The following is a 71,065-nucleotide window of genomic DNA, read 5'->3' as shown; positions in this document are numbered from 1 at the left end:
TCCTGAGGTATGGATCCGAAGGTAGAAGATGCCCCTCGGGTCTTTTGGTAATCACGCCTATTACGGCCCACAGTATCCTCACAGAAAGGACATAGAGAGGGTGGAGGGCTTTGAGGGTGGAGTGTATAGCTGGTGGCGTCTGTGTGCAAGGCTTCTAGCCAAAGTGGGCCAGGTATTGGGGTTTGGTGAAGGGTGCGATGTGGGTGGGATGTGAGGGAGATGCAGACAGGTGGGGTGTAGTTGGCCTCTCGGGGACTGGGGGGTGACGGGAGGAGCTAGTGGCAGGACTGATGGCAGGGAGGGACAGCACGGTGGTGCAGTGGTTAGCACTGCTGTCTCAGGGCGCTGAGGTTCGATCCCGGCCCCGGGTCACTGTCCGTGTGGAGTTTGCACATTCTCCACGTGTCTAAGTGGATCTCATCCCTGCAACCCAAAAGGTGTGCAGGGCAGGTGGATTGGCCAGGCTGAATTACCCTTCATTGGGGAAAAAACAACCCAAAATCACCTGAGTCAGGGGCTCAGAAGTGGTGACTCACCTGAGGAGCTCATTCATCTATGGGAACACGAATTGTACACGACACCGCCATCTTCTGGCCGCAACCGGCACTACACCGATTCTCCCCGTGTCTGCGTAGGTTTCCTCCGGATGCCTGGGCATTGTGTTATCCAGTCCGTGTTTTAAAGGATGCAGCCAGCCAAAGGCTGTGAATGTGTCACATCACACAAGCCAACCAACTGATGTGACATCAGGCAACAAATCCATCAACTGTTCAGGGCAGCACGGTAGCATAGTGGTTAGCACAGTTGCTTCACAGCTCCAGGGACCCAGGTTTGATTCCCAGCTGTGCGGAGTTTGCCCTTTCTCCCCGTGTCTGCGTGGGTTTCCTCCGGTGCTCCGGTTTCCTCCCACAGTCCAAAGATGTGCAGGTTAGGTGGATTGGCCATGATAAATTGCCCTTAGTGTGTCCAAAAAGGTTAAGTGGGGGTTACTGGGTTACGGAGATAGGGTAGATACGTGGGCTTGAGTATGGTGCTCTTGTAAGGGCCGGTGCAGACTCGATGGGCCGAATGGCCTCCTTCTGCACTGTAAATTCCATGTTTCAGCAGGTAACGTGGGTGAAGCTGTGGGAAGGCCCGGACCACATCACTTCAGCAGGAAAGCTGATTTATTTTTTTTGGGGGGGGGGGGGGGCGGCACGGTGGCGCAGTGGTTAGCACTGCTGCCTCACAAACTAAATTTAAACATTTATTTAAATTAAATTTTAAAGACTGAAGATTACATTTACACAAGCCAACCAACTGATGTGACATCAGGCAACAAATCCATCAACCGTTCAGGGCAGCATGGTAGCATAGTGGTTAGCACAATTGCTTCACAGCTCCAGGGACCCAGGTTCGATTCCCAGCTGGCTGTGCGGAGTGTAACAGTACAAATATTGCCTAAAAAGTTTGCTTAATTAATTCAGCGCAAAACATCCCTTTTAGGCAATGGTCCTCATTGATTTTAATCTATAACAATTGCAGTAAGGTTATTACAAATCCATTGTTGCTGTGGGGAAAGTCTTACACAGGCTTTTCTCACTTTCGCATCCGATACTGAGAGCCAGAACGCGTATCAAATCCTTGAAAACACAAATACTTGGGGCAGCACGGTGGCGCAGTGGTCGGCACTGCTGCCTATGGCGCTGAGGACCCGGGTCCATGCCCGGCCCCGTCCTGGTGGAGATTGCACATTCTTCCCATGTTTGTGTGGGTCTCACCCCACAACCCAAAAGATGTGTCCGGGTAAGTGAATTGACCCTTAACTGGAAGAAAAAGAATTGGGTGCTCTAAATTTATTTTTAAACAAGGAAAGGTGATTTTTAAAAAAAAAGAAATTCCTCCCTCCATTGAAAATGCTTCTCGTCCTCTGAAGTGTTTTTGGAGGTTTTGTGGTGAGTCCATGGGATGGTGGCTGGGCCCAGCATTTATTGTCCGTCCGCTGAGGACTGAGGGGTTTGCTCGGCCATTTAAGCATTTATGAATCAAGCTGCGGATCTGGAGTCACATGTAGACCAGGTAAGGGGCATTAGTGAACCAGATGGGTTTCTGCGACAATGGTTTCATGACCCACAGAATCCCTACAGTGCAGAAAGAGGCCATTTGGTCCATCGAGTCTGCACCGATCCACTCTGCCCTGGACCCATAACCGAACCTGCTCATCCCTGGACACTAAGGGGCAATTTAACATGACCAATCCACCTAACCTGCGCATCTTTGGACTGTGGGAGGAAACCGGAGCACCCGAAGGTAACCTACGCAGACACGGGGAGAAAGTGCAAACTCCAAGCACACAGTATCCAAGGCCAGAATTGAACCCAGGTCCCTGGTGCTGTGAGGCAGCCGTGCTAACCACTGTGCTGCCATGCCGCCCGTCGTCACCATTAGACTTTTAATTCTGGATTTTAATGGATTCAAATTTCACCCGGGACCCTGGGGCATTATCCCTGCTCTCTGGATTAAGCCACATTGCCACTGCCTCCCTGTTCACAACAAAGGCTGAGACAGGAGTGGCTGCAGCAACATTCACAGAGCCACCAGCTCTGCAGCACTACAGGGAAGTGGAGTGAATGCTGCAAAACGGGATGCCTTCTACCAAGCTGGAGCTGGACAGTGACCAGCCTGTGTTCACATCATCTCAGTGTCCATCAGCTCTTTCCTGGCTACCACCCCATGGAGGTCCTCATCTTGTAAGGGTCCTTCCTGATGATTCCCTTATTTCCCCTCTTGCCATTATTATTTTGATCTATGGATACTTAATGGACAGGCAAGTCAAGCAGTAGAGAGGATGAGGAATACAAAAAGTTGCAACATCGTACATGGTGCTAGTTTTCGAGCAGCAGAACCCAGTCTCTGTGGCACTCGAGAGGATGGGACTCGGTTTAATTCAGTCATTTTTAAACCCAGGGTTGCGACCCGCTGGTGGGTAAGCGTACAACACCCATTACACCCCTACGTCTCCACTGAATTCTGCTGGGCTGGGATAATTGCCTTCAAGTGGCTCATTAATAAGACTGGTGCCAGCAGACAGGATTTGATTTTGATTTGATTTATTGTCACATGTACCGAAGTACAATGAAAAGTATTTTTCTGTGGCCAAGGGAACGTACACAGTACGCACATAGTAGACAAAAGAATAATCAACAGAGAACATTGACAAATAGCACCTCGACAAACAGTGATTGGTTACAGTGCGGAACAAGAGGCCAAACAAAGCAAATACATGAGCAAGAGCAGCATAGGGAGTCGTGAATAGTGTTCTTACAGGGAACAGATCAGTCCGAGGGGGAGTCGTTGAGGAGTCTAGTAGCTGTGGGGAAGAAGCTGTTCCTATGTCTGGATGTGCGGGTCTTCAGACTTCTGTACCTTCTGCCTGATGGAAGGGTCTGGAAGAAGGCAAAGTCTGAGTGGGAGGGTTCTCTGATCATGCTGCCTGCCTTCCTGAGGCAGCGGTAGATGTAGACAGAATGAATGGGAGGGTGGCGAGCTTGTGTGATGCATTGGACTGAGTTCACCACACTCTGCAGTTTCTTGCTCTATTAACATCAGGCTCTATTCACCCCCCAAGTTAAATGGGACCAGTTTTCCAGATGTTAGCTCCAGCTGGCACAATAAAACGTTGCTCTGCAGGGGTGAATTCTCCACCGATGGGATTCTGCGTTCCTCCAGCAGTGCAGCCCCGCTCTTGAGTTTCCCTGTGGCATGGGGTGGCTACAATGGGAAATCCCATTGGCCAGCCACTGGAGCGGAGAATCCCACTGCCAGTGATAGTGCTCCGGGGAGAAACCCGTGGCTGGGTGGGTGAAGGATTTCTTTCCGCAAGTGCTGTCTGAACTGTTGAATATTGCCAGCTTGTATTTGAGATTAACATTGTTCACATTATTTTGCTTTGCCAGATTTCAAGTTGTCACTTTGCCAGTCGCCATCAAACACTCATTGATACTTGCTGCAGATCTGGGCTCCAATCCCACCGGAGGGCTGGTATTGTGCTGCAGTGGGTACTAGCCCTGGCTCTGAGCCAGAATCTCCGGGTTCGAGTCCCACCCCAGGAGGTGTCAATCTCACACTCTATCCAACATGCCAATGACCGACGGTAAGAGTGGGAAGTATTCCTGGTCAGCCATGCTCGATGCGGAGTTGTGCCTCTTAAGCCACAAGCCTCTGGTGACTGGCTGGCAACCTCTTCCAGGAAACACCTCACCATGGGGACAGATTAAAAATGTGCCGTGCGCACCATGAAATGAAAATGAAAATCGCTTTTTGCCACGAGTCGGCATCAATGAAGTTACTGTGAAGCCCCTAGTCGCCACATTCCGGCGCCTGTTCGGGGAAGCTGGTACGGGAATTGAACCGTGCTACTGGCCTGCTTTAAAAGCCAGCGATTTAGCCCAGTGTGCTAAAGCAGCCACCATAGGTACAGGAACAGAATTCCACCACGGAGTTGGTCTCAGTGCACTGGTACAAAATCATAACGTTCGCACTGGAGGGTGAGGGGGAATTATCAGGATTCCAGATAGCCGGGAAATCCTTTCCCCCACCCCCCGCCCCCAAGATGGGTGTTCAGACCGTGGGAGGGAGTTCTCCTCTGTTTCAAAGTGAAGCCACGTGTGATACAAAATTACAGCCCTCTCTGTGAAGAGGAACAGAGTTGGGGAGAGGCCGTGTCTCCGAGAAGGGGTGGCGTGTTGGATTGGACAGCTAAACAGCAGCGAGCTGCAGCAGTGCCTCTGGGAGGTGGTTCCAGTGTTTGCCTGCGAACTGGGTCCAATCTGGATGGTTGGAGTTGGGAGCGAGAACCTGGCAGGCGGCAATTCAAAATTCACTTTTATCCCGTTTTCAGATCAAGAAATTGCAACAAAACTGAGGCACAAAAGGAATTTTTGATATCAACATTCAAATATTTCAGTGACCATCTCTCCACGCTGTGATATTTAGACGTTCCCCCATGACAGGTTTTCATGTTCTGGGTGCAGAGTGAGAAATGGAAACACAGAAGAGATCAAGGTACAGACGGAGAAAGAGGTGGAGAGATGGAAGCTGGGGATGTGCGGTTTGACTGACTGACGCAGGTGGTAAACGAAGGAAGGAGAGGGCCACAAGATGTCACGATATGCAGACATACACATAATGAGATACAGACAGACAGCTAATGAACACAGAGAACAGGACATAACCAATCAGCAGGCAGAACACTTGGGAGTGGTTTCCCACTATAAAAGGCACGAGGCACTGACACTCCGCCTCTTTCCACTGGGGACATCTACAGAGTGAGTCAGGGTGTATATATCACATAACACCTCCAGCACGTGGCTAAGAGCTAGTCTGGTTCAGTCAGACAGAGTAACCACACTTGGGTTAGCAGAGAGTCAAACTCATAGAGAACTGTGCTAACGGTGCTACTGGTTCAATAAATCAGATTGAACTAACTTCAAGGTCTGGAGTATCTTTCAGTCAAAGCTGCAGCCAGTTGCAGCCCGTGTTATCTCAGTGTGCTTAACAAGACAAAAGATATTTAATTTATTTTTATTTTAGTCTTCTGATGATTATACATGTACTGGTTTTATTTACAGGGTGGTTAAAATTGTAAGATTGATAATTTAGAAATGAAATGGTTCATTTAGTGACAATCAGGTGTCAATATGGCTTCTAATACCTGACCTCTACCCCCTGACCCTGATCGTGGGGGTCAGGTCATTAGGAGGTCAGGGATAATGTAGCAGGCCTGAGGCCCTGGCCTGTTTACAGGTCTGTGTCTAAACCCGAGCAGATACTCAGCCATTTGTTTATATGCCCCGTCCAAAAGAAAGGGTAAAGTTTCTCCGTGAATTGATTCCCGGGGAAGGTGTGGAGATGGGATTTGGTGTCTTTCCTGTAAAATGAAACTGTCCCAGACTCATAGCTGAGATACACTCCCACCTTCCCGGGGATCTGACCAGCACAGACAGGGGATTCAGGAGAGGCATTTATAATAATCTGATTCCCAAACTGTTCAATGGTCCAGAATCCGTTCTCTGGTCTCAGTTTGACCCCTTCCTGCCTCTTTACAGACTTTGCAGCTACTCCCAGGATCCAATTCCGATTTCCCAAGACATCCACCTCCCAGTAATGTCTCCCCGATGTGAATCCCTCTGATCCCAGGACACAAGAACAGTGTGTAAACCTCTTCCAAGTTTCAGGGAGACTGCTCCACGTCTGGGTCAATCTCAAACTCTTCAGATCCTCAGATACCTCGAGCCTGGGATTTGCTGTCTCCACATCCAGGGTCACAGAGTCTGGGAGTAAAAGCAGAGAGTTAGAGAAAGTCACTGGGGATTTGTGTGGGGGGGTGGGGGGGGGGACTGTCTGAGGATTGGGAGGGGAACAGAGATTAGTTGGGAATACAGGGAGACTTTGAGGATTGAGGGAACAGAGGCTTGTGGCAGATCGGGGGGGGGGGGACTGTCTGAGGATTGGGGGAGCAAAGACGCACTGGGAATTGGGGGGTGGGAGACTGAGGATTGGGGGAGCAGAGACTCACTGGGGATCGGGGGAGACAGAGGATTGGGGGAGCAGAGACTCACTGGGGATCGGGGAAGACAGAGGATTGGGGGCGCAGAGACTCACTGGGGATCGGGGGAGACTGAGGATTGGGGGAGCAGAGACTCACTGGGGATCGGGGGAGACAGAGGATTGGGGGCGCAGAGACTCACTGGGGATCGGGGGAGACTGAGGATTGGGGGAGCAGAGACTCACTGGGGATCGGGGAGACTAAGGATTGGGGGAGCAGAGACTCACTGGGGATAGGGGGAGACTGAGGATTGGGGGCGCAGAGACTCACTGGGGATCGGTGGAGACTGAGGATTGGGGGAGCAGAGACTCACTGGGGATCGGGGAAGACTGAGGATTGGGGGAGCAGAGACTCACTGGGGATCGGGGAGACTGAGGATTGGGGGAGCAGAGACTCACTGGGGATCGGGGGAGACTGAGGATTGGGGAGCAGAGACTCACCGGGGATCGGGGGAGAATGAGGATTGGGGGAGCAGAGACTCACTGGGAATCGGGGGAGACTGAGGATTGGGGGAGCAGAGACTCACTGCGGATCGTGGGAGACTGCGGATTGGGGGAGCAGAGACTCACTGGGGATCGGGGGAGACTGAGGATTGGGGAGCAGAAACTTGTTGGGGTCGGGGGGGAGACTGTCTGAGGTTTGGGAGGAACTGGGAGACTGTTTGAGGAGTGGGGGGAGCTGGGAGACTGTGAGGATTGGGGGGAGCTGGGAGACTGTCTGAGGATTGGGGTGGAGCTGGGAGACTGTCTGAGGATTGGGGGGAGCTGGGAGACTGAGGATTGGGGGGAGCTGGGAGACTGTCTGGGGATTGGGGAGGAGCTGGGAGACTGTCTAGGTATTGGGGGAGCTGGGAGACTGTCTAAGGATTGGGGGGAGATGGGAGACTGTCTGGGGATTGGGGGGAGCTGGGAGACTGTCTGGGGATTGGGGGAGAGCTGCGAGATGGTCTGGGGATTGTGGGGAGCTGGGAGACTGTCTGGGGATTGGGGGGAGCTGGGAGACTGTCTGAGGATTGGGGGGGGGGAGCTGGGAGACTGTCCGAGGATTGGGGGGGGGGCTGGGAGACTGCCTGGGGATTGGGCGGAGCTGGGAGACTGTCTGGGGACTGGGGGGAGCTGAGAGACTGTCTGAGGATTGGGGGGAGCTGGGAAACTGTCTGAGGATTGGGGGGGGGGGGCTGGGAGCCTGTCTGGGGATTGGGGGGTGAGCTGGGAGACTGTCTGGGGAATGGGGTGAGCTGGGAGACTGTCTGGGGATTGGGGGGAGCTGGGAGACTGTCTGAGGATTGGGGGGGGGGGGGAGTGTGAGACTGGGGATTGGGGCAGCTGGGAAACTGTCTGGGGATTGGGGGGAGCTGGGAGACTGGGGATTGGGGGGGGAGCTGGGAGACTGTCTGGGGATTGGGGGGGGCAGCTGGGAGACTGTCTGGGGGGAACTGGGAAACTGTCTGGGGATGGGGGAGAGCAGGGAGACTGTCTGGAAATTGGGGGGAGCTGGGAGACTGTCTGGGGATTGAGGGGAGCTGGGAGACTGTCTGAGGATTGGGGGGGGAGGGTCCTGCAGACTGTCTGAGGATCGGGGGGAGCTGGGAGACTGTCTGGGGATTGGGGAGGAGCTGGGAAACTGTCTGGGGATTGGGGAGGAGCTGGGAGATTGTCTGTGGATTGGGGGGGAGCTGGGAAACTGTCTGGGGATTGGAAGGAGCTGGGATACTGTCTGAGGATTGGGGGGGGGGAGGGTGCTGGGAGACTGTCTGAGGATCGGGGGGAGCTGGGAGACTGTCTGGGGATGGGGGAGAGCAGGGAGACTGTCTGGAAATTGGGGGGAGCTGGGAGACTGTCTGGGGATTGAGGGGAGCTGGGAGACTGTCTGAGGATTGGGGGGGGGAGGGTGCTGGGAGACTGTCTGAGGATCGGGGGGAGCTGGGAGACTGTCTGGGGATGGGGGAGAGCAGGGAGACTGTCTGGAAATTGGGGGGAGCTGGGAGACTGTCTGGGGATTGGGAGGTGCTGGGAGACTGTATGGGGACTGGGAGGAGCTGTGAGACTGTCTGGGGATTGGGGAGGAGCTGGGAGACTGTCTGGGGATTGGAGGGGAGCTGGGAGACTGTCTGAGGATTGGGGGGGGGAGGGTGCTGGGAGACTGTCTGAGGATCGGGGGGAGCTGGGAGACTGTCTGGGGATTGGGGAGGAGCTGGGAAACTGTCTGGGGATTGGGGAGGAGCTGGGAGACTGTCTGGGGATTGGGGGGGAGCTGGGAAACTGTCTGGGGATTGGAAGGAGCTGGGAAACTGTCTGGGGATTGGGAGGTGCTTGGATACTGTATGGGGACTGGGAGGAGCTGTGAGACTGTCTGGGGGTTGGGGAGGAGCTGGGAGACTGTCTGGGGATTGGGGGGAGCTGGGAAACTGTCTGGGGATTGGGGGGGGGGGGAGCTGGGAGACTGTCTGGGGAATGGAAGGAGCTGGGAGACTGTCTGGGGAATGGAAGGAGCTGGGAGACTGTCTGAGGATTGGGAGGGGGAGCTGGGAGGCTGTCTGGGGATTGGGAGGTGCTGGGAGACTGTCTGGGGTTTGGGGGGGAGCTGGGAAACTGTCTGGGGATTGGAAGGAGCTGGGAGACTGTATGGGGACTGGGAGGAGCTGTGAGACTGTCTGGGGATTGGGGAGGAGCTGGGAGACTGTCTGAGGATTGGGAGGGGGAGCTGGGAGGCTGTCTGGGGATTGGGGGGAGCTGGGAGACTGTCTGGGGTTTGGGGGGGAGCTGGGAAGCTGTCTGGGGATTGGGAGGTGCTGGGAGACTGTATGGGGACTGGGAGGAGCTGTGCCACTGTCTGGGCATTGGGGAGGAGCTGGGAGACTGTCTGGGGATTGGGGGGAGCTGGGAAACTGTCTGGGGATTGGAAGGAGCTGGGAAACTGTCTGGGGATTGGAAGGAGCTGGGAGACTGTCTGAGGATTGGGGGGGGGGGAGCTGGGAGGCTGTCTGGGGATTGGGAGGTGCTGGGAGACTGTATGGGGACTGGGAGGAGCTGTGAGACTGTCTGGGCATTGGGGGGAGCTGGGAGACTGTCTGGGGTTTGGGGGGGAGCTGGGAAACTGTCTGGGGATTGGAAGGAGCTGGGAGACTGTATGGGGACTGGGAGGAGCTGTGAGACTGTCTGGGGATTGGGGAGGAGCTGGGAGCCTGTCTGGGGATGGGGGGAGCTGGGAGACTATCTGAGGATTGGGGGGAGCTGAGAGACTGTCTGAGGATTCGGGGGAGCTGGGAAACTGTCTGAGGATTGGGGGGGGGGGAGCTGGGAGGCTGTCTGGGGATTGAGGGGGGAGCTGGGAGACTGTCTGGGGATTGGGGGGTGAGCTGGGAGACTGTCTGGGGATTGGGGTGAGCTGGGAGACTGTCTGGGGATTGGGGGAGCTGGGAGACTGTCTGAGGATGGGGGAAGCTGGGAGACTGTCTAAGGATTGGGGGGGAGCTGGGTGGCTGTCTGAGGATTGGGGGGGGGGAGCTGGGAGACTGGGGATTGGGGCATCTGGGAGACTGTCTGGTGATTGGGGGGAGCTAGGAGACTGTCTGGGGATTGGGGGGGGGAGCTGGGAGACTGTCTGGGGATTGGGGGGAGCTGGGAGACTGTCTGGTGATTGGGGGGAGCTAGGAGACTGTCTGGGGATTGGGGGGGGAGCTGGGAGACTGTCTGGGGAATGGGGGAGCTGGGAAATTGTCTGGGGGTGGGGGAGAGCAGGGAGACTGTCTGGAAATTGGGGGGAGCTGGGAGACTGTCTGGGGATTGGGGGGAGCTGGGTGACTGTCTGGGGATTGGAGGGGAGCTGGGAGACTGTCTGGGGATTGGGGGGGAGTTGGGAGACTGTCTGAGGATTGGGGGGGGGTGCTGGGAGACTGTCTGGGGATTGGAGGGGAGCTGGGAGACTGTCTGGGGATTGGGGGGGAGTTGGGAGACTGTCTGAGGATTGGGGGGGGGTGCTGGGAGACTGTCTGAGGATCGGGGGGAGCTGGGAGACTGTCTGGGGATTGGGGAGGAGCTGGGAAACTGTCTGGGGATTGGGGAGGAGCTGGGAGACTGTCTGGGGATTGGGGGGAGCTGGGAGACTGTCTGGGGTTTGGGGGGGAGCTGGGAAACTGTCTGGGGATTGGGAGGTGCTGGGAGACTGTATGGGGACTGGGAGGAGCTGTGAGACTGTCTGGGGATTGGGGAGGAGCTGTTAGACTGTCTGGGGATTGGGGAGTAGCTGGGAGGCTGTCTGGGGATTGGGGGGAGCTGGGAGACTATCTGAGGATTGGGGGGAGCTGGGAGGCTGTCTGGGGATTGGGGGAGGAGCTGGGAGACTGTCTGGGGATTGGGGGAGGAGCTGGGAGACTGTCTGGGGATTGGGGGGAGCTGGGAAACTGTCTGGGGATTGGGAGGAGCTGGGTGACTGTTTGGGGATTGGGAGGAGCTGGGTGACTGTTTGGGGATTGGGGGGGGGAGCTGGGAGACTGTCTGGGGACTGGGGGGAGCTGGGAGACTATCTGAGGATGGGGGGAGCTGGGAGGCTGTCTGGGGATTGGGGGAGGAGCTGGGAGACTGTCTGGGGATTGAGGGGAGCTGGGAGACTGTCTGGGGATTGGGGGGAGCTGGGAGACTGTCTGGGGATTGGGGGGAGCTGGGAAACTGGGGATTGGGGAGGAGCTGGTAGACTGTCTGGGGATTGGGGGGGAGCTGGGAGACTGTCTGGGGATTGGGGGGGAGCTGGGAGACTGTCTGGGGATTGGGGGGGGGGAGCTGGGAGACTGTCTGGGGATTGGAGGGAGCTGGGAAACTGGGGATTGGGGAGGAGCTGGTAGACTGTCTGGGGATTGGGGGAGAACTGGGAGACTGTGAGGATTGGGGAGGAGCTGGGAAACTATCTACGGATTGGCCGAGATATTCTCACCAAGTTGACTATGTCATACCTAATTTACTGGTTTCTCGACTTGAAAAAGCATCACTCAGATGGAAACAGATTTTTAAAGAGGGAGGAACATAGTTTCTGAAAATATCAACCATGAGCCCTCCCACATAAGCACTCTGAGATTTAGAGATTTAAAGAAGCAGATGGAGTTTCGACATGAATCTAAATCCTCCTCCTTGTTTAATGCCACAAATGGGGATTAAACCAATGGATGTTACTCAGATTTCACACACTTTATCAAATAACTAATTGAGGAAGCTCAGTGTGCATGTTTGCGTGTCTGCGCACATCTTTGTGGGTAGTGTGTGTATGCACGGTTTTGAAATTATTTCATGGAATGCCAGTGTCGCTAACAAGGCATTTGTTTCCCATCCCGAATTGCCCTTGAACTGAGTGGTAGTGACGAGTCAGCCACATTGCTGTGGGACTAGACGCACGGGTCGGCCAGATCGGCTAAGGATGGCCGGTAACCAGATTGGGGGTGGGGTGGAGGGTGGAGTTCCAGATTTGCGCTGCCCTCGGAGAGAAACTATTTCTCCTCATCCCTGTCCTATAAGGGCAAGCCCTCATTTTAAATCAGTGCCCGGTCATCCCTCAGCCTTCTAAATTCCAGTGCAAACTATCCCAATCTGTCGAACCTATCCTCATAAGATGACCCGCTCATCCTTTTTTTTCTCCAATTCCGGGAGCAAGTTAGTGTGGCCAATCCACCTACCCTGCACATCTTTTTGGGTTGTGGGACTGAGACCCATGGAGACATGGGGAGAATGTGCAAACTCCACACGGTCAGTGACCTGGGGCCAGGATCGAGACCCGCTCATTCCAGGTATTAATCTAGTCAGCCTCCTTTGAACCGCCTCCAACCCATTTACATCCTTCATTAAATAAGGAGACCAAAACTGCACACGATATTCGAGATGTGGTCTCACCAATGTCCTGTATATCTGAAGCTTAACCTCTTTACTTTCATGTTCAATTCCTCTCGTAATAAAGGATAGCATTCCATTAGCCTTCTTAATTGCTTGCTGTGTCTGTGTACTAACATTTTGTGACTCATGCACTAGAACACCGAGATCACTCCATGCCTCGGAATTTTGCAGTTACTTTCCGTTTAACTGATTATCTGCTTTTTTATTCTTCCTGCCAAAGTGAACAACTTCACATTTTCCCATCTTATACTCCATCTGCCAGAGTTTTTCACAACTCACTCAACCTATCACTATTTTTCTGTGCCCTCCTTGTGTACTTTTCACAACAGACTGTTCTACCTACCTTTGTGTTTATCTGCAAATTTAGCTACGATACCTCCACGCCCCTCGTCTAAATCATTGATATAAATTGTCAAAAATTGAGGCCCCAGCACAAACGCCTGTGAACTCCACTCTTTGCACCCTGCCAATCAGATAAAGACTCATTTATGCATACTCTCTGATTCATGCCAGCTAATCTTCTATCCATGCCAATGCCCTCTCCACCATGAGCTTCTATTTTCGGCAATAACCTTCGATGTGACATCTAATAATAATAATACTCTTTATTAGTGTTACAAGTCGGCTTACTTTAACACTCAGTTAATTACAAACCATTGTGTTTTGGGGAGGTGGTTTAATCAGAGAGTTCTAGCATTGCTGATGAATGGAAGCTGACTATTTAAAGGTGATATCTTTGAGAAGTTGAACTTGGTGCCAAAATAGGACCTGGGGCGTCATTCTCCGACCCCCCGCCGGGTCGGAGAATCGCCGGGGGCTGGTGTGAATCCCGCCCCCGGTGGTTGCCGTGAATCCCGCCCCCGGTGGTTGCCGAAGTCTCCGGCACCGGATATTCGGCGGGGGCGGGAATCGCGGCGCACCGGTTGGCGGGCCCCCCCGCGCGATTCTCCGGCCGGATGGGCCGAAGTCTCGCCGATAAATTGCCTGTCCCGCCGGCGTGGATTAAACCACCTTTTGAACGGCGGGACAAGGCGGCGTGAGCGGGCTCCGGGGTCCTGGGGGGGGGGGGGGTGGGGTGGGTGATCTGGCCCCGGGGGGTGCCCCGACGCTGGCCTGGCCGGCGATCGGGGCCCATCGATCCGCGGGCGGGCCTGTGCCGTGGGGGCACTCTTTCCCCTCTGCCTCCGCCACGGTCTCCACCATGGCGGAGGCGGAAGAAACTCCCTCCACTGCGCATGCGTGGGAAACTGTCAGCGGCCGCTGCGCTCCCGCGCATGCGCCGCCCCGAGATGTCATTTCTGCGCCAGCTGGCGGGGCAACAAAGGCCGTTTCCGCCAGCTGGCGGGGCGGAAATTCCTCCGGCGTCGGCCTAGCCCCTCAATGTTGGGGCTCGGCCCCCAAAGATGCGGAGCATTCCGCACCTTTGGGGCGGTGCGATGCCCGTCTGATTGGCGCCGTTTTGGGCGACAGTCGGCGGACATTGTGCCGTTTCGGGAGAATTTCGCCCCTGATTTCCACTGAAGGACATTTTAACCAGGTTATTTTGCCATTATTTTTGAGTTAAAGATTTGATTTGATTTATTGTACAGTGAAAAGTATTTTTCTGCGTCCAAGGGGATGTACATTGAAGCTATCATTGTATCTGATATTTATTTGTACAATAAATTAGGTTACAAGATACAATTCAGAAGAATGGAACTTATCTGAGCTTTACCAAGGTTAACGACATCCAGCATGTCACTCCACATTGAGTAATGCAAGGGGCTGCTGAATTTTTCTGTAGACAGCACATCATCTGCTAATGACAGCTGAGAATCATCATCGCTGATCCTGCAAATATTAAACAGTTACTTATAGATAGGCAATGCACACTTCCCAGAACTATTTTGCAAATTGTGCAGTATTTCAGTAAATAGCAATGTCTACCTCATTTCCCAAGATGATTCTTCCTGAAATAAGTAAAAGAGAAACTTGAGTTGGCAGAGACTGACTGTCCAGAAATCACCTCCGCATTGTTAGAATTCCCAATTCCCCATGCTGCAGATCCATAGATAGAAAGGTGATATTGCAAAAAGGATGCAGATGGTGTAGGAAAGGATCGCCAAGAACTGAGCAGGTGCAGCCAACAGCAAGGGCTGAATAGGTGGGGGCTCCTTGTCCTCGGCAAGGGAAGACTGAGGGACCACCTGGTGGAGGTCTTAACATTTTAAAGGGGTAATTGAAAGAACAGGTGGATAGGAGACGTTTCTGCATGTGGAGGAATCTACAATTATGAGTAAGATACTTACTCATCAGGTGGTTTTGTGGCTTAGTGGGTAGCGTTCCTGCCTCTGAGTTAGCAGGTTCAAAACCCATCCCAGGGCCTGATGGCCAATGAAGACACCTTCATAATGTGGCCACGCAGTTTGATTTCAACCTGAATATCCTCCCAACATGCTAATGTCAGGCAGTAAGGGGACGTGACTTGATCAAAACCTTCAAGATCCTGAGGGATATTGACAGGGTGGATGTGGAGAGGGTGGACATGGAGAGGATATTCCTCTTGTTGGAGATTCCAGAACTAGCGATCACTGTTCAAAAATAAGGGGTAATTCGTTTAAGAGAGAGATTAGGAGATTTGGTTTTCCTCTGAGAGGGTCGGGAGTCTCTGGAACCCTCTTCCTCAAAAGACAGTGGAGGCAGAATCACTGAATATTTTTTAGGCAGAGCTAAATAGATTCTTATTAACAATGGGGTGAACGGTCATCAGGAATGGGCAGGAACATTTGATTTGATTTATTATTGTCACATGTATGAGTATACAGTGAAAAGTATTGTTTCTTGCGTGCTGTACAAACAACATATGGTGTGAGGTTACAATCAGATCAGCTGTGATCAAGGAATCGGGTGGGCTACTCCTCCTAATTGATATCTTTGTATGTCAGAATCACTACAGTGCAGAAGGAGGCCATTCGGTCTATTAAGTCTGTACCGACCCTCTGAAAGAGCACCCTACCTATCCCCGTAACCCACCTGACCGTTGGACACGAAGAGGCAATTTAGCATGGCCAATCCACTTAAACTGTACATCTTTGGATCGTGGGAGGAAACCGGAGCACCCGGAGGAAACCCACGCAGCCAAGGGGAGGAAGTGCAATCTCCACACAGACAGTCGCCCAAGGCCGGAATTGCACCCGGGTCCCTGGTGCTATGAGGCAGCAGCACTAACCACTGTGCAGTGTTCTTCCTGGTCAGACATGCGATGAAATATAAATTGGAGCCTCTCTCATCACTATCCATTGGCTGGCCTGCACCATGCATGGTAAAAGTGTGCATTGCCTGAACTATCTCACGTATGCGACCACTTCCTAATCAATCCAACATGACATTTAGATGAAACCTCTTTATCCAGAGAGTATTGACTCTGTGGAACTTGCATTTTGGAGCAATTGAGGTTAAAGGTGTTTAAGGGGAAGTTATTTAAGGACAGGAAGGAGAAAGGGATATATTGCTAATAATAATAATCTTTATTTGTGTCACAAGTAGGCGTGCAGTAACACTGCAATGAAGTTACTGTGAAAAGCCCCTCGTCGCCACATTCCGCCGCCTGTTTGGGTCACAGAGGGAGAATTCAGAATGTCCAATTCACCTAACAAGCACGACGTTCCGGACTGACGGGAGGAAACCGGAGCACCCGGAGGAAATTCACGCAAAGGGAAAATGTGCAGACTCGACACAGACAGTGACCCAAGGCGGGAATCGAACCTGGGTTCCTGGCACTGTGAAGCAACAGAACTGAACATAAACACATAGATAGACCTGATCATATTGGAACTGCAGCCTTTCATTGAAATATAATCCCTCACCTTCAGAAACAGTATCCCGTCTTTTTGTTTCAACTGCTTTTCCAGCTTTAAGAGGTGCTCCTGAATAGAATTTAAGTTCTCCCGAATTTCACAAAGATTTTCCTCCATTTGTTCGAGAATCTTCTCCTCTTCCTCCCTGAGATCTCGAAGGAAACACTGCTCCTTCTCAGTCAGAATTTGGTGCAATTCAGCGAACACTAATGTGATGTGGCTCTGTAGGCCGATTGACTGTTCCTAAAAAAGTAAACATCAAAGAAAAAAGGAGACAGATATTTTCCTCAGAAAATCCCATCCGGATCCTCCCCAAAATTAAAAAAACCCGAATCCAATCTCGAAAATCAGGTGAGACTTTACCCGAATCTTGGAAATGTTCTGTTTTTGCTGCCTCTCCATTTCCAGAACCTCCCACCACTTCTCTGTGAGAGAATCTAAGGAAATCTTTATCTGGTTCTGTGATTGGGAGAGAAATTCAGAAAATTAGTTGGTTTGGTCCCTCAGTGAAATTGTCCTTCAGTGTCCAAAAATGTGTAGGTTAGGCGGGGTAATGGGATTACCGGGATAGGGCGGGGGAGTGGGATGAGGTAGGGGGTGGGATTCTCTGAGCCCCCCTGCCAGGTTGGAGAATCACCGGGGGGAGGGGGGAGGGCGGCGTGAATCCCGCCCCACTGCTCCGACGCTGGCTGCCGAATTCTCCGGCGCCGGTTTTCGGGCGGGGAGGGGTTCACGCTGTGCCGGTCGGGGGACAGCGGCCCACCTCGGCAATTTTCCGGGCCCCGATGAGCCGGGCGGCCACCCGTTTTTGGCCAGTCCCACCGGCGTGAAATGGACATGGTCCATCACGGTGGGACCTGGCTGGTTGGCCGTCTACCGGAGTCCTTGGGGGGGGGAGGGGGGGGGAAGGTCGCGGGAGGATCTGGCCCCGGGGGGGGAGGGGGCCCCCACGATGGCCTGGCCCGCAATCGCGGCCCACCGATCTGCAGGTGGGCCTGTGCCGTGGGGGCACTCTTCCCCTCTGCGCCAGCCTCTGTAGGGCTCTGCCGTGGAAGAAACCACCTGCGCAAGTGCAAGAACGCGCCGGCGGTTCTGCGTATGCGCGGGACCACGGCGGCCCTTCGCCGCCGGTTGGCATGGCACCAATCCCTCCGCCGCCGGCCTAGCCCCCAGAAGTGTGGAGGATTCCGCAACTTCTGGGTGTCCTGACGCCGGATTGGTTCGCGCGGTTCTGGGCGCCGGAGTCGGGCCACCCCGCTGATTGCGGGAGAATCCTGCCCAGGTTGTTCTTTCAGAGGGTCAGTCCAGACTCGCTGGGCCAAATGGCCTCCATCTGCACTGTACTGATTCAATTCTATGATTTTAAACTGTCAGACCATAAAAATGCCATCAAGTCAAATCTGCTCCCTTTTACCTTGTAGATTTCAACAGCCTCCTTCATGGGCAGGAAGTGGTGCTCCCTGTGTTCCCGCGAATCCCTGCAAATCACACAGATCAGTTTCTTGTCGGTCTCACAAAACAGTTTCAGTTCCTCCTGGTGTTCCTGACACTGAAGTGTGCTTGCCTCCTCTCCCGGATTCAGCTTCAATTTTCGAGCTCTCTCGGCCAGATTCGCCAAAGCCCGATTAACCCTCAGGTTCCCGACGGGAAAATCCTCTCGACATTCCGGGCAGGAGTTGATCTCCTTCTTTTCCGAATACTGGGCGATGCAGGGGCGGCAGAAGTTGTGTCCGCAATCCAGTATGACCGGATCGGTGAAGAAGCTCAGGCAAATGGAACAGATAGTCTCCTCGGTCCAGTCCTCTTGTCTGGAGGCCATGTCCATACTCAGCACTTCCTCATCCCAAACCCGGAAATGCCAATGTTTACTTAGTTACCAGGTGTTTGAATACCTTCAGTTCAACTATTCCCCGCCTCTATTCACGATACCCGGGGAATTATAGCTACAAGTTGCTCCAGCTCCCATGTACATTTACACAGGGAGACGCGGCCAACAGACAATATAATGAACACATTGTTAATGATCTGCAAGGGTTTTATTGAACCCCAGGCGGCCAAAATTAAGAACCTCAGAAAGTTGCCAGTCGGTGGGGGAGAGGTGGGAAGGAGCTGGGATTTGCTGTCTCAAAGGCACCTCTTCAGGAATGGAGAAGGCGAGATTAACTTGGCGGGGTCCTCAGGCTGAACCGCATTAAATCCAGGAGGGTGAGTGTTATGGTCACTTTGTCCCTGTCGCAATCCCTTGCAGCTTGCACCTATTCAACTCACTCACAAACTATCCGCCCGCAGATATTCCTTCCTTTCCCAGTTCAGGGGAGAATGAATCCTCTGGCATGTTGTCACACTCAATCCGTCCATTCTTCGAAGTGGCACTCTTTCTTGCTGATGTTAAATGTCCCTGTTTGTCAAACAATGTGGATGTCATCTCTGTATCTGGATAAGTGAGCAAGTAACTTTGGTACAGCCGGGAAACAGCCATGGGTCCATTTGAGAATTAAAATGTGTGTCCCCATCAATGTCTGCCTCCCTCTTTACTTTTAAAACTCATGTTCCTTTAACCTATCCGCAAACAACACCACATGGAGCTCACAACCGGCTATTTATTCACCTGGAGATTGATCGCAGTTCTAAAAGCCAGTCCATAGTTTGTCAGCATATGCTGAAAATACTCAGCAGGTCTGCCCTCTGTGGAGAGAGAGTTTATGTCCTGACGTTTTAACCCAGCATTGCTGAGTGTTTCACAGGATCACTGAATTGTGACTGTGCTGAAGGAGACCTTTCGGCCCATCCTGTCTGTGCTGGCTCTCCAAACGCGCGAATCCTGGCTTAGCACCATTCCTGCCTTTTCCCCTTACCCCTGCCCATCATTTATATTCAATTAATGATCTAATACCCTATTGATTGCCTCGATTGAACCTGCCTCCATCACACTTTCAGCATTCCAGACCCAACCACTCGCTGTGTGAATAAGTTTTTTTTCTCTCAAAGCACACTGGTGTATTTTGCAAATCAATGTAAACTTGTAAAGTTACCATAGTCCCAGATGACCACAGGCCGCTTTTCCCTTTGAAGGGGAGAGCTGACCGGTGCTGATTTAACCTGAGGGCCACCACACCTCAGGCGAGGGGCAAATGGCGCCATGATCAATAACCTCAGCCGTTACGGGAATTAAATCCACACTGTTGGCCTCGCTCTGCATCACAACCCAACTGTCCAGCCAATTGAGCTTAGACCTGTGCCGTCTCAGTCTCCATCATGTTACCAGGGAGGAACAGTCTTGCTCGGTCTACTTTGTCCAGCTCCCTCATGATTTTGAACATCTCCTCTTAGCCTTCTTCTCTTCAGTGAGAACAGTCCCAACCTCTCTTATCTCTGTTCTATCTTCCTAACTGGAACTATTCTCATGAATCCCTTCTGCTCTCTCCAATGCGTTTACATTGTTCCTATCGTGTGTTCTTAACTTCATAAGATGTAGGAGCAGAGTTAGGCCATTCGGCCCGTCGATCTGCTCCGTCATTCTATCATGGCCGAAATGTTCCTCATCTGCTACCGACAATGTTACAGACCAAGAGCTGGATTGCAAAATCAGCCAGAGCATCTCCTCCCGAGGAGCAGAAGTCGGCAATTTAGCCTCCCAAGCCGAACACCCTCAATGTGGTCATGTCTGATCCCATCCTGGCCTCAACTCCACCGTCCTGCCCGTTCTCCATAACCCTTCAACCCATTACCAATTAAAAATCTGTCTCACTCCTCCTTAAATTTACTCACTGTCCCAGCATCCACCGCACTCCGGGGTAGCGAATTCCACAGATTCACAACCCTTTGGGAGGAGGAATTTCTCCTCAATTCTGTTTTAAATATGCTACCTCTTATTATGATTATGACCTCTCATTCTAGAATGACCCACATCTGCTCCACATCTACTTTATCCATATCATTTAGCATCTTGTATATCTCAATTAAATCTCCCCTCATTCTTCTAAACTTGAGAGAATATAGGCCTGAACTGTGCAATCTCTCCGCATACGACAAACCCTTATTTCTGAATCAATCTCGTGAATCTCCTCTGAACTGCCTCCAATGCCACTACATCTTTCCACAAATAAGGGGACCAAAACTGTGCACAATACTCCAGGTGTGGTCTCACCAATGCCGTACACAGTTGCAACACTTCCTTACCTTTATACTCTATTCCTTTTGCTATATATGCCAACATTCCTTTGTTATCTGCATGCTAGTTTTCTGTGACTCATGCACAAGGACACCCAGATCCCTCTGCATCAGAGCTCCCCAAAGTCTCTCCCAATTAGATAAGAAGTTGTCTTTCCATTTTTCTGACCAAAATGTACGACCTCACACTTATCCATGTTAAACTCCATCTGCCACATTTTCCCCCACTCTCCTAACCTATCTCTATTTGTAAGGTTCTTATTTCCTTATTGCAACTTACTGTCCCTCCTATTTTTGTGTCACCTGCAAATTTGGCTATCGAACCTTCTATCCCTGTATCTAAGTCGTTAATATAGATTGTAAATAACTGAGGCCCAAGGACCGAACCCTGTGGCACCCCACTAGTTACATCTTGCCATCCAGAAAAAGACCCATTTATCTGGACTCTCGATCTCCTGTCCGTCAGCCGGTCTTCTGTCCAAGTTAATAAATTACCCCTAATCCCATGTGATCTCACCTTGTGAATCAATCTTCTGTGCGGCACCTTATCTATCACCTTCCGGAAGTCCATATATACGACATCTACAGGATCCCCGTTATCGACTTTGCTTGTTACATCTTCGAAGAACTCATAGCAGATTAGTCAAACATGATTCACCCTTCTTAAATCCATGCTGACTCTGATGGATAGCCCTTTGGCTTTCCAAATGTTACATCCTTGACAATTGATTCCAACAATTTTCCAATAACAGATGTTGAACTAACTGGTCTGTAATTTCCCAAATTCTGCCCCTCTCCCTTTTTAAATAAGGGCGTTACATTTCCAATCCACTGGAACCTTTCCCATGTCCATGGAATTTTGGAATTTCATAACCAATGGATCCACTATCTCTGCTGCCACTTCCTTTAACACCTTAAGATGTAGGCTATCAGGCCCCTTTCCATTACCTCCGAATTGCTGCTTCCTATAGGAATGGTACTAGTGTACTCCACCGTGAAAACTGAGGCAAAGTATTGATTTAGCATCACTGCCATTAACTCACCAGTTTTATCTTTCAAGGGGGGCAACATTCACTTGAGCGACTCCCTTACCTTTTATGTACCTGTAGAAGCTTTCACTGTCCTTTTTGATATTCTGTGCTAGTTTTTTTGTAATTTACTTTAGCTTTTAAAAAAAATTACTTTTTTAGAATTCCTTTGTTTATGTTTGAACGTTTCTCAATCTTCCAGCCTGCCATTGGCCTTTGCAATATGATATAACTTAGTTTTTAATCTTTATAATGTCCTTGACCTCCTTGTTTAGCCATGGGTGCTTTTTACCCCTCTTCCTATCTTTCTTCCTCACTGGGATATATTTTAGTTGGGAGGAATTGAGTATCTCCACTGCTCATCAGCTGTCCTATGTTTCAGCCTTCCTGCCCAGTCTGTATAGGCCAAATCTGTCCTCATCCTATGTAATTTCCTTTGTTTAATTCCAGGACACTAGTGTGGGACTCCCCTTTCTCGCCCCCAAACTGAATCTTGAATTCTACCATACTATGGTGACCCCAGAACTGTGGACAATCTTCCAGCTGAGGTATAACTAGTGCCATGTATAAGTTCCGCATAACCTCAGGGTGCCTGGAACGCGCTGCCAGAGGATGTGGTGGAAGGAGGCACATTAGCAACATTTAAGAGGCACCTGGATGGATACATGAATAGGGAGGAAATAGAGGGATATGGACTGAGTAAGGGCAGAAGGTTTTTTTAAAAGTTAGGGCATCATGATCGGCACAGACTTGGAGGGCCGAAGGGCCTGTTCCTGTGCTGTACTTTTCTTTATACGATATATAACCTCCTTGCTTTTGTACTCTATGCCTTTATTAATAAAGCCCATGCTTTATTAGCTGCTCTCTCCACCTGTCCTGCCATCTTCAGTGCACATATACAACCAGTCTCCCTTTTCCTGTACACCTTTAAGAATTTTACGCTTTATTTTATATTGTCTCTGCTTGATTTGTTTATATTTCAGTTTTCCAGCATTAACAATATTTTGCTTTGGTTATAATATATTTTCCCAGGTCATCTCAGTTGAAAACATTGTATTTACGTCAAAGTATTTCAAATACAGAAATTGGATTTAAATAATATTTTTATTCAAGGCTTTTTAACAAAAATATACAGAATATCAGAACACCAACCCAATAAAGAATCATAACCCTCCAGTCCCCGATACCAACCCCTTGCCACGTCGAGCCTTCCCCATTTTAACCCCCTTATCCCCCCCCCCCCCCTCTTTGCTGACCCCTCAATCCTTGAAGAAATCAATGGATGGTTTTGACCTCCAGGTGAACCCTTCTACTGACCCCCGTAGAGCAAACTTGATCTTCTCCAGCCTCAGGAATCCTGCCAGGTCGCTCACCCGTTCCAGTGCCTTCAGCAGCTCCGAGTTCCGCCGATACAACAAAATCCGTCTCCAGGCTATCAGGGAGGCAAAGGCCAAGACATCAGCCGCTCTCTCTCGCCCAAGACTCCTGGGTCTTCCGACACACCAAATATGGCCACCTTCGGACTCAGGACCACCCCAAATTCAGGACCTCGGATATAACATCTGAGAATCCATGACAGAACCCCCAGTGCCTTGGACATGCCCAGAACATGTGGATGTGATTCCTGGGCTCCCCCGTGCACCACCCACACTTGTATTCCATCCCCTCAAAGAACTTGCTCATCCGCGCCACATTCATGCGGATCCTATGCACTTTAAACTGGATGAGGCTTAACCTCAGACACGGCGAGGACACATTCACTCTCCGCAAGGCCCCAGCCCATGTCCCGGCCCCCTCCTCCTCCCCACCCAGCTCCTCCTCCCATTTGCACTCAACATCCTCCACCAGGGGGCCCTCCCTCTCCATCAATTCCTTAAACATATCCAACATCTTTCCCTCCCCTATTTCCTCCTCCAAGAGCTCGTCTTGCAATGCCGGAGGTGGCAGCCCCAGGAAGGTCAGCATGTCTCTCTCCTCACAAAATTCCAAATCTCCAGGTAGCTAAAACCTTTCCTCTTGGGCAACTCATACAATTCCTCCAGCCCTGCAAATTTACCCCCATAAACAAGTCACTGAAGTACTCAATCCTCACTTGCTGCCACCCCTGGAACCTCGTATCCAATCTCGCCGGCATGAATTTATGGTCGTCACAGATCGGCGCCCACAACGACATACCCTCCAACCTACCCTCATATCTTCCAGCCCAAGTGCTGCATGTACTGTCCCCATACCCTTAAAGCTGACACCACCACCTGGTTGGTGAGAACGGCAAAGACACCAACAGCAAATCCCTCAAACCCTACACGATGCCGCCTCCACCCATCCCCAGGCCGACCTGTCGTCCACAACCCATTTCCTCACAATCGCAATATTTGCCACCAAATAATAATTTATCAAATTCGGCAATGCCAGCTCCCCCCGCCCCCTACCACAGCCCCTGTTCTAAAAAGAAAACAGCGCAGACGCGAGTCCCACACAAATTCCGAGGTTAACCCATTGACTTTCCTGGGAAAACACTTAGGGACAAGGATCGGGAGGTTCTGAAACTTGAACAGAAACTTAGGCGGCACTGTCATTTTCACTGTCTGCACCCGCCCTGCCAGCAACAGCGGCAACACGTACCACCTCTCAGGCCAAGTTCAATCTGCAATTGGGCCAGCTCCCCACCACCTGAATACCAAGGCACTTAAAACCTGTTCCCACCACTCCCTTGAACAGTAACTCCCCTAACCTCCTTTGCAAAATGAGATTAAATGAATGGCGATATTCAGGAAATGTGAGAAAAGTGTGATTTAATAGTAAGAGCAGGATTTGAAAATCTCTCCCATTTACCTGTCCAAAGAGAGAAAAGCAAAACAAAATATATATATCAAGCTGACCTTGAATGCACAGGTTTCCTGGTATTAATTTCATTATTCACTCTTAGTATCATCGGGAAATGGAGTTTGTAAAACCTCCACAGAACAATAATTAGCAGAAATATCAAACCTGCATGGAGAGGCAAATACCGACACTTACCACAGGAGCTTGGTGGGTCAAACAGCATTTGGATGAAGGACTGTTCGGGGAAAGGACCATTTGACGAAAGGACCATTCGGGCGAAGGATCCTTTGGCCTGCTACACTGCACTTCAGTAACAGCTCAAGACTGAGTTACAGAGCAGGTTTTTCATCCGTCATCTCAGTCAGCGACTTGCATTAGCACAAGAAGAACGATCAAATGTTAGAATGGCTGCAGCAGACGAGACCGTACAGCCCATCCTATCTAGTCCAGCCATTGCAAGAAAAAATCTACTAGTCCTTCTCACCCTGCCCATTTGTTGTAACCCTGCAGTCCTTGTTAATGTGCTCAACCAATTCCCTTTGGAATGGAATTTACCTCCATCATCCTCTCAGGCAGGGTATTCCAGATCTCAAGCACCGACAGGTTTTCCTCGTGTTACCGATAATAGTTTTGCCAAACTATTGGTGTCCTTGACCTTCCCTTCAGCGGGGGACAACTCCTCTGCTCTCTCTCCACTCCAGAGCCCTCGTGATCTTTAACACTAGCTATCATAACTCTCCTCTCAAAAGCTCTCCTCTTTTCTGTGGCGAGCAACCCAAGATTCTCCAATCCATCCAAGGACCTAACGCCCCCCCCCCCCACCCCCCAACCTGGGAGCCATTTCTGGCCAATCCTCTCTGCACCTTTCATCTTCTCCTTAATGTACAGTGCCAGAACTAGGCACAATATCGAGACACCAGGTGAAATGGTTGCGGTTGTGCCGACTTACACCCGCTCCGAGTCCCACAGCTCTTCTCTTTTAAAGCTACCATTGTTTATAAATGGCATTACCCTCCCCTATTCCTGTATTCGTGTAACTTTCATCAGTCCCACAGGCCTCACCAATATCGGTGGGTCTTCCACTTTGCCTCATTGTTCATCCCAATTTTTAGCACCCCCCCCCCCCCCTCCCATTACCTAAGCACTAAGCTCCCGAATTAATTCCCGAAACCAGCCCCCCCGCCTCCCACCCCTCACATTATCTCTGCCCTTTTTTTTTAACAACCAATTTTATTGAGGTATTTTTTGGCATTGTAAACAGTTAGATAGCAGAAATGTGCAAACATCAATATAAAACCAATACTTCAATCAAACCATACTGCACATGCCCGCTCCTCTCCCATAGACACTACCCGCCATCTCTGCCCTCTTAAGACACTTCAACGCACATATATTTTAAACTATGCTTTTGGTTATCTGACCCAAGCTGGGGGGGGCCAGAATCGGTAGTGCCCGCGCCCGTTTCGCGCCGTCGTGAAACGCAACGGCGTTCACGACGACGCAAACACTCTGTCTCCGTTTCGGAGAATCACACCCCATTACTTTTCCAACATATTCTGAGCCATTAACTGCTCTGATTTGCAAGCGTGAGCATGAATATCTGAAAACATTCACACACTCCTCCAAGAATATTTATGTTTTGAAGAGGAAAGTCTCCACCCTATAGCCCATAAAATGACTTGCCTAAGCTGAGGAAGATCTTTCCTTAGGTCGTCTTGGTTAAAGCCGGTACAGTGACAACAGTATCTCAAAATATTTGATGTTGCCAACTTCCTATCAACACCTCGATACATGGTCTGCGATGAATATGAACAATGGTTGGATATCGGACTTGCAGGCTTAATCAACTCAGCAGCCAGTGAAAACATTTGGTCCTTATTCACTCCATTGAAAAAAGATTCTTCAGATCATCATCCATGTCAAATAGGAGACACAGGGGCCTGGATTCTCAGCCCCGCCGCGCCGCATCTCTTGTTTCACTGGCGGGATGCTCCATTACGCTGGTCGATCAATGGGATTTCCCTTTGTGGGGCAGCCCCGCGCCGTCGGGGAACCCCCGGGCTGCCGGCAAAACGGAGCATCCCGCCGGCAGAGAATCCAGCCCAGGATATCTGTCACTTAGAAAGGTAGGGATTCATCAGGGATAGTCAGCATGGTTTTATTAGGGGAAGGTAAATCCTTACTAACTTAATCAAATATTTTGAGGAAGTAACAGGGAGGGATGATAAATTAGTAAGGCATTTTCGCAAAGTCACGCATGGCAGATTAGTCAAAACAGTGAAATCCTATGAGATCCAGGGGAAGGTGGAGAGTTGAATCCAAAATTGGCTCAGTTACAGGAAACAAAGGGTAATGGTTGATGGATGTTTTACTGAATGAAAACAGTTTCCAGAGACATCCCACAGGGCTCAGTGTTGAGGCCCCTGTCGTTTGTTGTATATATTTATGATTTGGACTTAAATGTGGGAGGCAATGTTTTGAAATTTGCAAATGGCACAAAAATTGACCGTATAGTTGATACCGAAGAGGAAAGCTGTTGTCTCCACAATGATATCAATGGTTTGGTTTAGTGGCGAGAAAATGGAATTCAACCCGGACAAGCGTGATGTAATGCATTTAGGGAAGGCAAACGAGGCAAGGGGATACTCATTAAATGGGAGAATATTGAGCGGGGCAGGAGAAGTGAGACCTTGGAGTGTATGTCCACAGGTCCTTGAAGGTGGACAGACAGCTGAATAAGATGGTCAAGAAAACATTTTTTACTTTCCTTTATTACGCATGGAATTGAATGAAAAAGCAGGGATGTAGTGTTGGAACTGCCTAAAATGCTGGAATTTTATGCACGTCACCACACTGCCACTTCTCTAACAGAAAGGGCATAATTGCTCCGGAGAGTGTGCAGAGGAGATTTACAAGAATGTTATCAGGGCTTGAAAATTGCAGCTATGGCGAGAAATGGCTCGGGTTGTTTTCATTATGTCATGGAATCTCCTGACAGCACTGGACAGATTGGTATGCGTTTCTCCCATTCGCAGTGGTTAGCACTGCTGCCTCACGGCACCGAGGTCCCAGGTTCGATCCCGGCCCCGGGTCACTGTCCATGTGGCGTTTGCACATTCTCCCCATGTCTGTGTGGTTTTCACCCCCACAACACAAAGATGTGCAGGGGAGATTGTCCAGGGATTGGCCACGCTAGGTTGCCTCTTAATTAAAAAAAAAATGTGAATAGCTTATGGGGACAGATTACAGATGATTGGGAGGGTCCATGAGATATACATATGTTAATGTGTAGTCAAGGAAGCTGAATGCACAGAAGGCCTAATAAAAGAACAAAGGATTAATTACCAGGCCCTGAAAAACCAGGAGAGGCAGTTATCATCGAGCAGTCTTAAAGCAGACAGGCCAGATTCCAGCCATCAAGCCTGAAGGCCACATTTACAGCAAACAAGCTTGGAAGTCTTGGAGCCAAGGCAGCGCATAAAACCTTCAAAGCAGCACTGTTAAAATATCTTCACCGGGCCAGGAAAAAAACGGTTCCCAGATTTGAGCATAGAACATAGAACATAGAACAATACAGCGCAGTACAGGCCCTTCGGCCCACGATGTTGCACCGAAACAAAAGCCATCTAACCTACACTATGCCATTATCATCCATATGTTTATCCAATAAACTTTAAAATGCCCTCAATGTTGGCGAGTTCACTACTGTAGCAGGTAGGGTATTCCACGGCCTCACTACTCTTTGCGTAAAGAACCTACCTCTGACCTCTGTCCTATATCTATTACCCCTCAGTTTAAAGTTATGTCCCCTCGTGCCAGCCATATCCATCCGCGGGAGAAGGCTCTCACTGTCCACCCTATCCAACCCCCTGATCATTTTGTATGCCTCTATTAAGTCTCCTCTTAACCTTCTTCTCTCCAACGAAAACAACCTCAAGTCCATCAGCCTTTCCTCATAAGATTTTCCCTCCATACCAGGCAACATCCTGGTAAATCTCCTCTGCACCCGCTCCAAAGCCTCCACGTCCTTCCTATAATGCGATGACCAGAACTGTACGCAATACTCCAAATGCGGCCGTACCAGAGTTCTGTACAGCTGCACCATGACCTCCTGACTCCGGAACTCAATCCCTCTACCAATAAAGGCCAACACTCCATAGGCCTTCTTCACAACCCTATCAACCTGGGTGGCAACTTTCAGGGATCTATGTACATGGACACCTAGATCCCTCTGCTCATCCACACTTTCAAGAACTTTACCATTAGCCCAATATTCCGCATTCCTGTTATTCCTTCCAAAGTGAATCACCTCACACTTCTCTACATTAAACTCCATTTGCCACCTCTCAGCCCAGCTCTGCAGCTTATCTATATCCTTCTGTAACCTGCTACATCCTTCCACACTATCGACAACACCACCGACTTTAGTATCGTCTGCAAATTTACTCACCCACCCTTCTGCGCCTTCCTCTAGGTCATTGATAAAAATGACAAACAGCAACGGCCCCAGAACAGATCCTTGTGGTACTCCACTTGTGACTGTACTCCATTCTGAACATTTCCCATCAACCACCACCCTCTGTCTTCTTTCAGCTAGCCAATTTCTGATCCACATCTCTAAATCACCCTCAATTCCCAGCCTCCGTATTTTTTGCAATAGCCTACCGTGGGGAACCTTATCAAACGCTTTGCTGAAATCCATATACACCACATCAACTGCTCTACCCTCGTCTACCTGTATTGTGTGTTAACTATAGCTGGTTATGCAATTCGGATGTTGTTTGGAGAATAGGCAAAGTCTTTGAGAGTTCAAGTATCGTATTGCGTAATAAGGGGGTATGTTCTATGTAAACTGTGTTTAGCAATTCATACATCTTCATTGCACAAGTACAGTCGGCCTGTTTACGTATATTTGCCTTTCCTTGACTTTATTTAATAAAGTCTTTAATAACTGTTACACGACGACTGGGATATGTATTCTCACAGGGATTTCACTGGTCTGTTCACACCAAAACTATGCACCCTCGCAGACCGATGCTCCAAGCTGGGATAACATCAGCTGCTTTGTGGCACTTAGAAGAGGCCAAATGGTGATCCAAGTGTGGTCTACGAAATTATGAAGGGTCTAGGCAGGGTAGGCAGCTAGGGTTTCTCCCAGCTGAGGGATCAATTACCGGGTGCATAGATTTTAAAAAAATTTTTTTTTTAATGTTTTTGTTCATTTTCACATTTTCCTTCAAAATTTACACCCCACCCACAAAAAGTAAACGGTAACAAATACAAAATCAATCCCCTTAACAATACCATCCTCCCACCACCCCAAACAACAGCCCACCTGTCAATATATGCATCCAATAAACCAAACCCTCCCACGGTGGAAACAAAAAACAAAAGAGAAAAAGAAAAAGGAGTCCGGGACCGCCCATGGTCACCATTGACCTATAGAGTCCACTCCCCCCCCCCCCCCCCCCAACTCAACGCCATCTAACCTCTGAAAGAGTACCGTACATGATACCCAAGAGTTGTACCCCCCCCCTCCCCCGGTCTCCAACTCCTCCCGTCCACTGCCTCTTGTAAAACTCGTCCCCCCAACTCGGTTCCTTCCCCCCAACTTTCCACCCTGACTAGACCACTTGGACCCTGTTCTGCCAGGCTCCGATGGCCGCAGCCCCTCCCCCCCACCTCACTCCCATTCACTGGCCGGCTTAAACCCGCCAGCGTGGAGGCCCCCGCACAGGTCCCTTTCCCCCTTGCCCGGCCCTAGGAAAGCCCAGAAATCCCCTTTTAGCACACAAACCCCGCATATCCACCTACACCCCAGAGCCCTCATTTCGAGTGAAAGTCCCATCACTTCCCTTGTCCAAATACATACAACATTGGCTCCTTTAGCCCATACACCCGCACGGTGAAACAAAAAAAGAAGAAAATAGTCCGTCATGAGGTCACATCGGCACATGGCCATTTCTCAATTTCTCAGTTCTGCCACAGTCCTTCTGCCTTGGCAAACTCCTCCGCTGCTTCCGCCGTTCCAAAACAAAAGTCCCTGAGCTTGTAAGTCACCCTCAGCTTTGCTGGATATACAATGCCGCACCGCACCTTGCTAATGTAGTGCCCTCTTCACCCGGTTGAAGGCAGCCTGCCTCCTCGCCAGCTCCACTGTAAAGTCCTGGTATACACGTGCTCCAGCCCACTGCACCACCCGCTTCTGCTTGGCCCAGCTCAGGACCTTCTCCTTCACACTGTACCTACGGAAACACAGAGTCACTACCCTTGGCGGCTCACTTGCCATTGGTACAGGCCTCCACGACCGATGAGCCCGATCCAGTTCATATCGGGAGGGATCCTCCCCCTCCCCCAATAGTTTCGCCAGCATCGTGGCAAAATACTCAATCGGCCTCGGTCCTTCAACTCCTTCGGGCAGCCCCACAATCTTCAAATTCTGTCGCCTGGATCTGTTTTCCAGGTCTTCCATTTTTCCTCGCAGATACTTGTTAATGTCCATCACCTTCCGCATCGAGGCAAGTTGATCACCGTGCTGCAATAACGTCTCCTCCACTTCCTTCAGCGCCTCCCCTTGCTCTCACACCTCCGCCACTGCGCTCGCCACCGCCGTCATCACCGGGGAAATCGCCTCCTCCACCGCGCACTCAAAACCTCTTTCATCTCCTTCCTCGTTGTCTCCATGTATCTTGGAAACTGCCTTTCAAATTCCGCAGCCACCACCGTAGTTATTTCTTCAGCCGTAAGCAATGCGGCCTCCACTGGTGCTCCAACCTCCATTTTCCGCGGTGACCTTTCCACTCCCCGACGGACCTTCAGCTGTTTTCTTTACAGACGGTTTTTTGCTTACCCTCGACATTTTTCTTCAGTGCCTTCACTGTTTCTTCCTGCTTTTGGCGCCTCCGTGGACCCTGGGACCGGGCTTAAAGCCCCGAAAATGCCGTTCCCGAACGGGAGCCCTCCATTGTGCGGCCGCCTCCCGCCCGCCGTCACCGGGAGTCCCGGGTGCATAGATTTAAGGTGATTAGTAGAATTAGAGGGGACTTGAGGACTTTTCACCCCAAGGGCATCTGAAATTCATTGCCTAAGTTGGTGGTTGAGGCTGAAACGCTCAACTCATTTAAGAAGCTATCTAGACCTTAATCTAAAGTGCTGCAATTTATAAGTTTACAGATCAAGTGCTGGAAAGTAGAATTAAATGAGCGGCTATTTGTTTTCTCTATTTGTGGTTGGCGCAGACACGAATGGGCTGAATGGCCTCTCCGTTGTCACTTTTCCATGGGGTATGTTTGTTAGTGCCAGTATGTTGAGCGGCTCTCCAATTTTGGACATTGTTTATGAATGAGGCACTGGTATAGGTGTGGTTGACTGACCATTTGAAATGAAATGAAAATCGCTTGTCACAAGTAGGCTTCAAATGAAGTGACTGTGAAAAGCCCCTCGTCGCCAAATTCCGCCGCCTGTTCGGGGAGGCTGGTATGGGAATTGAACCATTTGCTGACAGGCATTGGGTGTGGGGCAGTGAAAGAGAACAGGAAACAGGAAAGAAAAACTAACCCCAACCACTGCCCCCCGGGCACAAAACAGTTGCCAGGAACAAGGATTGACATAGTTGGCGTTTCCTGCTGGGGGAAAGGCTAGTGATGTGATGCTGTGGTGGCCATGGTGAATATACCAAGTGACATACTGAGGTAGACAGTGCTGGCTTCAGCTTGTGACTGACAGGAGAGAAACTTGTTGGGGAAAGGATGCTGGGAAACTTCTGAAAAGGGCGATAAACCAGATTGGATAAAGAGAGAGCACAGCAGTTTCCAGAAAAGGCTGAAAAGAAAAAGTCAGAGAAAAGGGAAAGGCTTGGAGTGGTATTCATTATGCAAATATGAATGGGTAAGCATACAGTGCATTCATTAGGACCAGAGGGCATAGTCTCAAAGCAAGGGGTGGCCCATTTTAGACAGAGATGAGGAGGAATTTCCTCTCTCAGAGGGTGTTGAACCGGTGGAATTCTTTACTGCAGAGGGCTGTAGAGGTTGGGTCATAAGTATGTCCAAGGCTGAGATAGACAATTTTTTTAAAATCAGTAAGGGAATCAAGGGTTAAGGTAGGAAAGTGGAGTTGAGGATGATCATGTCAGATCAGTCATGACCTCATTGAATGGAGGAGCAGACTGGATGGGCTGAATGGTCTATGTCTGCTCCTACATCTTATGGTCAATTGAAAAACTTAAATTTATTATAACAAAACCCTTCAAAAGTGCAATGAGCAAACATTCAGGATCAATTTATTGCAATACGACACTGGATTGTACATTGTACATGAATTGTTTTAACTTCTTCCTCACAACAAAATCTTAAACAAGTTGCCTGTTTGGCCCACCACCCAGCATCAATCTGGAGTGGCTGTCAAACACGTTTCTGCATTTACAGAGTACTTCTAAGGGAGTAAAGTATCCCAAAGCATTTCACAAGAGCATCCTCTCCTCAGTATGCTTGCACAACATCATAAAACGTTATTCCCCAATCACAACTAAAGTCGCTTGAAAGGGGCATGTGGATGCCTGCAGTCTTTGCCCAGTCCAGTGTTTGGTCATGCCATCCTTACACAATATGATTCCCCGTTTTAGTAGTGCAGAAGTTGGAAAAAGACATGAAAACCGCTATGCAAAGTTTGAAGCACCCGCTTTTTATGGTGCTCGGAAGGAGGCATGCTCAGCCAGCTGAGCAGCTTTCAAGCTGAATGGAACAATTCAGGACACGTCTTCCCATTGATTATTCCTCCCCTCATTGCAGCCGCTTTAAATAATAATAATTTTTATTAATGTCGCAAGTTGCTTACATTAACATTGCAATGAAGTTACTGTGAAAAGTCCCTCGTCGTTATATTCCGGCGCCTGTTCGTGTACAGAGGGAGAATTCAGAATGTCCAATTCACGCCTTTTGGAACTTGTGGGAAGAAACCGGAGCACCCGGAGGAAACCCAGGCAGACACAGGGAGAACTTGCAGACTCCACACAGTGACCCAAGCCATAATCGTACCGGATGCTATGAAGCGACAGTGCTAACCACTGTGCTACCATGGAGTGTGTCACTTATACCACATAAGAGGACCACCTGCATATGAAGCTAATACAATGATGCGGCTTGTGCTGCAGAATGCCGTGGGCAGCACGGTAGCATAGTGGTTAGCACAATTGCTTCATTGCTCCAGGGTCTCAGGTTCGATTCCCGGCTTGTGTCACTGTCTGTGTGGAGTCTGCACGTTTTCTGTGTGTGCGTGGGTTTCCTCCGGGTGCTCCGGTTTCCTCCCACAGTCCAAAGATGTGCAGGTTAGGTTGATTGGCAATGATAAATTGCCCTTAGTGTCCAAAAAAGTTATGTGAGGTTGCTGGGTTACAGGGATAGGGTGGATGTGTGGGCTTAAGTGAGATGCTCTTTCTTAAGGGCCGGCTTAGACTCGATGGGCCAAATAGCCTCCTTCAGCACTTTAAATTCTATGATGCCACAGCACAAGTTGGCACCATACCCACTGGTGGGATTCTGCTTGTAACCAGATTGTCATCGCATCCCCCCCAAGTGGAGGTCAAAACCTCCTGCGACACTTTGGGGGTAGATAGGGATATAAATAAATGGAAAGTCACCCTGCAGCTCACTGAGGTATCTCTTATGATCTAGTTACATAAATAAACCTTTTTCCTTTTTTGAGAAAGGTACCTGGTGGGTGGAATAACTTGAGGGGGGGGGGGGGGGGGAAGAGACTAACATTCCCACAAGGAACAAGAGTGTGCCAGGGTTAATGGGGAGTATAAGGACAGAGCCCCATCTGAGATGAAGTATTTGTGGACTGCAGTAGGAGTGTAACGTATTTTGGGATGCCTTGAAACCGGACAAGGAACGCTTCAAAATGCAAGTCCTTTTTTCTCTTGACACGGTCGCTCAAAATACTGCAAGTGGCGTTCAGCTCAAAGATTCATTCCTCAAAAGCACAACAGACATCAGTAAACGTTTCACCTTCTGCTGCACCTTGTGTAAACAGCATTACCGTTTGAGAACCGGCACTATCAGAGGGATTAAAAACACACAAGCAGCTAACTGGAGACCCATTTTGACATTAATTCAATAATAATTTCAAATTTCTTACTTAGAATTGGCACTTGCCCCACACTCCTCATCAAACCCCAGGGTGTTTCAAACCAACCAGTATTAATCAACTATTAAAACCTGTGTGTTAGTTTGTTGAGTTTCTGACCCTAAGTGTCGGTAATGGGCATCCACAAAGACACCCAAAATACCATTTTCATTTACCCCCCCAAACCTGTTTGCAGACATAAGATGCTACCTTTAGTGCACGGAACCCTCTGCCCACATTACGTACTCGGGTCATGTGAAGGTAAAGTCGCAATAGTCCCAGATGATCATAGGCTGCTTTCCCCTGTCGGCTGCTTTCCCCTGTCAGGAGGGCGGAGAGCAGAGAGCTGACTGTTGGAGATTTAACCTGAGGATTGCCACACCTCAGGGCAAGGCTGAGAAGACGGGGCCTTCATGAACAACCGCAGCTGGTACGGGAATTGAAACCATGCTGTTGGCCTTGTTCGGCCGTCCTTGTTCAACTGTCCAGCCAACTCAGCTAAGCCAGCCCCAGGTCAAGTCATGTACAACACAATCACAGACAGGGGAAAACCCCCATGGCTCTACTTTGCCAATGCCTCTTAGTGCAAACCTCAGAAAAGCAACCAGTGGGTGAAAAATCAGTTCACTTCCAAGGTTCCAGCCACCGCACCAAACCTCCGAAAACTAATCTAGCCCACCATCCCCCACAATCTCGCAAAACACCTTACGAGCATGAGGAGCACGAACACTGCACTGCAAATTCACAGACCATTTCAGATATTGTGTTTTGATTTGTGGATCTACAAATCCCCCAGCCAAAGCGACCAATTTTGCAAAACCCTGGTGGCTGGGATTTCCAACCCCTCTGCACTGCTGGTACAAATTGAGAAATCAGTAACCCCTCCTCCTGCCCCACTTTGCGGCATTACAAGCTTTAAGTTTAATGCTCGGAAGTTAACAGATGGACAACGTCGCTTTGACTAACGTGAGCTCCTCATGGGAATCAGCACTAGTGACAATTCAGGATCCAACTCATTCTAACCAGCACCTTTAATACTCAATGCCTGGCAACACAACACACCTGACAAATACTGGATAGGGATTCATTTATTTGTCGTAGGGCAGTGTTAGAATTTAACAGACCGCCCCTTTAAGAAGGAGCATCACAATTTCTAATCTCCACCCCACAGCCTGCAGCAAATTAATCTAAACAGCACACTGAATTACATAGACAAAGTGGCTCTGAATTTCCTTCTTTCTTGTTGTGAGGGTTGAAGAGGGGATACAGCTTCGTCGTGAACTTATCTCGAATGCTGTAGATGGGGCACAGATCGTGGGCGTCATAGAAGGACAGCTGTCCCTCCTCATAGTTCAGGTAGACGCGGATGGTGCGGGGCTTGCGACGGAGAGGGAGGGTCCTGGCACCGGGTACATTGAGGTTAACCAGGCCCCCATTGAGCATCTCGATCACCCAGTAACCGTCCTGCGGCGTCAGCTGTTTGGTTATCAGCCGGTCAGCGGATCCACTGGCCACCCCGAGGACACAAGAGGAATTGTTGCCTAGCTCCACGTCCCAGTAGTGTTGGCCTGACAGGAAGCCGGTACCGGCCAGGACGCAGAGCCAGTGGTTGAAACGATGGGTCATGAGGGAGCAATCTCGACGCTTTTCGCCATCAATCACACTGATGAGGTCCTCGGACAGGATGAGTCGTGGATGTGCCGTCTTGGGATCCAGTTTCAGGAATTCTCTGGCTGGAAGACATAAATCCTCAGTTAACAGAGACACTGACTGCTCATCGATACACAGCGAACACTGAGCGGATGTAGCATCCGGACATGCACCCTCAATTACAGGAGGCACTGGGCCTGATTTTGCCGTCACAATGCAGGGCAAAGCCGCAAATGGAGGTCGGGGGGGGGGGGGGGAAAGAGAACACCAAAATCCCAACCTTACTTCCTCCAGCCACCATTTTGAATGGCAGATCGTGACCCAACTCACAAGCAAACTAATGTTGCGACAGCCATATTGCTGTCTACTTCAATTTCAAATTCCACTGCAGTTGGGCTTTTCAGCGAAGTGGGTGGATTTCTGAAGCTTTGTCAACCTCGTACCGTGAGAGCGCTCGTGAACCATTCTCAGGTCAGGAGCCTTTTGACAGACAAGTTTAAAAATTGTTGCCAACTTCACATGTTATAATTAGATGGTGTACGGTAAATTATGTTTCTAATGCAGTGATTAATGTTAGTGCTTAATTTTTAAACAAGATAAGTTACCATTAAATTGACAGTCATTGTAATCAGATGCATTAGAGTCCTTTATACAGTTCTTTTGAATGAATTGGTATTGAGATTCAGATTCCCATGTGTCAACCAGATGTTGTGCTTTGATCTTTACATTGATTGACAGTCCAAACATCTGCTGAGCATTTGAGATATCTGAACAGATGGCTGAATTCTGTGACTGAACCGAAAGCTCAGCCATCTCTTCAGGTTACATAAAAGGCGTTAATGTCTCAGCCCTGGAGATTTAGTTGCCACAGTCAATTGTCCAATGAAATCTCATTATGAATGTTGAGCTGAGTTCCAAAACCACTAATGGACTGGGGTCAGGATAGGTTATTGATACAGCTGCCAAGGGGACTCGGAGCTTTGTCTGATTGTCAATTTCATGACCACTTAATTGGATTATGTTTTTCCGAGGTTGTTTGGCTGGTTTTTTAAAAACTTTAACAGACTGAGTATGACCACTTAAGATATGATCAAGGTAGTGTGAATGGTTGTGTTTCATTGACTACTTTATGAAAAACCCTTAATCCTCTTAGGAGCTCAAGTAAAACGTGCATGTTTGTTTATTTTGACAGTTTCATGAGCGTCTCAAAGACTTTCCAGTGTCACTATCTAGTTCATGAATGGATGTTGGATGAGCGTGCATGGGGGATTTGAGGATTGGGGATTGAGAGCTAGTAGGCCGAACAGTGATGTACAAAACAAGGCCAATGACCCAGTGAAGGGAGACAGGCTTTCTAACTTGCCTGCCTGGGCAGCCACCCAGTGTTCTTGCCTCAGGCCTGCTTCAGGATGATGTGGCGCTGACTATGTGCAGTGAAAATAACTGAGCATGCAGATTGATGCAGGTGACAGGAATAGGAGAACAGAAAACGGCCCGATGTATAATTCTTCAAAGGGCAAAATTTGGCTCACTGACTCTCCTTTGCATAGTGCTCAGTTACTGGGCATCTGTAGCACCGGGACACACCCTGTTATTACAGTCACTCATTGTCCATTATTACAGAGATCACTCAGTACATATAACAATCACCAGCCACTTATTTTTTTACATACCAAGTAAACAGCAATGTGATATTCTGCTTTTTTAGTGATGTTAAACAAGGGTTAAATATTGGCGAGCCCATGGAGGGTTTCGCCCCCCCACCTCCAAAACCCCCATCCTCTTCCAAGTAATGCTAAGTGATCCTTTACATCTTCCGAAGAGGGCAGGAGAGAAGCTTCCATATAGAGCCTCATCCAGAGGACAGCACCACAAATAATGCAGCAGTCCCTCAGTAATGCAGATCAGTGCCACACCAGACTTTACAGTTAAATCTCGGGAGTGGGACTTGGACCGACAACCTTCTGACTCAGAGGCGGCATTGCCATCGACTGAGTCACTGCCTGCAATAACCACTGTGTAACAAATTCAGTGAGAACTCAGCCCCTCCACTCCGAAGGATTACGTACCTGGTACTAAGGCTTTAAGCTCATCCCAGATTTTAATGAAGCGAAAAGGTGTAATGATAGAGTCAGCATGCAGAGCAGTGGGAACATCCGCTGGTTTGACATGCTCCTGTTTACACCTGCAATGGAGGAAAGAATGACAACTTAGCTCTTTATTAAAACCCCACTGCTGCCCCCCCCCCCCCCCCCCCCTTCCCTCGCCAGAAGCTAGGGACTCTTTTTGACATATGATTCCCCAGAGACGGGCATCCATCGAGCACCATGTCCAATTAGCCACTCTTTCCAAGCAAGCTTGTAACAGTGAAACGTCGGCAAAGTATTTGGCCAGGAGCATCAGTCCAAGCCCGAGACTGTTCCCATTTAAATAATGCTTTCAGGGTCATGAGACATGTTCAAAGATGCTCTACGGCCAATTAAGAACATTTAGTTTTGAAATAGCGTCACTCTAGAACATCAGGAGACACAGCAACTTATTTTGTACAACAATGTCCCACAATCAGCAAAGTGATAATGACATAACGGCATAAAAGCAGAAACTGCTGGAAAAAGGAGCCGGTCTAGCAACATCTGCGGATAGAGAAACAGAGTTAATGGTTTGAATCCAACATGACGCTTCGGCTAAATTATATTCAACTCAAAATGTTAACTCTATTTCTCTTTCTTCAGTTTTCCCAGCACTTTTTTTTCCCCCCCGATTTGCAGCATCCACAATATTTTTCTTTCGATCTGCTTTTACTCTCAATTCAGGGACATATACTAAAGCTCCTCTTCAGAATACTGCCAAGGGATCTTTGACACACACCCAAAAGGAGTATGCCTCAGTTTAGCAGTTCATCCGAAGGATGGCATCTCTACAGTGCAGCGCACCCTCAGTACTGCATTTGGATTTTGTGCTCAAGGCCCCGGAGATGGATTTGAGCCCGTGTCCTTCCGAAAAAGAAGCCAGAGTATCAGCGGAGCCATCATTGGCACCGACCGTGCTTCCCACCCAGGGCCACTGGGAAGTGAGCAGCCTAGTGAACCCTTTCTCAAACCCAAGGTGCTCAGGTCAACCTCAGCACTGGGGCACCTTGATCCAGCACAATCTCAGGATTGAACCTGGGGACATCACGGTCAGACTTGTAAATATACCCAGTGGGGCTGGCAGTGGAATTCAGGAGGATACATTTAGAAAGAACTTGAGACACACACCTTTCCAGGAGCAGTTTGATATCCTGAAGAAAGATAAAAAAGAATCAGGTTATAATTTCACAATTTGGTCAGGAATCAAACATTGCCTGTCGATTTTATATCAATGGACAGCAACAGGGGATATGGAGTGGAAACTCAATAAATTGTGCCCAATATATATTTACAGCAAAGAATGAGGTGTTTTTGATCCAATATACCAGCGAGAAAGACACAGAGGGACAGAGAGAGGGGGGACCGAGAGGGAGAAGGGAGAAGGGGGACCGAGAGGGAGAAGGGGGACCGAGAGGGAGAAGGGGGACCGAGAGGGAGAAGGGGGACCGAGAGGGAGAAGGGGGACCGAGAGGGAGAAGGGGGACCGAGAGGGAGAAGGGGGACCGAGAGGGAGAAGGGGGACCGAGAGGGAGAAGGGGGACCGACAGAGAGAAGGGGGACCGACAGAGAGAAGGGGGACCGACAGAGAGAAGGGGGACCGACAGAGAGAAGGGGGACCGACAGAGAGAAGGGGGACCGACAGAGAGAAGGGGGACCGACAGAGAGAAGGGGGACCGACAGAGAGAAGGGGGACCGACAGAGAGAAGGGGGACCGACAGAGAGAAGGGGGACCGACAGAGAGAAGGGGGACCGACAGAGAGAAGGGGACCGACAGAGAGAAGGGGGACAGACAGAGAGAAGGGGGACAGAAAGAGAGAAGGGGGACAGAAAGAGAGAAGGGGGACAGAAAGAGAGAAGGGGGACAGACAGAGAGAAGGGGGACCAAAACGTTGATAAGGGAAAACTGTCACGAGAGCAAACTAGATAAGAATACAAAATCAGACGAAGAGCTTTAACAAGCATATAAAAAAGGAAGAGAGTAGCTGAAGTAAACATTAGCCGCTTGAAGAGACAATGCAAGTTTTCAGGAGGAGATGGCAGAAACATTGAACAAACAGTTTGTGCCCGCCTTCATAGTGAAAACACAAGTTACATACCAGATATTTGAGGGTAAGCCAAGTTTGAAACGGAGTGAAGAAGTTAAGGTAATCAATATCAGTAGAGAAAAAGGACTGGAGAAACTTGAGGAACTAGAATACTGCAGACGCTCAGGACTGGAAAGCCTACATCCCATGGTTCTAAAGAGATAGCTACAGAGACATTGTGAATGAGCTAGCTATTATTTTCCAGAACTTCCCTAGATCCTGAAACAGTCTCTGCAAATTGCAAGTTAGCAAATGTAACACCGTTATTCAAGGAAAGAGAGATAAAACAGGGAGTCTACAGGCCAGTTAATCAGTCACTGGGAAAGTTGTGAAATCATTTTTTGTGGAATTTATTTTTAAGGCAGTCTTACCAACCCACTTAGAAGAGCAAACAGCATTTTGGCCTTTATTGCAAAGGGTGTGCAGTAAAGGAATAAGAGGGTATTGCTCCAGTATCCACTTCTTTGGCGAGTCAAACACCTGAAATACGATGTGTAGTTTTGGTCTCCATATTTAAGAATATAATTGCACTGGAGACAGTACAGCGAAGGTTCACTAGATTGGTCCCAGGAATGAGGGGATTGACCCATGCTGAGTTGAGAGGGCTGGCCTGTAATGAGATGGGAGACTGAGTAAATTGGGTCCACGTTCTCATACAATTAGAAAAATGAGAGGTTATCCCATTGAAACATTCGGTATTATGAAGTGGCTAGGGAAGGTAGACACTGACTGGGCAATTTAGGACTCAGACGAGGAGGAATTTCTTCAAAGAGTTGTCAGCTGTTAAAATTCTTTATCGCAGAGAGTTGCGATGCACAGTGAATATATTTAGGACTGAGGTATACCGATTTTCTTTTTGCCTCTCAGAGATTTGTCAAAGGGGCACAAAGGTGAAGTGAATATATTGAATAGTGCAGCAGATGAACAGGCTGTCTCGTGCTCTCCTGCTCCTGATCCTTATGTCAGTCTTGGGATTAGTGAGCAGAATTCTCATCTCTGAGTCATAAGGCCGTGGGTTCATGCCCCACTCCAGAGATTGTAACACAAGCCTGACACTTTTTTGTTCGTAGACCTGAAGAGTGCTGAACCGCCAAAGGTGCAATTGTTTAGATACGTTATAAACGCAAGGCTCCATCTCTCCTATCAGGCGAATGCAAAACATCCCATGATACTGTTTGAAGAAGAGCAGGGGGGTTCTCCTCGTTATCATAGAATTTACAGTGCAGAAGGAGGCCATTCGGCCCATCGAGTCTGCACCAGCTCTTGGAAAGAGCACCCTACCCAAGTCCACACCTCCACCCTATCCCCATAACCCAGTAACCCCACCCAACACTAAAGGCAATTTTGGACACTCAGGGCAATTTAGCTTGGCCAATCCACCTAACCTGCACATCTTTGGACTGTGGGAGGAAACTGGAGCTCCCGGAGGAAAACCACGCACACACGGGGAGAATGTGCAGACTCCGCACAGACAGTGACCCAAGCCGGGAATCGAATCTGGGACCCTGGAGCTGTGAAGCAATTGTGCTAACCACAATGCTACCGTGCTGCCCACACGGCTGATCCTGGCTAATATTTATCCCTCAACCGTGCTTGGTCATTATCACTTCGCTGTTGTGGGAGCTTGCTGTGCATTAACTGGCTGCAGCTTTTCCTGGGCAGCACGATACCACAGTGACTAGCACTGTTGCTTCACAGTGCCAGGGACCGGAGTTCGATTCGTGGCTTGGGTCACTGACTGCGTGGAATCGGCACGTTCTCCCCGTGTCTGCGTGGGTTTCCTCCGGGTGCTCCGGTTTCCTCCCACAAGTCCCGAAAGACGTACTTGTTAGGTGAATTAGATATTCTGAATTCTCCCTCTGTGTACCTGAACAGGCGTCGGAGTGTGGCGACTAGGGGCCTTTCACAGTAACTTCATTGCAGTAAGCCTACTTGTGACACTAATAAAGATTATTATTGTTATTACAACAGTGATTGCATTGCAAAATAAAAGTGCAGGTTTGGCTGTAAAATACTTTGGATGCAGTGTAAGGAAAGCTGCTATATAAATGCAACCTCGTAATTTCTTTACGCACCCAGTAAACTTTTCTTCAAAGCCTACAAGACACTGAGCAAAGAGCAAAGGTGAAAGAGGAGGTGTGTGGAGCAGGAGTGGAAGGGTGCAGCTTACTCCACGTTTTCCCACAGGCTGCATTGTCAGCCGGCCTCTTACCTGAAGCAGCTCCAGAGGCTCCGTGAGGCTCAGCTGCAGCCGCACATCCAGGATGGCCTGCTCGATCGTGGAGTTTTCTTGGTGCATCTTTGCCAGGTTTTCCTGCAAAGGCTCAATGGTCCAGCACACCTCCTCCTCAATCTTCCACTCCAGTTCCTGCTTTTTCGCATCTAGAAATTGATAGATGGTGACCATATCGGCCTCAACCCGTTCCTTCAGTATTGTACCTTGTTCCTGGGTGAAAATGACCTGGCACAGTCACATTGCAGTTGTGTTCAATCCCACCTTCCTTTCTCTCCCACCCTGAAACTCCCCAAAACTGCAAGACACGACCCGAATTATGGTTCTAAGAGTGCTGACTACCCTATGATAGCCAGCACAGGTAACCCAAGGCAGTCAATATTGGACCCCCAGAGGACACCAATGTGTAGTGTACAAGATGCACTGTGGCAACTGCTAAGCTTTGTTCAACAGTACCCTACAAACCTTTACATCTACCACCTAGATGGACAAGTGCAGCAGACGCATCGGGATATCACCACCTGCAGATTCCTCTCCGATACATGCCATGCTGACCTGGAATTGTATCGTCATTCCTTCACTGTCTCCACATCTAAAACCTGATATTCCACTTTCTAAAAACACCGAGGGTACACGCATCAGATGGACTACAGCGGTTAAAGGTGCCTCACCAGCTTCTCAGCGGCAATCAGGGAAGGGCAACAAATACCGGCCGGGCCATTGATGCACACATCCACAGGATTCCTACAGCGCAGGAGGCCATTCGGCCCATCCCGCCTGCACTGACATACTGAAAGAGCATCCTACCCAGTCCCACCCCCCTGCCCTCCCTGGAAACTCCACCTAGCTGCACATCTTTGGACTGTGGGAGGAAACCCACGCAGACACAGAGAGAAAATGCAGACTCCACACAGACAATCACCTAAGGCCGGAATTGAACCCTGGTCCCTGGTGTTGTGAGGAAGCAATGTTAACCACTGTGCCCCCCATGTTCTTCCTGGTCAGACATGAAATTTTAATGAAATCTGTGAAATCTTTATAAACATCCCCGAAGGGGCCAATGAGACTCTCGGCATTGCCTCACTACAAACAGCAATTCACTCTCCGTGCAAACTTCCCCACCCATGTTCACCCCTTCAACCGCCCACTGTGTCAATCACATAAACAAGGTCAGTTCGGATCACTTCTTTGCATCACTCTCCACTCGCATCCCTCTTCCCTGCTCCATTCCTGCTTCCTCAATCTTCGCAACTGGGAAAAAAAACCTGCCTAATGTACTTCCAACTGCATTTTCCAAATCTCACCACAACATTTCGGCAGCTACTGCTTTGTTCGACCAACCTCTCCTCGGGTACTGTCCCAAACTCCTTCAAATCTGCTGCAAGCATTCCCCCCCCTCTAAATAAAATTACCCTTTCCCTATTCATCCGGGTAAGCTACCATCCCATCTACAGCTGCCCTTTCCTCAGCAAAGTTCAGCATGGTCACTGTCCCAAAATAGGGACACTGTCTTTCTCAGGACTCCAAGTTTGAAGTCTTCCAATCAGGTTTCTGCTCCTGTCACTGTACTGAAACGTCTCTCAAAGTCACAAATTCCACCCGCTGTGACCTTAACAAGGAAAACTATCCTTCCTGGTCCTTTTCAACTTGTCTGCAGCCTTTGACACAGTTGACTCTTTCATAGTGTACAGATGGGTGGGATGGTACTCACCTGCTTCCATTCTTGTCTAACCATAGGTAGAATACCACTTTTACTGGCTTCCCTTCCTGCTCTTGCACCATTACTTCTGGTGCCCCCACACCCCATTCTAAATCTCATCTACATGCTGCCCTTTGGCATGATCTGAAAACACAGTGCCAGTTTTTTTAAGTACACTGTCAAAACCCAGCCCTACCTCACCATCATTTTTCTTGACTCTTGCACTGTCCCCAAGTTACCAGACTCGATGAGCAGAAATTTTCCCCAGTTAAATATTGAGAAGATCAAACCCATTTGAGTTTAGCCTTCCATCTCAAACTCCATTCCCTGGCTACCGACCACCTCCCTGGCATTTGCCCGTCCCTTGCAACCTTGGCATCGTATCTGATCCCAAGATGAGTTTCCATCTATCAATGCACAGTAGCACTAAGACCACCCATTTTCACCCGAGTAAAACCATCCCAGCCTCAGCTCATCTCCTGCTGAAACCCTTGCCCCTGCCTTTGTTACCTCTAGACTATCCAAAAGTGCTCCTTGCTGGCATCCCACATCTACCGCACGGTAGCACAGTGATTAGCACTGTTGCTTCACAGCGCCAGAGTACTAGGTTCGATTCCCAGCTTTGTCCACTGTCTGTGCGGAGTCTGCACGTTCTCCCTGCATTTGCGTGGGTTTCTTCCGGGTGCTCCAGTTTCCTCCCACAAGTCCCGAAAAAACTTGCTGTTAGGTAATTTGGAAATTCTGAATTGTCCCTCAGTGTACCCGAACAGGCGCCGGAATGTGGCGACTAGTTGCTTTTCACAGTAACTTCATTGCAGTGTTAATGTCAGCCTACTTGTGACAATAAAGATTATTATACCCTGTGCAAACTAGAGGTCATCCAAAACTCTTTTCTGTCCCCTTTTCTCAAATATATTTGTTTATGGGGCGTCCCTGGTTAGGCCCAGCATTTATTATCCATCCCTAATTGCCCTTGAGAACATGGTGGTGAGCTGCCTTCATGAACTGCTGCATTCCTGTGGTGTAGGTGCACCCAGAATGCTGTTCGGGAGGAGGTTCCAGGATTTGGACCCATCGACAGTGAAGGAACAAGGATACAATTACAAGTCAGGCTGGCGAGTGGCATGGAGGGGAATTTGCAGGTGATGGTGTTCCCACGCCTGCAGATGTTCTTATCCTTCCAGATGGTAGTGGCAGCAGGCTTACCTGTACCAAGTCGCACTCACCCATCAATCCTGTGTTCACTGACCCACGCAGGCTCCAGGTTAAGCAATGTCTCAATTCTAAATTCATCGTCATGGTTTCAAATCCTTCAATGGGCTCGTCCCTCACCGTCTCTAAAATCTCCTCCAGCCCCACATCTCAAGCTATCTGGGCTCCTCAAATTCTAGCTCTGGAATTCCGTCCTTTCCAATTCCATGCCTCTCTTCCTTCTAAGACTCTCATTAAAACTTTTACGTTTCGATAGCAGGTGGCTCAGTGGTTACCACTGCTGCCTCACGGCGCCGAGGACCCAGGTTCGAATCCCGGCCTTGGGTCACTGCCCGTGTGGAGTTTGCGCATTCTCCCCGTGTCTGCTGGGTTTCACCCCCACAACTCAAAGATGTGCAGGGTAGGTGGATTGCCCACACTAAATTGCCCCCTAATTGGAAAAAAAATAAATAATTCGGTACTCTAAACTTATTAAAAAATCATTTACGTTTGAGCAAGCTTTTGGTCACCTATATTATCTCATGCGGCTCAGTGTCAAATCTTGCTTGAAAATGCAATTGTGAAGCACTCTTTCATAAAAGACACAATATAAACATATATTGTTGCTGTTTTATGCTCGATGGTCTGTCTCTGATATTAAGTTTATATCCATTTGCCCTGACCACCCCCACAAGTGGAAACAATTTCTTCAAACTCCAAAATACTTCAATAATCAGGTCTCAACCATTTACATTCCAGGGAGCTGAACTTATGCAATCTCTCCCCATAATTTGACCTTTGGAGTCTCAGTAACATTCTGGTGAATCTTTCAAAGTTAATCGATCATTTTGAAGGCGTGCTGTCCATAATTGCGCATTGTACTCCAGATGTGGTCTAACCAGGGCTTTGCAAAGCTGGAGTACAATGTCCTCCCTTTCATATTCCAGCTCTCCAGATATAAAGGCTAACACTACACTCTTTTATTTTTCCTGTCGTACTCGACCACTATATTTTAAACTTCTGTGCAGTGGTCCCCAGATCACTTTTGGCCTCCTTTCTTCCTTGCTTTTCAGCATTTCAGTAATTCTCAGGCTTGGTCTAAAGCTGCAGCCTATCCCACTACTTGTAACGCCAAGGATTCCATATCTATTTTTATAAATCTAGAGTATCCAATTCTTTTTTTCCAATTAAGGGACAATTTAGTGTGGCCAATTCACCTAACCTGCACATCTTTTTGGGGTGTGGGGGGTGAGACCCATGGGGAGAATGTGCAAACTCCACACGGACAGTGACCGGGATCGAACCCGGGACATCGGCGCCTTGAGCCAGCAGTGCTAGCCACTGTGCCACCGTGCTTCCATATGCATTTTTAAGCTTGTCCAACTACGAAATAGTTGTTGGGAGTTTGCCATTCAGTACAGTACTTAAAGGCATTACGGTACTGGCTCATCCGTGTTTGCTCGAAAGCGGCTCAAAGCATCCTCCTCCTAGAAAGCTGAAGGAAGAGACTCAACCACAGGCAAGGGCATGACTCTCACCTTTATTTGACAAATCTTTGCCTCTTCTTGGCTTTGGCTTTGACAGACCTGCTCCTTCTGGGACTCGAGAAAGTCGATGGCTTGTTCCAATTTTTCCTGCAGGAGAAACAGAGAGATTTGTAAAGGTTAGGCTTGTGTAGACTATCAAACAAATTAATAAAAGAAATAGGAGTTGGAGACCATCCTCGACAGACTTGCTCCAGCATTTAATCTGATCCTGGTTTGTAATCCTGATCTTTAGCTTCAACTCCATTTTCTTGCCTGCTTCCCATATCTGTGGTGTCCAAGAAACCAAACTAGTGTCTATTTCAGCTTTAGATTTAATTATGGAGCTCTCACAGTGCTGTAAGGTAGACAATTCCAAAGATTTACAACCCTTTGAGTTGTTATTTTTCATTATTTCAGCCCTAAATCATCCCTTTAATAGAGATTGGTCCCCATGTTCGAGCTTCCTCAGCCGACGGAAACACCCTCTCACGTGTCTTCTCCGTCAAGTTTGAATGTTTCTAAGAGATCACCTTTTCTAAACGCCACAGCATACATGCCCACTTTACTCAGCCTCTCGTCATCGGACAACCTTCGTCATACCACCAACAAGGCAAGAATGACCTTCCTTAAAGATGGAGATTGAACTGTACCCAGTACTTCAGGTCTCACCAATAACTTGTACAATTGCACCAAGACTTCCGAATTCTTTTACTCCAATCTCCTTGCGAAATAGACCAACACGCCATTAGCCTTCCGAACACCTTGATATATCCAAAAGAGCCTTCTGTGCTCTTTGCACAACAGCCAAGTTTCTCACATCAACATTTAGATGTTCCAAACCTATTATAAAATAATCTGGTTTTCTATTATTATGACCAAAGTGAATAACCTCAGTTTCCCACACGGTACTCCATCTGCCACCTTGTTATCCACTCACTTAACCCATCTCTATATTTCTTTGCCGTCTGTGTCCACCTCACAGCTGACATTCCCACCTAGCTGTATTGCCACATTCATTAAAGTCATTAACATCGGTTGCAAATATTGAACCGCTGAAAATGCTCCATGTAGCTCCACTCTCTGCTTTCTGCCCATCACTCAATCCTCCATCCAAGTTAATATATTACTCGCAATCCCATGCGCCTTTATCTTGAATATTCATCTTTTCACTTGGCAACTTTGCGAATATTTTTTGGATGTTCAATATTACATCTATTGGCTGCCTTTTATCTAAGCTCCCAGCTGTATTCTCAACAAACTAGAGTACAGGTGGCACAGTGGCGCATTGGTTAGCAGTCCTGCCTCATGGCACCTCGGACCCGGGTTCGATCCCGGCCCAGAGTCAGTGTCTGTGTGGAGTTTTCACATACTCCCCATGTCTGCATGGGTCTCAGCCCCACAACCCAAAGATGTGTTGGGTGGGAAGATTGGCCACGTCTTATTGCCCCTTAATTGGGGAAAAAAATGAATTAGCTTCTCTAAATCTATAAAACAAAAAAACCCAAAAATAATCCAACAAACTGGAGTACATTTGTCAAAGGGAATAACAAGGAGAGGGGTGCGGCCGATACGGGCGTGGGCAGGGGTGTACGGGCGATACGGGACGCGGGCAGGGGAGTGCGGCCGATGTAGGATGCGGGCAGAGGGATGCGGCCGATATCGGACACGGGCAGGGGGGTGCGGCCGATACAGGATGTGGGCAGGGGGGTGCGGCCGATACGGGACGCGGGCAGGGGGGTGCGGCCGATACAGGATGTGGGCAGGGGGGTGGGCGATGCAGGATGTGGGCTGGGGGGTGCAGCCGATACAGGACGCAGGCAGGGGCTGCGGCCGATACAGGATGCGTGCAGGGGGTGTGTGGGCGATACAGGACGCGGGCAGGTGGGGTGCGGGCGATGCAGGACACGAGCAGGGGGGGGTGCTGCCGATACAGGATGTGGGCAGGGGGTGCTGCCGATACAGGGCGCGGGCAGGGGGGTGCGGGCGATACAGGACACGGGCAGGGGGGTGCGGCCGATACAGGACACGGGCAGGGGGGTGCGGCCGATACGGGACGCAGGCAGGGGAGTGCGGCCGATACAGGATGCGGGCAGGGGGTTGCTGCCGATACGGGACGCGGGCAGGGGGGTGCTGCCGATACGGGACGCGGGCAGGGGGGTGCTGCCGATACGGGACGCGGGCAGGGGGTGTGGCCGATACGGGACGCGGGCAGGGGGTGTGGCCGATACGGACCGCGGGCAGGGGGTGCGGCCGATACAGGATGTGGGCAGGGGGTTGCTGCCGATACGGGACGCGGGCAGGGGGGTGCGGCCGATACGGGATGCGGGCAGGGGTGTGCGGCCGATACGGGACGCGGGCAGGGGGGTGGGGCCGATACGGGACGCGGGCAGGGGGGTGCGGCTGATACGGGACGCGGGCAGGGGGTGCGGCCGATACGGGACGCGGGCAGGGGGGTGCGGCCGATACGGGACGCGATGGGGGGGGGCATGCAGGGCGCGGGCAGGGGGGTGCGGGCGATGCAGGACACGGGCAGGGGGTGCGGCCGATACGGGACGCGGCAGAGAGGGTGCAGCCGATATGGGACGCAGGCAGGGGGGGTACTGCCGATACAGGACGCAGGCAGGGGCTGCGGCCGATACAGGATGCGTGCAGGGGGTGTGTGGGCGATACAGGACGCGGGCAGGTGGGGTGCGGGCGATACAGGACACGAGCAGGGCGGGGTGCTGCCGATACAGGATGTGGGCAGGGGGTGCGGACGATACAGGGCGCGGGCAGGGGGGTGCGGCCGATACAGGATGTGGGCAGGGGGGTGCAGACGATACAGGACGCAGGCAGGGGCTGCGGCCGATACAAGATGCGTGCAGGGGGTGTGTGGGCGATACAGGACGCGGGCAGGTGGGGTGCGGGCGATACAGGACACGAGCAGGGGGGGGTGCTGCCGATACAGGATGTGGGCAGGGGGTGCGGACGATACAGGGTGCGGCCGATACAGGATGTGGGCAGGGGGGTGCAGACGATACAGGGCGCGGGCAGGGGGGTGCGGGCGATACAGGACGCGGGCAGGTGGGGTGCGGGCGATACAGGACAAGAGCAGGGGGGGTTGCGGCCGATACAGGATGCGGGCAGGGGGGTGCTGCCGATACAGGGCGCGGGCAGGGGGGTGCGGGCGATACAGGACACGGGCAGGGGGGTGCGGCCGATACAGGACACGGGCAGGGGGGTGCGGCCGATATGGGACGCAGGCAGGGGAGTGCGGCCGATACAGGACGCGGGCAGGGGGTTGCTGCCGATACGGGACTCGGGCAGGGGGGTGCGGCCGATACGGGACGCGGGCAGTGGGGTGCGGGCGATGCAGGATGTGGGCAGGGGGGTGCGGCCGATACAGGATGTGGGCTGGGGGGTGCAGCCGATACAGGACGCAGGCAGGGGCTGCGGCCGATACAAGATGCGTGCAGGGGGTGTGTGGGCGATACAGGACGCGGGCAGGTGGGGTGCGGGCGATACAGGACAAGAGCAGGGGGGGTTGCGGCCGATACAGGATGCGGGCACGGGGGTGCTGCCGATACAGGGCGCGGGCAGGGGGGTGCGGGCGATACAGGACACGGGCAGGGGGGTGCGGCCGATACAGGACACGGGCAGGGGGGTGCGGCCGATATGGGACGCAGGCAGGGGAGTGCGGCCGATACAGGACGCGGGCAGGGGGTTGCTGCCGATACGGGACTCGGGCAGGGGGGTGCGGCCGATACGGGACGCGGGCAGTGGGGTGCGGGCGATGCAGGATGTGGGCAGGGGGGTGCGGCCGATACAGGATGTGGGCAGGGGGGTGCGGACGATACAGGTTGTGGGCAGGGGGGTGCGGACGATACAGGTTGTGGGCAGGGGGGTGCAGCCGATACAGGATGCGATGGGGGGGGGGGGGGGGGGATACAGGGCGCGGGCAGGGGGGTGCGGGCGATACAGGACACGGGCAGGGGGGTGCGGCCGATACAGGCTGCAGGCAGGGGGGTGCTGCCGATACAGGACGCGACGGGGACGGGGGTGGGGGGGGGATACAGGGCGCAGGCAGGGGGGTGCGGGCGATACAGGACACGGACAGGGGGGTGCGGCCGATACGGGACGCGGCAGAGAGGGTGCAGCCGATATGGGACGCAGGCAGGGGGGTACTGCCGATACAGGACGCAGGCAGGGGGGTGCTGCCGATACGGGACGCGGGCAGGGGGGTGCTGCCGATACGGGACGCGGGCAGGGGGGTGCTGCCGATACGGGACGCGGGCAGGGGATGGTGCGGCCGATACAGGATGCAGGCAGGGGGGTACTGCCGATACGGGACGCGGGCAGGGGATGGTGCGGCCGATACAGGACGCAGGCAGGGGGGTGCTGCCGATACGGGACGCGGGCAGGGGGGTGCAGCCGATACAGGACGCAGGCAGGGGGGTGCTGCCGATACGGGACGCGGGCAGGGGGGTGCTGCCGATACGGGACGCGGGCAGGGGATGGTGCGGCCGATACGGGACGCGGGCAGGGGGGTGCTGCCGATACGGGACGCGGGCAGGGGATGGTGCGGCCGATACAGGATGCAGGCAGGGGGGTACTGCCGATACGGGACGCGGGCAGGGGATGGTGCGGCCGATACAGGACGCAGGCAGGGGGGTACTGCCGATACAGGACGCAGGCAGGGCGGTGCGGCCGATACGGGACGCGGGCAGGGGGGTGCGGCCGATACGGGACGCGGGCAGGGGGGTGTGGGCGATACGGGACGTGGCATAGGGGGTGCGGCCGATATGGGACGCAGGTAGGGGGGTGCTGCCGATATTGGATGCGGGCAGGGGGGTGCGGCGATACGGGTCGCGGAGAGGGATGGGCTATACGGATCCCAAGGAGTGTACTCCGAGTATACTTCCTGCCCCTTATATGTTCCTGCAGTCTGCATATCTTACAATCCTCTCTCTGTCCCCCGTACACCCAGCATCCCTATATATCCACAGCCTCTCACCTTATAGAGGACAGCAGCCTCCTCGATAGGGATGAAAATGTGACCGTGATGCTCTTTGGCACAGGAGCACACCACACAGATGGCCCCCTGGCAGTCCTGGCAGAAGAGCTTCCGCCGCTCCTCGTGTTGCTGGCAGTAGAAGGCAGGGTTGTCCTGGTGAGGCTGCAGCTTCAGCTCCCTCACCCCCTCCACGATGTTGGCCAGCATGCGGTTTGGCTTCATCTTCTTTTCCTGGAACCCCTCCCTGCACTCGGGGCAGGAGTAGAAAGCATTGCCCTGTTCCCAGCTCCTGGAGATACAGAGCCGACAGAAATTGTGTTCACATTCCAGTGTCACCGGCTCCTGGAAGAAATCCAGGCAGATGGAGCACGTCACTTCACTGAAGAGTCGGTTAACTGTAGCCATTCTCAAACCTATTTGGAAAGAACGTCCTGCCAATTCCAATCCTTTTCAAATATCCACCTTAAAATAATGTATAAAATATTGAAATTAATATGCATATACATTATAACTGACCATTCCATTCCCCTTCATTTCTAAATAAGTGAAGATTTTAGTATCACACAGTCGGTCATGCTTTACTCAGTAACACTCTCCCTGAAGCCAGGTCGTGAGGTCAACATACACTCCAGTGGCTAGAGACACAACCGAAGTTGACGCTGCAGCCTGGTACTGAGAGAGCAGAAGGTAGAGGGTAGCAGTAGAAGGGTGTTTTTCTGAACGGAAGGTTGTGACTAGTGGTGTTCCACAGGGATCTGTGCTGGGGCCTCTGTTGTTTTTGTGTACATAAACTACTTGGAGGAAAATGTAGCTGGTCTGATGAGTAAGTTCGCGGACGACACCAAGGCTGGTGCAGTGGCAGATAGTGTTGAGGACTGTCAGAGGATACAGCAGGACATAGATAGGTTGGAGACTCGGCCAGAGAAATGGCAAATTGAGTTTAATACAGACAAATGTGAGGTTATGCATTTTGGTAGGTCTAATTATACCATATGGAAAGTCAGAGAGATCCGGGTGTGCAGGTCCACAGGTCTCTGAAAGTGGCAACACAAGTGGACAAGTTAGTCAAGAAAGCATACGGAATGCTTGCCTTCATTGGATGGGGCATCGAATATAAAATCTGACAAAACATGCTACAGTTGTATAGAACCTTGGTACGGCCGCACTTGGAACATTGTGCACAATTCTGGTCGCCACACTAGCAGAAGGATGTGGAGGCTTTGGAGGGTGCAGAGGAGGTTCACCAGGCTGCCTGGACTGAAGAGTGTTAGCTATGCGGAGAGGCTTAATAGACTCAGACTGTTTTCATTAGAACAAAGGAGGTTGAGGGGTGACCTGATTGAGGTCTACAAGATTATGAGGGGCATGGAAAGAGTGGATGGGCAGGCACACTTTCCCAGGGTGGAGGGGTCAGTCACCAGGGGGCTTAGGTTTAAGGTCTGTGTGGCAAAGTTTAGAGGAGACGTGCGAGGCAGTTTTTTTTTTTTTTACAAGAGGGTGGTGAGTGCCTGGAACACATTGCCAGGGGAGGTTGTGGAAGCGGATACATTAACGGCATTCAAAAGACATCTCGACACATACATTGATAGGATGGGTATAGATGGCTACAGCACAAGGAAGTGCTGAAGGTTTTGGCCAAGAATGGTATCATGACCGGTACAGGCTTGGAGGGCCGAAGGGCCTGTTCCTGTGCTGTATTGTTGTTGGTTCAGTGGAAGCGGCTTTCAGAAGGGCTGTTAAAACCACGGTCCCCTTCTGCTTTCTAACTTGGCACCATGAAGACCAGAGTAGTCCTCTTCCATAACTTGGGTCAGTATTTGTCCCTTATCAAACATCACTTAAAAAATATACGTAATTATCAGATCATCGCAGTCTGATTGAGATCAGCCATGATCTCATTGAATGGCGGGGCAGGCTCGAGGGGCCAGATGGCCTACTCCTGCTCCTAGTTCTTTTGTCTGTGGGCTCCTGCTGTGTGCCAATTACCTGTGTTTGCTCAACAATGACTGGACCGTAATTCACTCGCTGTAAAGCTCTGTGGAATATTCTAATGACATTAATGCCACTATGTAAGTCAATGTCATTTCTAAGCAGAGCTGACAGCATTGAGAGGCTATTGAGCTCATCATATTAAAGGTTCTCTGTCTGCTTCAAATATTTATATAAATTGTCCCAAGTTGCAGTAGTTTCTGCTTCGACCTCGCATTCTCACTGTGGTGAAGCACTCTATACTCCAACAATTCTAAGTAGATACATTCTCTATTAACGTGACACTTCATTATTGACACCCTAACAGGAGAAACATTCTCTCCGTGATAAAATTCTTAATCGTTTTGAAATCCCTCATTAAATCTCATGTCGGCGGGCAGCACGGTGGCGCAGTGGGTTAGCGCTGCTGCCTCACGGCGCCGAGGTCCCAGGTTCGATCCCGGCTCTGGGTCACTGTTCGTGTGGAGTTTGCACATTCCCCTCGGGTTTGCGCGGGTTTCGCCCCCGCAACCCAAAAGATGTGCCGGTCAGGTGGATCGGCCATGTTAAATTGCCCCTTAATTGGAAAAAATGAATTGGGTCCTCTAAATTTTTTTTTAAATCTTCTCCCCTCACAGCTATGGTTCGAGATATTTAGCAAAATGTTAAATAATGTTCACCCACACATATACAATTACCTCACCACTTAATCTATTGATATATACATATATTTTAAATCGAAGTTAACGCCACCTGAACCGTGAATGGTTCTCCAGGGAGTGCACTCCCTCATTTGCCTGTGTTTCCTCCCCCAGCACATTTGGGCGAGAGTAAAGTTTTGAGGCTAACTTTTTTTGGCGGGGAAATGGCAGAGTTTAAAAAGCAACCGCCCTCCTGGGCTCTCGGAACAGGAGAAAACTTTTCCTCGCCCCAAACCTGGAGTGCCATCTCGCCCAACCTCAGCAACAGTTATTACTGATTTGATTTGTTTCTTTTAAAAACAAAACACTAGATCCTCAGGCCGTCGATTTATTTATTGCACCATTCCCCCTCCCCCCCTGAATGTGGAGGAGGGCAGACACACACTCACAGCCAATGTGTGGTGGTCACCTTCACTTACTCGCCATGTTCACAGCAACTCTGCAAACTACAGGGGGGGGGGGGGGGGTCGCTTTCACGCCCTCCTCCCACTTTAACCCAACAAAGCTTCAGGGCATTAATTATACTGCGTGGCTGCTATCTTAAAACAAACCTTGGCTCCTCTTGTGCCCAGACTCACTTCACAGTCTTCCCCCCCTCCTCGTCTGGCCTGTGGAAGTGACGAAACCTCCGCCTCCCGATGAGGGGCCTTTCCAGGCTGCTGCGGTTCCGTCCCCGGCCACTGCCAGCGCTGTTCCGCCGTTACCCGCGCTGCCGTACCGCTCCAAGCCACCATAGGCGCTGTTGTGACGATTTCTGCCGCCGAAGGGGCTGCGGCTGTTGCTGCCGGCAAGAGAAATGCTGCGCGGCAATACCGCTCCCGGCCACTGACAGCGCTGCCGCGCTGCAGTGCCGCTCCCGGCCACTGACAGCGCTGCCGTGCTGCAGTGCCGCTCCCGGCCACTGACATCGCTGCCGCGCTGCAGTACAGCCGCCAAGGGCGTTGTTGTTAAAGATGCCAGGCAGTGGCGCCAGTGGAGTCAGACTCCCAGGATTGTCACGCTGCAAAAGGCCCACTGTGTCTGCACCCGGCGCTCCGAATGAGCAGCTCAACTCGTACCATCCCCACGCCTTCTCCTTTGTGCTGCTGCATCGATCCCGACCGCCGAACCCTCTCATGCTACAGTACTGCTTCCCGCCACAAGAGTACTAAGTACTGAAGTAACTTTGCCAAGTGCACTGCCCCGATGCAGTACTGCTTACAGCTGCCAAAGGTGCAGTACCAACCTCTTCTGCTAAAGATGCAGAAATACCAATCCCTGCCGCCAAGGATACTGCTGTGATGCAGGATGCTCCCTGCCACCAAAAATGCTGCCACAGTGCAGTACTGCTCCCTGTGGCCAAGGGTGCTGCCCTGCTACAGTACCACTCCCTGTGGCTGAGGGAAGGCTGCATTATCAGAGGTGCCATTCTTTGCAATGAGCCATTATACCTGGGGCTGGATTCTCCATTGCGAGTTGGCTTGCTCCATCGTTTGATAAGATAATGACTGATCTGATTATGGTTTCAACTCTATTTTCCTGTCTATCCCCTTTAACCTTGGACTCCCTTTTCAATCAATAATCTAACTCAGCCTTCAAAAATATTCAGTGACCCCTGCCTCCGCTGCTGCCTGGAGTAGAGAATTCCAACGATCAAGGGCTCTCTTGAGAGAAAACAATTATCTTCATTTCCATCTTAAATGGGAGATCCCTTAATTTTAAACTGTGTCCCCGAGTTTCAGTTTCTCCCACAAGGGGAAAAAAATCTTTCCATAATCCACCGTCAATTCCCGTAAAACCTCGGGCAGGATACTTTGATTTTGCGGCTATGTCCAGAGGAAGCGTCTGGTCTTACGACCAAAAAGTCAATGCCGCCCCCGCACCGATGCTCCGCCCAGTGGGAGTGCTAGCAGCCGCGCCACGTAAAGCCTCCCCGGCTTTACCTGCAGATACGGATGGAGAATGGCTACGTCCGTGGCCACGCATGTGCACAGCGGTGACCTGTACAACATGGCTGAGCCGTACAACATGGCACCGGCCACACGCGGACCCGGCCTGCCAGATAGTGCACCCCTGTAACCCCCCCCCTCGCCAAAGCCCTCCCTGCCAGCGGAATGGTTCCACACCCCCCCCCCCCCGAAGACTGTGGCGGCACTGGAAACAGTGTGCAGCCACCTCGCAAGGTCCCCGAAAACTGAGAGGACACGCGACCGACGCTATCGGGAAGTCGGCCCATCGGGGGGGTGTGAACATCCGTGGAGGGCCTCAGGTGACGCCCTGAGGCCGCACCAACGACGTGCGGCGTACTCAGCGATTACGCCGTATTTGAAGGGGCGGAGCATGCAAATAGCAGTGCCACCCCCAATTTCGGTGTAAAAACGGATTCTCCAATCGCCAAATGCGATTTCGGCGTCGGCAATTGGAGGATTCAGCCCCTAATATAGCACTGTACATGTGGTCTCGCCAACACTTGTACAAAGATAGCAAAAAAACCTTACTTTTATATTCCATTCCTCTTGCAGTAAATGATGATATTCTATTTGAGGTGCCTACACAGGGACACGAGGGAAGAGAGTATACAATCCTTCCTGTACCACATTATATTGGATCTCCACAATGCTGATTAAGCACTCTCCACTTATCTGATATGACACATGGCTTACACAACCAGATACCCGTCCTGTCACTAACCCTACCCAGTTAGCCAGTCTGGGGCCTGGCCCTGACACGTATAGGTTTACCTGTACCAATGACTGGGGTCATAGAATTTACAGTGCAGAAGGAGGCCATTCGGCCCATCGAGTCTGCACTGGCTCTTGGAAAGAGCACCCTACCCAAGGTCAACACCTCCACCCTATCCCCATACCCCAGTAACCCCACCCAACACTACGGGCAATTTTGGACACTAAGGGCAATTTATCATGGCCAATCCACCTAACCTGCACATCTTTGGACTGTGGGAGGAAACCGGAGCACCCGGAGGAAACCCACGGGGAGGATGTGCAGACTCCGCACAGACAGTGACCCAAGCCAGAATCGAACCTGGGACCCTGGAGCTGTGAAGCAATTGTGCTATCCACAATGCTACCGTGCTGCCATAGTCAACAAGTCCTTGAGTCGACATGGACCCAGGGCTTGTGGCTCAGAGACAGGAGAACTTCCCAGCCCCATTATCTGGCCTCGATCCCAATACTGTTTGCAGGAACTTGCTGTGCACAAACTGACTGCCATATCTCACTACAATACAACTGTAACCGTACTTCAATCGTGCAGTATTAGCTGAAAAATTCAATTGTATCCCCTGAGACTGTGAAAGATGCTTTAGAAATGTAGATTCTATCTGAGGTCAACTTGCAGTATCATAATGTACTTTTCTGGTCCTGCGCATTTTAAGATTCTTCGGCTGTTCTTAACCTCCAAATCCATGAGTCTCCATTTCTTCAATATTACTTTGTTTTTTTGAGATTTTAACCAATCAGCCAATAGGAGACAAACTAGTGGTGTAACTCAGGACACATTTAAGTTGCCATAGTTCCTTTGAGAGAGAGCTGACTGGTGGAGATTTAATCTGAGGGTCACCACACCTCGAGTTTGAGAAGGCGTGACCTTCATGGATAACCTCAGCCAGTACGGGAATTGAACCCACGTTGTTGGCATCTCTCCGCACCACAAACCAGCTCTCCAGCCAACTGAGCTAACCACCTTCATCAGGGTCAGCACTGCTGCCTCGCAGTGCCACGTTCAATTCTGGATTGGGTGACAGTCTGTGTGGAGTTTGTAGGTTCTCCCTGTGTCTGCATTAGTTCCCTGCGAATGCTCCGGTTTCCTCACACAATCCAAAGATGTGCTGGTCAGGTGGATTGCCCCTTCATGGCCAAAAGGATAGGTTGGGTTGTGGGGGTGTGGGCTAGGTAGGGTGCTCTTTGAGAGAGTCGGTGCAGACTCAATGGGCTGAATAACCTCCTGCACTGTCGGGATTATATGAAAATTTGAACGTAAGTCTTTACAGGTCCAGATGGTGCGACTGAAGAGAGGGACCTGTAAAGACTTAATTACCTGCAAAGACTCGCATTCAAAGTATCATCTTGCATCATTGACTTTGTCTACATACATGTTTGTGGCACCCACCTGAGGAAGGAGCTACACTCCGAAAGCTAATGATTCCAAATAAACCCGTTGAACTTTAACCTGGTGTTGTAAGACTTCTTAACTGTGCCCACCCCAGTCCAACGCCGCCATCTCCACATCATTATTAAGGAAGTCATAGCAGGATACTTAGAAAATCATAATTTGATCAGGCAGAGACAACATGGGTTTGTGAAAGGGAAATCGAGTTTAACTAATTTATTAAAGTTCTTTTGAAGAAGCAACAGGCAAGGGAAAGATGTAGATTATGGTGTAGGGGGTAACATTGGCTAAGAGGAAGCAGAGAGTCAGCATAAATGCTTTTTTTTCAGTTTGGCAAGCTGTGACAAGTAGGCTGCCACAGAGATCAGTGCTGGGGTCTCAACTACTTGCACTCTACATCAGTGATTTGGATGAAGGGGCCAAATGTATGGCAGCTACGTTTGATGATGACACCAAGATAGGCAGAATAGTAACTTGTCAAGAGGAGGTAGAGAGTCTACAAAGGGATAGAGACAGTTTAAGTAAGGGGGCTAGAATTTGGCAGATGGAATATAATATGGGAAAGTACGAACGTGTCCACTTTGGCAGAAGAATAGTAACACAGTGTCATGCGAGAGTGCTTTTAAGAACTGGATGTTTAAGCAATGTACCTTTAAGAAAACAGTGATGTGATAGAGTGGCTGGAGCTCAGCTCAGTTCAGCCATTTTGCAGTTTGGTTTTGCAGTTTGAAAAGTGCCTGGCTGGTTTTGTTGAGAGCAGTTTAAAAGTGCCTGGCTGTTTTGCTGTGAGCTGAATAAAAGGAGAAAGCCAGTTTGAGACAGCAGCTTGAGAAGTTCTGGTTTGCTGTAAGTTGCTTGAAGGGAGAAAGCCAGTTGGAAAAAGCAGTTTGTGTGTGTCTGTGTGTGTCCAGAGAGCTGCAAGAAGAAAGCAAGGTGCTGGAGCTGAAATCAACCAAGCTAATATATCCCTGCCATTCTACAGAAAAAATATATATCCTTTAACCTGATGTGATACTGTTTAAAGGCGTTAAGTCTCTTGGAAGTTTGAAGGAACATTTTAAGGAGTTATTTACTGTTGCAATATTTTCTGAGTTATCTTTGAAATAAAGGGTGTTAAGAGATCCAATGTTTATTTAAGATGTTAAGTTGAGTTCATGGAATAAACAGTGTTTTGTGTTTAAAAACCCACGTGTCCATAATTGTAATACCACACGTGCTTGGAAAAGCAACAAATCCATTAAAGGGAGAGGTTGGTTGAACTCCATGATACATTTTGGGTTCTGAAAACGCCTCGCCCACAACAACAGCATAATATTTAAATGGAGAGATTGCAGAACTCGATAGTACAGAGGATCTGGGTGCTCTGGTCCATGAATCAAATTGAGTTACCATGCAGGTAGAGAAACTGATTAGGAAGACAAATTAAATGACATTTATTGCAAGGGGAATGGACTGTAAAAGTAGGGAGGTTTTACTGCAGCTGTGCAGGGCCTTGGTGAGACCACATGCGGAATACTGTGCACGGTTCTGATGTGGGATTTCCCGGCCCTTTCCCGCCTGTGGAAATCCCCAGTCCCACCGACGACACCCTGCCCATGGCTGGTTCCCCAGCGGCAGGACAGACAAACCACACAAAATGCCATAGACATCGGCGGGACTGGAAAATCCTACTGGTGGCCAATGGCAAGCTGCCATTTCCCCCCCCCCCCCCCTCCCCGACCCTGCCACGTGGTCTCCAGGAGCAGAGGGTGCAAACAACTGGAAACCCCATTGACAGTGGTGAGCTCGGAAGATCCTGTCATTGTCCAATGGCTGGCTGCCTTCATCACTGCAAAACACACCCCGGGGTTGCGGGAGTGGTTATGGGTCCGGGTTTACAGAACCCCAAAGTGTTTCATGGAGTTTAACCGACCCACAACCTTTAATAAATTGTGGTGTGGGAAGCACACGGCGTACTCTCCAGGTTTGATGCAGCAATTATGGACAAATGGTTTTTATAACAAAACAATGTTTATTCTATGAACTCAAGTTAACCTTTTAAAAACAAACATTGAATATCTTAACACCCATTACTTCAAAGATAACCCCAAAAGACTACAACACTAAATAATCCTTCAAACTGTTCCTTTAAACATCCAAAAGACTTCAAACCTTCAAAAACAGACATGAGGGGCGAGATTCTCCGTTATCGGCGCAAAGTCCGCTGATCGGCGCCAAAAACGGCGCAAATCCGACCTTCATCACGCCGCCCCAAACGTCGCAAAGTCTCCGGCCCGGAATGGGCTAGCAGCGATGTGACGGGATCCGCGCTTGCTCACGTGCTTCACGCCGTGTGGCGTCATACACGTCAGGACACGCTGCTCCCCCCCACCCGACCGGAACACCCGACCGGAACACCCGACCGGATGGCCGCCCGCCGCTCAGCCCCGAGGTTCCAGTCACGGGATGTGGAGGCGCTCCTGGAGCGGAGGAGGGAGGCCCTGTATCCCGGACACGGCCGCAGAGTTGCCCCACGCCACAGCCGGCGTCTGTGGAGGGAGGTGGCAGAGGCCGTCACCGCTGTGGCCCTGACACCACGGACAGGCACCCAGTGCCACAAGAAGGTGAACGACCTCGTCAGAGCAGCCAGGGTGAGCCTCCCCCTGCCCGATATCCATATGCCCCATATCCCCCCTCCCCCATATACCCTCCCCCATATCCCCCAAAACCCCCCCTCCCCCATATCCCCCCTCCCCCATATCCCCCCTCCCTATATCCCCCCTCCCCATATCCCCCATATCCCCCTCCCCATATCCCCCCTCCCCCATATCCCCCCTCCCCATATCCCCCCTCCCCATATCCCCCATACCCCCCTCCCCATATCCCCCTCCTCATATCCCCCCTCCCCATATCCTCCCTCCCCCATATCACCCCTCCCCATATCCCCCCTCCCCCATATCCCCCATATCCCCCCTCCCCCATATTCCCCATATCCCCCCTTCCCATATCCCCCTCCCCCATATCCCCCTCCCCCATATCCCCTCTCCCCCATATCCCCCCTCCCCCATATCCGCCTTCCCCCATTTCCCCAAGTGAATCCAGCCCTAACCTTAACCTCTGCAATACACGCGCAACCGATGGCGTGCATTCATATACCTGTCTTACCTGCCTTTTACCCCTGCCACCATCCCCCACAGGAGAAGCGCGCAGACAACACCAGGGAGCATGTGAGGACTGGAGGAGGCCCCGCTGATGAGAGGCCACTGACCGAACACGAGGAAAGGGCTCTGGAACTGGCTGGCGGACCTGAGGACCGGGAGGTTGCTGATGCAGAGGTCGGGTGCCCACCAGCAAGTGAGCCACCCACAGCCCATCCCCATATCCCCCCTCCCCTATATCCCCCTCCCCCATATCACCTGATCACTGCCTGCGTGTCTAACCATGCATGCTTCATTGTGTATCGCAGGAGCAAACGTCGAGGCACCCATCCCCGCAGATGCAGACCGCCCGCAGGATGCCCCTCGGAGGCCACGGGAGACGGAGAGACCCGGACCCTCCGGCATGCGACGCCCGCAGGATGCCTCTCGGAGGCCACGGGAGACGGAGAGACCCGGATCTTCCGGCATGCGATGCCCGCAGGATGCCCCTCGCACACCACGGGAGACGGAGAGACCCGGACCCTACGGCATGCGACGCCCGCAGGATGTCCCTTGGAGACCACTGGAGACGGAGAGACCTGGAGCAACAGGGAGACGACGCCCCTGTCTCGTGTGGGTGCGATGACGCAGGCGTGTGCCACCTAGCGACGAGAGGGGCAGCCACAGGACCCCGTCACAGCCGACCCAGAACACCACTACCCAGGACACCACTACCCAGGACACCACCATCCAGGACACCACTACCCAGGACACCCCTACCCGGGACAGTACTACCCAGGAAAACAAAATACCGGACAGTGACACAAAGTGGATGGGTTGAGACGAACCCCCACCCCAAAGTGCCATGGACTCAGAGTGGAACGAAGAGCACGACACAACGCCACTGCTGTCACCAACACCCTCCACCATCACAGAAACACTCACCTCGGTTGGGCACTTTAGTGATGAGGCGTCTGGTACACTCACTGGTGCGCACAACACAGCCGTCCCGGTACAACAGGTGGAGGTAGGAGCAGCAGAGGGGCCGGGCGGTCGGAGGGCAGCCCAGCCCAAGCGAACATCTGCTGCCCAGATGGATCCCGGGTTCCTGGAGTTACCACACCCACCCATAGATTCGATGCAACCACCGAACCGGAGACGAGCGAAGCGGGTGACGGCCGGCTTGCGGCGGCTGCAGTCGCAGGTGGAGGAGTCCACCCGCGTCCAGGAGCTGCGAGTGGTGCCGGTCATGCGTGGCACCCAGGCCGACACCGCACGGGTGTCATGGCCCAGTCTTAGTCCATAGCCCAGTCTCTGCAGGCCATAGCCCAGTCTCTGCAGGCCATGGCCCAGTCTCAGCAGGCCATCGCTGAGGGCATTGGCGCCATTGCCCATGTGCGAGCCGGCGTCGCACTGTCACAGACAGGGTTTGCCAATCCCCTGAGCTCCATGGCTGCAAACCTGAAGACCCCTGTCAATACCAGCACGGGCCTCCAGGACTGGCAGCGCCAGATGTCGGGGGGGGCGTCGGATGGCCAGTCCGTTCTCATCCCCCACCCATGTAGAAGCCTGGGGGCCATCGGGCACCCCGGGGGAGGAGGAGGTGCTGTGGTCCGTCCCGGGTCCCCCTGTAGGGGAGGTCCCGGAACACCGCGACACCTCGGACTCCCCCCCGTTCCGTCCCAGGTGCATCGAGTGGGCAACGGGCAGGACAGGTTGGCAGCTCACCATCCCAGTCGCCCTGGCCACAGCCTGGCCCATCTAGGCCAGGACGCCCCAGGAAACGGCCGCCAAAGGGATCCCGTGTCAGAGGGCAGGAATCACAGGAGTCCACCTCCAGTTCTGCTGTGCCGCCTGGGGAACCACGTAGACGTAGTCAAAGGGCCCGTAAGGCTAAACAATTAGACACTGAGTAAGTTGGCATGGGTGCAGGGCACAGATGAGGTTTAGGGACTAGGGCACGTGCATGAACTCCTTTCGTTATTAAAGTCAATGTTACACCTACCGAAGCTGCCTTTGTGCTCTGTCCAAAGCGTGCGGGGGTGTCATGTACGTTGAGCACAAGTGTGTGTGTGAGGGGTGATCTTACCTCAGCCCCAGGTGAGTCTGCCCCCTTCCCCCTGGGTCGCCATCAACATCCCCCCGGGCAGAGGACGGGACCATGCGCTGCAGTGTCACAGCCACATGCAGGGATGGTCCGGGTGGATGGTGGTACTGTGGCCATGGGTCAGACATAGTCCAACGATGTGGAGCCAGGAGCTCACCGCAGGGCGGGTTGTCATCATCCTCCATGGCCTGCAATAGACACGCGTCCACCGGCAACTGTGTGAGCCCGGCCGTTGTGCCGCAGGTGGATCGGCAATGGGGGGGGTGGTGTGCATGCGGGTGGGGTGGGTGGGGTTGGGGAGGGGGGTGAGGGTGCTGGGTGGGTGGATGGGCGGGGGGTGTGGGTGGTCGGCTGTTGCCATGGTGTGCGGTCTGTGGCCATACTTCCCGATTCTCACGCCCATCTAGTCAGTGAAGCGGGCGGCTGTCATCCTGTCCCGTGCCCGCTGGGCCAGCCGGTAACGGTGGACAGCCACACGCCCGTGTCTAGCCCGTCTGCCCTGACTATTGCCCCCATCCCCCTCATCTGGGGAAGACTGCGCCTCTTCCTGCTGCTCCTCCACTCCGCCCTCCTCTGCCTGCGCACATCGCCCCTCTGCTGGGCTATATTGTGCAGGACGCAGCACACCACAATGATGCGGCCGACCCTATCTGACCGATACTGGAGGGCGCCCCCAGAGAGGTCCAGGCACCTGAAACGCATCTTCAGCACGCCAAAGCACCTCCCTATCACTCCCCTTGTCGCTACATGGGCATCATTGTAGCAGTTCTCCGCCTCATTGCGTGGCCTCCGTACAGGCGTCATCAGCCACGATCGCAATGGGTAGCCCCTGTCGCCCAGCAACCAGCCCCTCAGCCGGGGATGGCGTCCCTCATACATGCCGGGGATGGATGACCGCGACAACACATATGAGACGTGTACACTGCCTGGGTAACGGGCGCAGTCGTGCAGGATCATCATGCGGTGGTCGCAGACCACCTGTATGTTCATCGAATAGGTCCCCTTCCTATTGGTGAACACGGCCCTGTTATCTGCAGGTGGCCGCACGGCGACGTGCATCCCATCGATCGCGCCCTGGACCATGGGGAACCCAGCCACGGCAGAGAAGCCCACGGCCCGGGCATCTTGGCTGGCCCGGTCCACGGGGAAGTGGATGTAGCGGTGCGCCATGACATATAGGGCATCTGTCACTGCCCGGATGCACCGATGCACCGATGTCTGCGATATGCCGGACAGGTCCCCACTTGGTGCCTGGAATGACCCCGTTGCATAAAAGTTCAAGGCCACCGTAACCTTGACGGACACGGGGAGAGGGTGTCCCCCGCCAGTGCCACGCGGTGACAGGTGTGCCAGCAGGTAGCAGATGTGTGCCACGGTTTCCCGCCTCATCCGGAGTCTCCTTCTGCATTCCCGGTCCGCGAGGTCCTGGTATGACTGCCGGGGCCGGTACACACGGGGCGCCCTCGGGTGCCTCCGTTGCCGTGGGGCCGCGACGTCCTCCTCCCCCTCCTCGTCCTGTCGGTCAGGTGTCCCTCCAGCCTGGGCGGCTGCCGCCTGTCCCTCTGCGGCAGCCTGCGCCGCCTCTCTGGCACGCTCCTCCTCCTCCTCCTCATCCAGGGCAACATAGACATTAGCGGCTGCCGCCACGGCGGCCAACGTCGCTGGATGATCGGAAAACATGGCGGCCTGGTGGGGGGGAGGGGAACGACGACATGTCATCATTGCCCATATCTCCTCCTCCCCCCAGCCAGGTGGCATGGACCGCATGGGTCCAACTGTTGGAGGCTGGCACCTGGCCAGGTGGACCAACTCATTTGCCCTCCCATCACCCACCCCGGCAGGGACCCCCTCCCCAACCACCAACCTCCACCCCAGCACGGACCCCCACCCAACCTCCACCCCAGCACGGACCCCCCCCCAACCTCCACCCCAGCACGGACCCCCTCCCCAACCTCCACCCCGGCACGGACGCCCCCTCCTCCCCCCAGCCAGGTGGCATGGACCGCATGGGTCCAACTGTTGGAGGCTGGCACCTAGCCAGGTGGACCAACTCACTTGCCCTCGCATCCCCCTCCCCGGCACGGACCCCCCCCATCCCCCTCCCCGGCACGGGCCCCCCATCCCCCTCCCCGGCACAGACCACCCCAACCTCCACCCCGGCACGGACCCCAACCTCCTCCCCGGAATGGACCCCCCATCCCCCTCCCCGGCACAGACCCCCCATCCCCCTCCCCGGCATGGACCCCCCCAAACTCCACCCGGCACGGACCGCCCATCCCCCTCACCGGCACGGAACCCCCCCCAACCTCCACCCCGGCACGGACCCCAACATCCTCCCCGGAACAGATCCCCCATCCCCCTCCCCGACACGGACCCCCCACCATCCCCCTCCCCGGCACGAACCCCCCCCAACCTCCACTCCGGCACGGACCCCCCCATCCCCCTCCCCGGCACGGATCCCCCATCCCCCTCCCCGGCACGGACCCCCCCCAACCTCCACCCCGGCACGGACCCCCCATCCCCCTCCCCGGCAAGGACCCCCCCACAACCTCCACCCCGGCACGGACCCCAACCTCCTCCCCGGCACGGACCCCCCATCCCCCTCCCCGGCACGGATCCCCCCATCCCCCTCCCCGGCACGGTCCCCCCCAACCTCCACCCCGGCACGGACCCCCCCCATCCCCCTCCCCGGCACGGACCCCCCATCCCCCTCCCCGGCACGGACCCCCCCCAACCTCCACCCCGGCACGGACCCCCCATCCCCCTCCCCGGCAAGGACCCCCCCACAACCTCCACCCCGGCACGGACCCCCCATCCCCCTCCCCGGCACGGACCCCCCCCCAACCTCCACCCCGGCACGGACCCCAACCTCCACCCCGGCACGGACCCCCCATCCCCCTCCCCAGCACGGACCCCCCATCCCCCTCCCCGGCACGGACCCCCCAACCTCCACCCCGGCACGGACCCCAACCTCCTCCCCGGAATGGACCCCCCATCCCCCTCCCCGGCACAGACCCCCCATCCCCCTCCCCGGCATGGACCCCCCCAAACTCCACCCGGCACGGACCGCCCATCCCCCTCACCGGCACGGAACCCCCCCCAACCTCCACCCCGGCACGGACCCCAACATCCTCCCCGGAACAGATCCCCCATCCCCCTCCCCGACACGGACCCCCCACCATCCCCCTCCCCGGCACGAACCCCCCCCCAACCTCCACTCCGGCACGGACCCCCCCATCCCCCTCCCCGGCACGGATCCCCCATCCCCCTCCCCGGCACGGACCCCCCCCAACCTCCACCCCGGCACGGACCCCCCATCCCCCTCCCCGGCAAGGACCCCCCCACAACCTCCACCCCGGCACGGACCCCAACCTCCTCCCCGGCACGGACCCCCCATCCCCCTCCCCGGCACGGATCCCCCCATCCCCCTCCCCGGCACGGTCCCCCCCAACCTCCACCCCGGCACGGACCCCCCCCATCCCCCTCCCCGGCACGGACCCCCCATCCCCCTCCCCGGCACGGACCCCCCCCAACCTCCACCCCGGCACGGACCCCCCATCCCCCTCCCCGGCAAGGACCCCCCCACAACCTCCACCCCGGCACGGACCCCCCATCCCCCTCCCCGGCACGGACCCCCCCCAACCTCCACCCCGGCACGGACCCCAACCTCCACCCCGGCACGGACCCCCCATCCCCCTCCCCAGCACGGACCCCCCATCCCCCTCCCCGGCACGGACCCCCCAACCTCCACCCCGGCACGGACCCCAACCTCCTCCCCGGAATGGACCCCCCATCCCCCTCCCCGGCACAGACCCCCCATCCCCCTCCCCGGCATGGACCCCCCCAAACTCCACCCGGCACGGACCGCCCATCCCCCTCACCGGCACGGAACCCCCCCAACCTCCACCCCGGCACGGACCCCAACATCCTCCCCGGAACAGATCCCCCATCCCCCTCCCCGACACGGACCCCCCCCATCCCCCTCCCCGGCACGAACCCCCCCCCCAACCTCCACTCCGGCACGGCCCCCCCCCATCCCCCTACCCGGCACGGATCCCCCATCCCCCTCCCCGGCACGGAACCCCCCCAACCTCCACCCCGGCACGGACCCCCCATCCCCCTCCCCGGCAAGGACCCCCCCACAACCTCCACCCCGGCACGGACCCCAACCTCCTCCCCGGCACGGACCCCCCATCCCCCTCCCCGGCACGGATCCCCCCATCCCCCTCCCCGGCACGGACCCCCCCAACCTCCACCCCGGCACGGACCCCCCCCATGCCCCTCCCCGGCACGGACCCCCCACCCCCCTCCCCGGCACGGACTGCCCCCAACCTCCACCCCGGCACGGACCCCCCATCCACCTCCCCGGCAAGGACCCCCCCACAACCTCCACCCCGGCACGGACCCCAACCTCCTCCCCGGCACGGACCCCCCATCCCCCTTCCCGGCACGGATCCCCCCATCCCCCTCCCCGGCACGGACCCCCCCAACCTCCACCCCGGCACGGACCCCCCATCCCCCTCCCCGGCACGGACCCCCCATCACCCTCCCCCGCACGGACCCCCCCCCAACCTCCACCCCGGCACAGATCCCCCATCCCCCTCCCCGGCACGGACCCCCCCAACCTCCACCCCGGCACGGACCCCCCATCCCCCTCCCCGGCACGGACCCCCCCCAACCTCCACCCCGGCACGGACCCCAATCTCCACCCCGGCACGGACCCCCCATCCCCCTCCCCAGCACGGACCCCCCATCCCCCTCCCCGGCACGGACCCCCCCCAACTTCCACCCCGGCACGGAACCCACCCATCCCCCTCCCCGTCACGGACGCCCCATCCCCCTCCCCGGCATGGACCCCCCCCCAACCTCCACCCCGGCACGGACCCCCCATCCCCGTCCCCGGCACGGGCCCCCCCAACCTCCACACCGGCATGGACACCCCCCCATCCACCTCCCCGGCACGGACCCCCCATCCCCCTCCCCGGCACGGACCCCCCCAACCTCCACCCCGGCACGGACCCCCCATCCCCCTCCCCGGCACGGACCCCCCCCAACCTCCACCCCGGCACGGACCCCCATCCCCCTCCCCGGCACGGACCCCCCCCAACCTCCACCCCGGCACGGACCCCAACCTCCTCCCCGGCACGGACCCCCATCCCCCTCCCCGGCACGGACCCCCCCATCCCCCTCCCCGGCACGGACCCCCCCAACCTCCACCCCCGCACGGACCTCCCCCCCAACCTCCACCGCGGCACGGACCCCAACCTCCTCCCCGGCATGGACCCCCCATCCCCCTCCCCGGCATGGACCCCCCATCCCCCTCCCCGGCACGGACCCCCCATCCCCCTCCCCGGCACGGACCCCCCTCCCGGCACTCCCCCGGAGCCCAGCCCACTCTAACCACCCCCTCCCCCCACCACCGCTGCACACACACACACACAACCCGAGACACACCTCTCCTCACACATTCAGACTGCGGCCACGCCATCGCCTGCCCAGAGCCAACCCCCCAGGCCGTCACTCACCTCCACGCTGGTCGGCGTGAACCTGGAGCACAGGATCACGCCGATGAAAATGAGGTTTAATTTACGTCGACGTGAACGGTCATCACGTCGACGGGACTTCGGCCCATCCGGAAGGGAGAATATCGGCAGGCCGAAAATCGGCTGCCTTGCGCAGACCCGTGCCATTCTCCGACGGCAGCGGCGACAATAACGCCCCGCCGACTTTTCTCCCTTCGGAGACTTCGGCAACCGGCGGGGGCGGGATTCACGGCGGCCAACGGCCATTCTCCGACCCGCTAGGGGGTCGGAGAATGACGCCCCTGGTAACCAGCAAACCGCCACAAATAGCAAGTGATAATGACTAGATACTCTGTTGTGATGTTGTACGAGGGATAAATATTGGCCACGACACCGCGGATAATTTTCTTCAAAGTTATGCCACGGGATCTTTGAGTTCAATCCAAGCGGACATATGTGGCCTCTGTTTGACGGGTGCCATCTAAAGGATGGATGCACCAGCAGTGCTCCCTCAGCACTACACTGAAGCGTTAGTCCTGACTTCTGTGTTCAGGCGCTGGAGTGGGCCTTGAGCCTAGAACGCTGCAATTCAAAGTTGAGTCTTCTGCCCACTGAGCCACAACAGGGCCGAAATGACAGAACTGGAAAATACTGGAGATGAGCAGCTGGTAAGCATGAGCAAAGAAAGTAGGTGACCCAGAGGTAAGAAAATATTGCAAGAAAAAACGAGAGGAGTGATTAAATGACGTATGTGCAATGCTACATGCAAAAAAAGGTTTAATAGATTTAGACTTGAGCCTGTGCCCATTTCCTTTTGGACATTCTCTAAAATCAACAGTTCTGACTCAGTAGGAGTCAAAGGTTCTTCTCAGCAGAGTTATTAATCAAAATTTGACACTGAGCCAATGGGACAGATGACTATAACCTTGGTCAAAGAGGTGGGCTTTAGCATTCGGCGGAAGGTGAAGCATATCACCCCCTGTTGATCCATCTATTGTCCAAGGGTATTATCATTATTATTTCCTTGTGCCTTTAGAAAAGTAATTGCTTTTCCTGTTTGAACATGATTCATTGCCAATTGGGTCTGGTGATGATTCCGAAGGAAAACAAATAAAAAGCTTTCTTGATTCTGAACCATGTGATATTTGAGAAAGGGTGGGACTATTTCTCAGAAGCAGAACTGAAAGTTTGAAAAAACCAGATGAACAATGAGCAGTAAAAGAGCAAGTGGGAGCGAGATGGGGGATCTCACACAGGAACTAACCTGTCCCATCTGTCTGGAGATATTCACCCACCCGGTGTCTCTGGAATGTGGACATCACTTCTGCAGCTCCTGCATCTCGGAGAGTTGGCAGAAGGTCCCGGGAGGTGTTTCCTGCCCCCAGTGTCGCCAGGTCTTCAACCAGAGGAACGTCAGGCCCGCTCGGACCCTGAGTAACATCGTGGAGAAGTTCAGAGAGCTGAAGGTGAAGGTTACACAGCCAGAGAATGAGTTTTACTGCCAGGAACACGAGGAGAAGTTGAAAATGTTCTGTAAAGAAGAGCAAGAAGCGATCTGTGTCGACTGCTGGACTTCAGAGCATCAAACTCACAAT

At 52.6% G+C, this 71,065-nt stretch overlaps 3 protein-coding genes across 5 annotated transcripts in view; 1 reads left to right on the top strand and 2 right to left on the bottom strand.

Moving 5' to 3' along the window:
* Positions 1–2,897: 2,897 nt before the first annotated feature.
* On the bottom strand, positions 2,898–18,166 carry LOC140390324 (zinc-binding protein A33-like). Its single transcript, XM_072475385.1, has 6 exons — positions 17,713–18,166; positions 16,662–16,757; positions 16,308–16,541; positions 14,389–14,411; positions 14,177–14,292; positions 2,898–6,311 (listed from the first exon to the last, which is right to left on the bottom strand). Exons 1-6 carry the CDS (start codon positions 18,121–18,123, stop codon positions 5,779–5,781), a joined length of 1,413 nt encoding a protein of 470 aa, XP_072331486.1. The 5' UTR covers positions 18,124–18,166; the 3' UTR covers positions 2,898–5,778.
* A 14,417-nt stretch (positions 18,167–32,583) lies between these two features.
* On the bottom strand, positions 32,584–55,330 carry LOC140390322 (zinc-binding protein A33-like). Of its 3 annotated transcripts, none has more exons than XM_072475380.1 (7): positions 55,170–55,330; positions 51,950–52,411; positions 46,969–47,064; positions 42,520–42,768; positions 39,352–39,374; positions 38,164–38,279; positions 32,584–36,177 (listed from the first exon to the last, which is right to left on the bottom strand). In XM_072475380.1, the coding sequence occupies exons 2-7, from the start codon at positions 52,352–52,354 to the stop codon at positions 35,627–35,629; spliced, it is 1,440 nt and encodes a 479-aa protein (XP_072331481.1). In that variant the 5' UTR covers positions 52,355–52,411; positions 55,170–55,330; the 3' UTR covers positions 32,584–35,626. The 3 variants fall into 3 exon arrangements, with proteins under 3 accessions (XP_072331481.1, XP_072331484.1, XP_072331482.1); XM_072475383.1 differs by having other exon boundaries at positions 42,520–42,753; XM_072475381.1 differs by having other exon boundaries at positions 55,197–55,302.
* A 15,348-nt stretch (positions 55,331–70,678) lies between these two features.
* LOC140390323 (zinc-binding protein A33-like) overlaps positions 70,679–71,065 on the top strand; it is a 15,195-nt gene continuing 14,808 nt past the window's right edge. The window contains exon 1 of the mRNA XM_072475384.1: positions 70,679–71,065. This exon is cut by the window's right edge and continues 36 nt beyond it. Within this exon, the coding sequence (XP_072331485.1) occupies positions 70,679–71,065 (387 nt within the window).

The sequence above is a fragment of the Scyliorhinus torazame genome, chromosome 14 (genome assembly GCF_047496885.1).
Source record: "Scyliorhinus torazame isolate Kashiwa2021f chromosome 14, sScyTor2.1, whole genome shotgun sequence".
NCBI lineage: Eukaryota > Metazoa > Chordata > Chondrichthyes > Carcharhiniformes > Scyliorhinidae > Scyliorhinus > Scyliorhinus torazame.
This window is presented reverse-complemented; position numbering and strand designations above follow the sequence as displayed.

Excerpts from the sequence above, each read along its gene's own strand:
- LOC140390324 (XM_072475385.1), bottom strand. The coding sequence starts at position 18,123 with ATGGACATGGCCTCCAGACAAGAGGACTGGACCGAGGAGACTATCTGT. Across the intron at positions 16,758-17,712 it reads AGGCTGTTGAAATCTACAAG|AACCAGATAAAGATTTCCTT; the intron begins GTAAAAGGGAGC and ends TCCCAATCACAG. Across the intron at positions 16,542-16,661 it reads AGAACATTTCCAAGATTCGG|GAACAGTCAATCGGCCTACA; the intron begins GTAAAGTCTCAC and ends TTACTTTTTTAG.
- LOC140390322 (XM_072475380.1), bottom strand. The coding sequence starts at position 52,354 with ATGGCTACAGTTAACCGACTCTTCAGTGAAGTGACGTGCTCCATCTGC. Across the intron at positions 42,769-46,968 it reads CAAAGATTTGTCAAATAAAG|GTCATTTTCACCCAGGAACA; the intron begins GTGAGAGTCATG and ends TGACTGTGCCAG. Across the intron at positions 36,178-38,163 it reads GCTTAAAGCCTTAGTACCAG|CCAGAGAATTCCTGAAACTG; the intron begins GTACGTAATCCT and ends TATGTCTTCCAG.